Source organism: Pseudochaenichthys georgianus, unplaced genomic scaffold (genome assembly GCF_902827115.2).
Source record: "Pseudochaenichthys georgianus unplaced genomic scaffold, fPseGeo1.2 scaffold_935_arrow_ctg1, whole genome shotgun sequence".
NCBI classification, from domain to species: Eukaryota; Metazoa; Chordata; class Actinopteri; order Perciformes; family Channichthyidae; genus Pseudochaenichthys; species Pseudochaenichthys georgianus.
Genome location: NW_027263463.1, coordinates 1 through 56,483, shown reverse-complemented (window position 1 = coordinate 56,483; position 56,483 = coordinate 1). Strand labels below are relative to the sequence as shown.

Sequence of the window (56,483 nt, the reverse complement as noted above, 5' to 3'; positions counted from 1 at the left end):
CAGGAGAGGACTCTTTAAAGTAGAGACACTACATACTGATATACACCTGAACATCAGCAGGAGAGGACTCTTTAAAGTAGAGACACTACATACTGATATACACCTGAACATCAGCTGGAGAGGACTCTTTAAAGTAGAGACACTACATACTGATATACACCTGAACATCAGCAGGAGAGGACTCTTTAAAGTAGAGACACTACATGCTGATATACACCTGAACATCAGCAGGAGAGGACTCTTTAAAGTAGAGACACTACATACTGATATACACCTGAACATCAGCAGGAGAGGACTCTTTAAAGTGAGACACTACATACTGATATACACCTGAATATCAGCAGGAGAGGACTCTTTAAAGTAGAGACACTACATACTGATATACACCTGAACATCAGCAGGAGAGGACTCTTTAAAGTAGAGACACTACATACTGATATACACCTGAACATCAGCTGGAGAGGACTCTTTAAAGTAGAGACACTACATACTGATATACACCTGAACATCAGCTGGAGAGGACTCTTTAAAGTAGAGACACTACATACTGATATACACCTGAACATCAGCTGGAGAGGACTCTTTAAAGTAGAGACACTACATACTGATATACACCTGAACACCAGCAGGAGAGGACTCTTTAAAGTAGAGACACTACATACTGATATACACCTGAACATCAGCTGGAGAGGACTCTTTAAAGTAGAGACACTACATACTGATATACACCTGAACATCAGCAGGAGAGGACTCTTTAAAGTAGAGACACTACATACTGATATACAGCTGAACATCAGCAGGAGAGGACTCTTTAAAGTAGAGACACTACATACTGATATTCAGCAGGAGAGGACTCTTTAAAGTAGAGACACTACATACTGATATTCAGCAGGAGAGGACTCTTTAAAGTAGAGACACTACATACTGATATACACCTGAACATCAGAGGAGATGACTCTTTAAAGTAGAGACACTACATACTGATATACACCTGAACATCAGCAGGAGAGGACTCTTTAAAGTAGAGACACTACACACTGATATACACCTGAACATCAGCAGGAGAGGACTCTTTAAAGTAGAGACACTACACACTGATATACACCTGAACATCAGCAGGAGAGGACTCTTTAAAGTAGAGACACTACATACTGATATACACCTGAACATCAGCAGGAGAGGACTCTTTAAAGTAGAGACACTACATACTGATATACACCTGAACATCAGCAGGAGAGGACTCTTTAAAGCATATTTTCCTGCTGGTATGAATGTGTCGTGTTCCTCCGTGTGACTCTCTCTCTTTCTCTCTCAGTGTCATCCCAAACTGTCAGTTTCGCTCGAAGACGTCGAGATTGAAAACGTTCACAGCCAATCAGCTGGATGAGATCAAAGACCCCTCGGGACTCTTTTACATCCTCCCGTTCCAGAGGGTAACGCACGCAGTTGAGGCTGCAGCCGTATGAAGTCCCGTTTTGACTGTTTGAGAAAGTCGTGTCCTCATGTTCTGGTTTCTCTCTGCAGGGGTATCTGGTGAACTGGGACGTCCAGAGGAAGGTCTGGGATCATCTGTTTGGGAAAGAGATGTTTAAGGTTTGCTTATTTTTCTTTGTCCAATGTGTCGCTTAAAGTGAACCGTAAGCGGCCTCGTTGTGTTCCTGTCCCTCCAGAGGCCGTTTCTCTCTCTAGTCGATGCTGACCCTTTGTTTTCGTATGCCGCCGACCTGGATCACAAAATACATGTAGGCCCATTCCCAAACCGCCCCTACACCCTACCCCTCCACCCTACACCCTACCCCTCCACCCTACACCCTACCCTCCACCCTACACCCTACCCCTCCACCCTACACCCTACCCCTACACCCTACACCCTACCACCCTACACCCTACACACCTACACCCTACCCCCTACACCCTAACCCCTACCCCTCCACCCTACACCCTACCCCTCCACCCTACACCCTACCCCTCCACCCTACACCCTACCCCTCCACCCTACACCCTACACCCTACCCCTCCACCCTACACCCTACCCCTCCACCCTACACCCTACACCCTACCCCTCCACCCTACACCCTACCCCCCTACACCCTACCCCTCCACCCTACACCCTACCCCTCCGTTTGCGCGTTCACGCGGAGGGTCCGCCACATTGAGGGCTGTTCCAGAGCAGAGAGTGTGGAGGGGGGGGAGTGGGCTATCAAGCCCTCAAGCAGCGAGTCTGCAGCGCTGCTGACTTGAGACCGGTCTCTCCCTGACCGGAGTCACGCTGTGTGTGTCCTCAGGAAACAAGCTGTGTACAAGTAGTTCCAGCAAACATCCTGATGAACTGCGATGTTAGCGACCTCATGATGACCTCATATGTTCTAACTGAGGATCAAACCTGTGTTCAGTCTAGAAAAAGGTAAATGTGTGCATTTCATTATAAAGTTGTGTTTATTTACAGACCGTTGCAAAAACTAAGAAGCTTATAAACATCAGGTTTAAAACTAAAAGAGCTTTGAAACACAAAGAAAGATGTTTGGAGTTTTATTTGAGTTATTAATTTAAACTCTTTGTCTAAGAGAAGCTGATTTGAAACCGTTGTTACAAACAGTTACGGCACTTCCTGTTCCTGCCGGAGAGAGGGGGGGGGCGTCCCAAAGCTTGCTGCTGTATTTACTCCCTCCATCTGACAGGAGGAGCCTCGTTGAGCTGCGATGAGGCTACAGACGGAGTTCACTCCGTCACGGAGGGGGAGGGAGTGGTTTGGGATTGGGCCATAAAGTGCTGCAACTTCACCTCCTCTCTGCATCTGGAAACATGTCGAGGCAGAAACCCTTGACTAACGACGGAGGCTTTTTTTTATTTTAGAAACATACTAAAACACCACAACATAATGTAATGGGCGGCTGTGGCTCAGTGGGATAGTGCGCTGACCTGGAGAGCACTGGTTCAATCCCCACTGCAGCCAGCATGTCGTTTCAGCCCAAAGCGTCTAATAAGTGCCATGTGGTGTAATGGGATGCGTTTCCCACAGGTGGACTTTGCGGACACCAGCGTCATCATCACGGAGCCCTACTTCAACTTCTCCTCCATCCAGGAGTCCATGAACGAGATCCTGTTCGAGGAGTACCAGTTCCAGTCGGTTCTGCGGACCAACGGTGAGTCCAGCAGCAGAAACACGCTTCCTGTTCACAGCACGCTATTTAATAAAGCTCCTCCCCAGCAGGCTGGAACATCAGGCACACTTCAGAGGGTATTGATCACCACCAGGAACCCTTCCAGTGAAACTGACTGTGTGTTTACATTTAAAGCTCCTCTTGAGGCTATCACGTGGAATCATAAAGGAGTAAAGGCTTCTTTCCCCAAGTCACAATCAGTCACACAGCAACCTGTGTTCATCTCTGCTCCGTGTTCAATGTCTGTGTTCAATGTCCGTGTTCAATGTCTGTGTTCAATGTCCGTGTTCAATGTCTGTGTTCAATGTCCGTGTTCAATGTCTGTGTTCAATGTCCGTGTTCAATGTCCGTGTTCAATGTCCGTGTTCAATGTCCGTGTTCAATGTCCGTGTTCAATGTCCGTGTTCAATGTCTGTGTTCAATGTCCGTGTTCAATGTCTGTGTTCAATGTCTGTGTTTAATATCTGCGGTGTGTTCAATGTCCCTCCCTCAGCCGGCTCCCTCAGCGCTCACCACTTCTTCTCCTCTCGGCCCTCGGAGCTCTGCTGCCTCCTGGTGGACGGAGGCTTCTCCTTCACTCACATCATCCCATACTGCCGCAGCAAGAAGATGAAGGAGGGCATCCGCAGGTCAGGAAACACACAACCACTAACCATGACAACCAGTAACCATCACAACCACTAACCATGACAACCAGTAACCATCACAACCAGTAACCATCACAACCAGTAACCATCACAACCAGTAACCATCACAACCACTAACCATGACAACCAGTAACCATCACAACCAGTAACCATCACAACCAGTAACCATCACAACCACTAACCATCACAACCAGTAACCATGACAACCACTAACCATCACAACCACTAACCATTCAACCAGTAACCATCACAACCAGTAACCATGACAACCACTAACCATCACAACCACTAACCATTCAACCAGTAACCATGACAACCAGTAACCATCACAACCAGTAACCATCACAACCAGTAACCATCACAACCACTAACCATTCAACCAGTAACCATCACAACCAGTAACCATCACAACCAGTAACCATGACAACCACTAACCATCACAACCACTAACCATTCAACCAGTAACCATGACAACCAGTAACCATCACAACCAGTAACCATCACAACCAGTAACCATCACAACCACTAACCATTCAACCAGTAACCATGACAACCAGTAACCATCACAACCAGTAACCATCACAACCAGTAACCATCACAACCACTAACCATTCAACCAGTAACCATGACAACCAGTAACCATCACAACCAGTAACCATCACAACCACTAACCATCACAACCACTAACCATTAGGGATGTCCCGATCACCTTCTTTTGCTCCCGATCCGATTCCGATCATTTGATTTTGACAATCTGCCGATACCGATTTTTCCCGATCCGATCTTTATGCAATGCGTTAAGAGAAAGAAAGGTAACAGATAACGGCTGGCCATCCAACGCGATGAGTTCAGCTATCTGGCTGTTCTCTGTTCTGGGGCCGTTTCTCTTTCCTTTTGAAAGCCTCTGAAAGTGTCGGTTGCTTCAGTGCCGTTACCCGAGTGGCCGCTGTGTACTCGCCGTGTTGTTGTTGTTGTTGTTGTTTGTTTCTCAGGTAGCGTGTTAGATTGGTCGTGTTGAACGTAGCTCTGTTCTTTCCACCACGCAGAACCTCCGCCTTGCAAACATTGCATCTGGCTGTTACACTGCCTTCGCTTTCAATTTCATAATACTTCCAAACTCCTGACATGTTCTCTGTCCCGACTCCCGAGTCCCCAGCTGGACGTAGCCTCTCGTTAGCTTGCTGCTGCTATCAGACACTGCGCCCACTCTGTTGCTTTGAGAGCAATAAGCAGGTCTGAAAACAAGCCCAAAGAAAGCAACACGTACATGATGTGTCATTTTAAACCAAAGCTAAGTCCTCAGGATGACTTTCAGACGTGAACATGGTCATTTTAGTTTTGTAACATTAAATAAATAAAAAAATTATAAAAAAATAATAATTCTCGATCCCCGATTTTTTCCTCCCGATTCCGAACTTTTGAAAATCACGTGATCGGATCGGGACATCTCTACCACTAACCATCACAACCTTTACTGGGAGAAATGCCCTCTGGAGGAAACAGGGATTGTTTACATGCACTCAGGTTTGGGAAAGAGGAACTCTTGATGAGTCAAAGTAAAAAACCATGGTAACCACACAAGTAGCTGTTTTATATAAACAAAGGGAATATATACAATTGTTAATTGTAGTAAATAATAAAAGTGTTACATCCTAGAGCTGTAGATGTTCCCTTTGATCTCCCTTTGATGGAGTGATCTCCCTTTGATGTGTGTGTTGTGCTTTAGAGCTGTAGATGTTCCCCTTTGATCTCCCTTTGATGTGTGTGTTGTGCTTTAGAGCTGTAGATGTTCCCCTTTGATCTCCCTTTGATGTGTGTGTTGTGCTTTAGAGCTGTAGATGTTCCCTTTGATGTGTGTGTTGTGCTGTAGAGCTGTAGATGTTCCCTTTGATCTCCCTTTGATGTGTGTGTTGTGCTGTAGAGCTGTAGATGTTCCCTTTGATCTCCCTTTGATGTGTGTGTTGTGCTTTAGAGCTGTAGATGTTCCCTTTGATCTCCCTTTGATGGAGTGATCTCCCTTTGATGTGTGTGTTGTGCTGTAGAGCTGTAGATGTTCCCCTTTGATCTCCCTTTGATGTGTGTGTTGTGCTGTAGAGCTGTAGATGTTCCCCTTTGATCTCCCTTTGATGTGTGTGTTGTGCTTTAGAGCTGTAGATGTTCCCTTTGATCTCCCTTTGATGGAGTGATCTCCCTTTGATGTGTGTGTTGTGCTGTAGAGCTGTAGATGTTCCCCTTTTGATGTGTGTGTGTTGTGCTGTAGAGCTGTAGATGTTCCCCTTTGATCTCCCTTTGATGGAGTGATGTCACGACTGGAACTTCCTCCTTATTTGATTACTGCATAAACATTTGGTAATAACTAGCTAATCTAATCCAGTAGGAAAAACAAAACTACAAAATGTGAGGCCCATGAGTTTAAGAGACCTTTTCACCTCTATATTCGTATTGAAATCCACGAGGTTCCTTGATGTGCGTCTGGAGTGAGCCGATTAGCACTATAAAATAATGTATTTGTCTGTTTCGCCTTACAGGGTGAATGTAGGAGGGAAGCTGCTGACCAATCACCTGAAGGAGATCATCTCATATCGGTAAGATCTACTCTGTTATCTGTGATCTACTATAGCCCCGTAATCTCCTGGTATCTCAAATGGACTGTACTTATATAGCGCTTCATCCAGTCTTTACGACCCCTCAAAGCGCTTTACAGACTACATGTCGTTCACCCATTCACACAGAGCAGTGTTCCTACTCTAGGACTCAGGGTTAAGTATCTTGCCCAAGGATACATCGACATGTTGGCTGCATGGGCTGGGATCGAACCCACAACCTTCTGGTGGAAAGACGACCGCACTCCCTCGCAGCCGCAGTCGCCCGTGATGTGTAAAACATACATAAACGTTTCAGAGAAAAGTGCATTTTTCTTAAGGTAAAGGTGCATTTTCAAGACTGCATGTCACGGCCACTAGAGGGCGACACATTGGAACACATTCTGTAAATGCTGCGGTGCCAGAGAAGGTTATATTGCAGGACATAAAGTAGTGCAAAAAAAAGAGATTTCAGTTAAAAAAATGTACAGAAAATAAATCAGGAATTTGCACAAATTCATGTGAAAAAAGAAAAGAATAATAATATACAAAAGAAAATGGAATTTTGCTTCAAAATCACACATTTATGAGAGAAATACATGGATGAGTTTTTGGTCAAGAAGCCAAATCTTCAAGAAACACATCTAGTTCTGTGAGATGACTGAAATGTACCTGAATGCAGATCGAAATACAATACAACTTTATTTATAAAGCACTTTAAACCTCCAGACCAAAGTGCTGTACAGGCAAATAGATAAAACACTGTCTGGTCTCCAGGGGCAGAGCGCTCCACAGTGTGGGAGGAGCCTGTCTGGTCTCCAGGGGCAGAGCGCTCCACAGTGTGGGAGGAGCCTGTCTGGTCTCCAGGGGCAGAGCGCTCCACAGTGTGGGAGGAGCCCGTCTGGTCTCCAGGGGCAGAGCGCTCCACAGTGTGGGAGGAGCCTGTCTGGTCTCCAGGGGCAGAGCGCTCCACAGTGTGGGAGGAGCCTGTCTGGTCTCCAGGGGCAGAGCGCTCCACAGTGTGGGAGGAGCCTGTCTGGTCTCCAGGGGCAGAGCGCTCCACAGTGTGGGAGGAGCCTGTCTGGTCTCCAGGGGCACAGCGCTCCACAGTGTGGGAGGAGCCTGTCTGGTCTCCAGGGGCAGAGCGCTCCACAGTGTGGGAGGAGCCTGTCTGGTCTCCAGGGGCAGAGCGCTCCACAGTGTGGGAGGAGCCTGTCTGGTCTCCAGGGGCAGAGCGCTCCACAGGGTGGGAGGAGCCTGTCTGGTCTCCAGGGGCAGAGCGCTCCACAGTGTGGGAGGAGCCTGTCTGGTCTCCAGGGGCAGAGCGCTCCACAGTGTGGGAGGAGCCTGTCTGGTCTCCAGGGGCAGAGCGCTCCACAGTGTGGGAGGAGCCTGTCTGGTCTCCAGGGGCAGAGCGCTCCACAGTGTGGGAAGAGCCTGTCTGGTCTCCAGGGGCACAGCGCTCCACAGTGTGGGAGGAGCCTGTCTGGTCTCCAGGGGCAGAGCGCTCCACAGTGTGGGAGGAGCCTGTCTGGTCTCCAGGGGCAGAGCGCTCCACAGTGTGGGAGGAGCCTGTCTGGTCTCCAGGGGCAGAGCGCTCCACAGGGTGGGAGGTGCCTGTCTGGTCTCCAGGGGCAGAGCGCTCCACAGTGTGGGAGGAGCCTGTCTGGTCTCCAGGGGCAGAGCGCTCCACAGTGTGGGAGGAGCCTGTCTGGTCTCCAGGGGCAGAGCGCTCCACAGTGTGGGAGGAGCCTGTCTGGTCTCCAGGGGCAGAGCGCTCCACAGTGTGGGAAGAGCCTGTCTGGTCTCCAGGGGCAGAGCGCTCCACAGTGTGGGAGGAGCCTGTCTGGTCTCCAGGGGCAGAGCGCTCCACAGTGTGGGAGGAGCCTGTCTGGTCTCCAGGGGCAGAGCGCTCCACAGTGTGGGAGGAGCCTGTCTGGTCTCCAGGGGCAGAGCGCTCCACAGTGTGGGAGGAGCCTGTCTGGTCTCCAGGGGCAGAGCGCTCCACAGTGTGGGAGGAGCCTGTCTGGTCTCCAGGGGCAGAGCGCTCCACAGTGTGGGAGGAGCCTGTCTGGTCTCCAGGGGCAGAGCGCTCCACAGTGTGGGAGGAGCCTGTCTGGTCTCCTGGGGCAGAGCGCTCCACAGTGTGGGAGGAGCCTGTCTGGTCTCCAGGGGCAGAGCGCTCCACAGTGTGGGAGGAGCCTGTCTGGTCTCCAGGGGCAGAGCGCTCCACAGTGTGGGAGGAGCCTGTCTGGTCTCCAGGGGCAGAGCGCTCCACAGTGTGGGAGGAGCCTGTCTGGTCTCCAGGGGCAGAGCGCTCCACAGTGTGGGAGGAGCCTGTCTGGTCTCCAGGGGCAGAGCGCTCCACAGTGTGGGAGGAGCCTGTCTGGTCTCCAGGGGCAGAGCGCTCCACAGTGTGGGAGGAGCCTGTCTGGTCTCCAGGGGCAGAGCGCTCCACAGTGTGGGAGGAGCCTGTCTGGTCTCCAGGGGCAGAGCGCTCCACAGTGTGGGAGGAGCCTGTCTGGTCTCCTGGGGCAGAGCGCTCCACAGTGTGGGAGGAGCCTGTCTGGTCTCCAGGGGCAGAGCGCGCCACAGGGTGGGAGGAGCCTGTCTGGTCTCCAGGGGCAGAGCGCTCCACAGTGTGGGAGGAGCCTGTCTGGTCTCCAGGGGCAGAGCGCTCCACAGTGTGGGAGGAGCCTGTCTGGTCTCCAGGGGCAGAGCGCTCCACAGTGTGGGAGGAGCCTGTCTGGTCTCCAGGGGCAGAGCGCTCCACAGTGTGGGAAGAGCCTGTCTGGTCTCCAGGGGCAGAGCGCTCCACAGTGTGGGAGGAGCCTGTCTGGTCTCCAGGGGCAGAGCGCTCCACAGTGTGGGAGGAGCCTGTCTGGTCTCCAGGGGCAGAGCGCTCCACAGTGTGGGAGGAGCCTGTCTGGTCTCCAGGGGCAGAGCGCTCCACAGTGTGGGAGGAGCCTGTCTGGTCTCCAGGGGCAGAGCGCTCCACAGTGTGGGAGGAGCCTGTCTGGTCTCCAGGGGCAGAGCGCTCCACAGTGTGGGAGGAGCCTGTCTGGTCTCCAGGGGCAGAGCGCTCCACAGTGTGGGAGGAGCCTGTCTGGTCTCCTGGGGCAGAGCGCTCCACAGTGTGGGAGGAGCCTGTCTGGTCTCCAGGGGCAGAGCGCTCCACAGTGTGGGAGGAGCCTGTCTGGTCTCCAGGGGCAGAGCGCTCCACAGTGTGGGAGGAGCCTGTCTGGTCTCCAGGGGCAGAGCGCTCCACAGTGTGGGAGGAGCCTGTCTGGTCTCCAGGGGCAGAGCGCTCCACAGTGTGGGAGGAGCCTGTCTGGTCTCCAGGGGCAGAGCGCTCCACAGTGTGGGAGGAGCCTGTCTGGTCTCCAGGGGCAGAGCGCTCCACAGTGTGGGAGGAGCCTGTCTGGTCTCCAGGGGCAGAGCGCTCCACAGTGTGGGAGGAGCCTGTCTGGTCTCCAGGGGCAGAGCGCTCCACAGTGTGGGAGGAGCCTGTCTGGTCTCCTGGGGCAGAGCGCTCCACAGTGTGGGAGGAGCCTGTCTGGTCTCCAGGGGCAGAGCGCTCCACAGTGTGGGAGGAGCCTGTCTGGTCTCCAGGGGCAGAGCGCTCCACAGTGTGGGAGGAGCCTGTCTGGTCTCCAGGGGCAGAGCGCTCCACAGTGTGGGAGGAGCCTGTCTGGTCTCCAGGGGCAGAGCGCTCCACAGTGTGGGAGGAGCCTGTCTGGTCTCCAGGGGCAGAGCGCTCCACAGTGTGGGAGGAGCCTGTCTGGTCTCCAGGGGCAGAGCGCTCCACAGTGTGGGAGGAGCCTGTCTGGTCTCCAGGGGCAGAGCGCTCCACAGTGTGGGAGGAGCCTGTCTGGTCTCCAGGGGCAGAGCGCTCCACAGTGTGGGAGGAGCCTGTCTGGTCTCCAGGGGCAGAGCGCTCCACAGTGTGGGAGGAGCTTGTCTGGTCTCCAGGGGCAGAGCGCTCCACAGTGTGGGAGGAGCCTGTCTGGTCTCCAGGGGCAGAGCGCTCCACAGTGTGGGAGGAGCCTGTCTAGTCTCCAGGGGCAGAGCGCTCCACAGTGTGGGAGGAGCCTGTCTGATCTCCAGGGGCAGAGCGCTCCACAGGGCGGGAGCCGCTACAGAGAAGCAACGCCCCCTCTGAGCTTTGACCTGGCTTTAGGCACGTTCAGGAGCAGTTGGTCCGCTGACCGGAGAGGGCGGCTCGGCGTGTAGGTGTAGCAGCTCAGCAAGGTGGTGGGGTCATGCCATTTAGAGATTTAAAAGTAAACAAAATAATTAAAAAATGGATCCTAAAATAAATGGGCAGCCGGTGGAGAGAAGCTAAAACAGGGGAGATGTGGTGAAACCTCCGTGTGCCAGTTAAGAGCCTTGCTGCGGCGTTTTGCACCCGCTGCAGCCGTGCGAGCGAGGACCCGCTGACCCCGTGGAGAGAGAGTTGCAGTAGTCCAGCCGGGCGGGGACAGAGGCCTGGACTACTGTCTCAAACTGCTGTCTGGGGAAATGTGCTTTGCATAACGTCACGACATCGTTATGCAAATGTTCCCTTTGATCTTACCATGAACACTGAAGGAATCCTAACAGAGGTAAAGACTACAACTCCCATGATGCAATGCTGCCTCATCAACACACCGAACTGCAGCTGACTAGTGTTAACATCCAGAGACACAAAGTGGCAGGAAGTGACATTTGAAGAGGGAGAAGATCGTATTATCTGAAAGGGCGATGTTTGAATCTGTAGATGCTGGACCGCTGAAAGGGCGATGTTTGAATCTGTAGATGCTGGACCGCTGAAAGGGCGATGTTTGAATCTGTAGATGCTGGACCGTTGAAAGGGCGATGTTTGAATCTGTAGATGCTGGACCGTTGAAAGGGCGATGTTTGAATCTGTAGATGCTGGACCGTTGAAAGGGCGATGTTTGAATCTGTAGATGCTGGACCGCTGAAAGGGCGATGTTTGAATCTGTAGATGCTGGACCGTTGAAAGGGCGATGTTTGAATCTGTAGATGCTGGACCGCTGAAAGGGCGATGTTTGAATCTGTAGATGCTGGACCGCTGAAAGGGCGATGTTTGAATCTGTAGATGCTGGACCGCTGAAAGGGCGATGTTTGAATCTGTAGATGCTGGACCGCTGAAAGGGCGATGTTTGAATCTGTAGATGCTGGACCGTTGAAAGGGCGATGTTTGAATCTGTAGATGCTGGACCGTTGAAAGGGCGATGTTTGAATCTGTAGATGCTGGACCGCTGAAAGGGCGATGTTTGAATCTGTAGATGCTGGACCGTTGAAAGGGCGATGTTTGAATCTGTAGATGCTGGACCGCTGAAAGGGCGATGTTTGAATCTGTAGATGCTGGACCGCTGAAAGGGCGATGTTTGAATCTGTAGATGCTGGACCGTTGAAAGGGCGATGTTTGAATCTGTAGATGCTGGACCGTTGAAAGGGCGATGTTTGACTCTGTAGATGCTGGACCGTTGAAAGGGCGATGTTTGAATCTGTAGATGCTGGACCGTTGAAAGGGCGATGTTTGACTCTGTAGATGCTGGACCGTTGAAAGGGCGATGTATGAATGTGTAGATGCTGGACCGCTGAAAGGGCGATGTTTGAATCTGTAGATGCTGGACCGTTGAAAGGGCGATGTTTGAATCTGTAGATGCTGGACCGTTGAAAGGGCGATGTTTGACTCTGTAGATGCTGGACCGTTGAAAGGGCGATGTTTGAATCTGTAGATGCTGGACCGTTGAAAGGGCGATGTTTGACTCTGTAGATGCTGGACCGTTGAAAGGGCGATGTATGAATGTGTAGATGCTGGACCGTTGAAAGGGCGATGTTTGACTCTGTAGATGCTGGACCGTTGAAAGGGCGATGTTTGAATGTGTAGATGCTGGACCGTTGTTTCTGTGAAACCCTTAATGATGCGTGTTTCCCGCAGGCAGCTTCACGTGATGGATGAGACTCACGTGATCAACCAGGTGAAGGAGGACGTGTGCTACGTGTCGCAGCAGTTCTTCAAAGACATGGAGATATCCCAGTGAGTCACTTTGCTTCAGAGCAGGGGGGGGGGCGAGCGTCTATGAGCCGTGTTGAGTTAACCTCGGCTCAGCCATCCCTGCGGAGCTCGAGGCAGCTCTGCTCCACCTTCAGCAGCTCACGCATTTAGACATTTCAAATCAGGTTTTATTTATAAAGCACATTTATAAAGGATGTGTGGTGGAGCCTCAGACCCTCTGTCCTCAGACCCTCTGTCCTTAGACCCTCTGTCCTCAGACCCTCTGTCCTCAGACCCTCTGTCCTTAGACCCTCTGTCCTCAGACCCTCTGTCCTCAGACCCTCTGTCCTTAGACCCTCTGTCCTCAGACCCTCTGTCCTCAGACCCTCTGTCCTCAGACCCTCTGTCCTTAGACCCTCTGTCCTTAGACCCTCTGTCCTCAGACCCTCTGACCTTAGACCCTCTGTCCTCAGACCCTCTGTCCTCAGACCCTCTGTCCTTAGACCCTCTGTCCTCAGACCCTCTGTCCTTAGACCCTCTGTCCTCTGACCCTCTGTCCTCAGACCCTCTGTCCTCAGACCCTCTGTCCTTAGACCCTCTGTCCTCAGACCCTCTGTCCTCAGACCCTCTGTCCTCTGACCCTCTGTCCTCTGACCCTCTGTCCTCAGACCCTCTGTCCTCAGACCCTCTGTCCTTAGACCCTCTGTCCTCAGACCCTCTGTCCTTAGACTTTCTCTCCTCAGACCCTCTGTCCTCAGACCCTCTGTCCTTAGACCCTCTATCCTTAGACCCTCTGTCCTTAGACCCTCTGTCCTTAGACCCTCTGTCCTCAGACCCTCTGTCCTCAGACCCTCTGTCCTCAGACCCTCTGTCCTTAGACTTTCTCTCCTCAGACCCTCTGTCCTCAGACCCTCTGTCCTTAGACCCTCTGTCCTTAGACCCTCTGTCCTTAGACCCTCTGTCCTTAGACCCTCTGTCCTCAGACCTTCTGACCTTAGACCCTCTGTCGTTTACTGGATTTAGTCAAGTTGAAAACCTTTAGAAATACAGAGGACAAAATAAATGTTATCAACAGCAAATACGTACAAATTGACAACAAAAAGGACCAAAACAATGAAGTGAAGTTTAGGAGTTGAGGATCTGTGGGGTTTATTCTCCCACAAATATCATTTACAATTTAGCAGACGGCTCACGGCCCGTCCGCACAGCGGCGTGCGTCACTTTTCGCCGAACTGCATTGTGGGAAGCGACGTGGAGCGTAGCTGGCTTGGCTCGCTGCAAAAGTTGAGCGAAGTTCAGCTTTTGACGCCTCGCAGAAGCGTCAGCCAATCGAATCATATGCCAGTACAAGCTCTAGCCAATCAAACCGCTGCTTGTGTGTCCGGGGCGGGAGATTCATGTGATTGGTTGTTGGTCGAGTTTCAGACACGCCCGCCGGCGAGCTTCAACGCACGCCGCCGCGTGGACGGGCCGTCATTCCAAAGCGACTTACGACGACCGATCACAGGGACACTCCCTGGAGTAGCTGAGGGCCTCACTCGAGGGCACGCTGGTGGTGGTGTTCCAGGCGGGACCTCGCAGCCTTCCGATCATCAGCCCAGCTCACTGTCCATGAGAGCAGGGGTTCTCAAACCTTTTCTATAACGTTCCCCCTTTGAAAAAAATACTCCGCCACGCCCCCCCCGATCAGCGCAAAGACGATTTGTTAGGGACGAAAGGCCTATAAGGAGGCACCGCGCGGCACCTTCAGGGTCTGAGTTATCAAAACAACAACAGGAACTGAGAAACACTTAAATGCTGCTTTTCAAATGTTTACAATCCGTCACTAAATTCATGGAAAACCGATTTGAACATCAAGCACTAACTCAGACGACATTAGTTCCATTGAGCTGATCTTATTATCCAGAGCTTCTGTAACCTTTGAATAAAGTAGTTCATCTGCTTTTAGTAGTTTGTTTAAATGCATTAATTATGTGTTGTTTTTTTCATTAACATAAAATAAATCTCACGTACCCCCTGCAGTACTCCAACGTACCCCTAGGGGTCCGCGCACCCCCATTTGAGAACCACTGCATTAGACAACATGTAGTGCCTTTACAGAGAAACACTATCCGAGAAAAATGGATGTTAAAACTTAAAGGTCCATGTCATGCTTCTCCGGTTCTGACCCGTCCCCTCGTGTTCTGTAGCTTCTGCATGTGAACGTCTGCAGAGTGAAACCCCTCGAAGTACGCCCTGCAGCGAGTAAACCTCTGACACAGAGAAGACCTCCCCAAACGCCTCGTTGGAGACACGTCACTGTCCATTGATTCTTCCGGGGACGCCTGATGTCATCCGTACCCGGAACGAAATGGGCCAATCCGTGGAGCCGTTGCGTTAAGCCCCCGCTAATAGGTCCAAATTGACCAATCCACGGACTTCCTCACTCACTCAGTGCAGGCATAAATCTCTTCTAGTCGACCTCAACATGGAACTATGATCAGTGGAAATGGCCGTGGGACCTTTAACATCCAAACATCTACAAGTCAGCTTAAATAGTCCCAAGTGAATGAGAGAGAGAGTCTTTGGTCTGCGCTGTATCAGAACACACGTTAATAACATGTTCAATAACTCGTGTTTCCTTCAGGATGAAGGGCGAGGAGAACACGGTCGTCAGGGACTACGTCCTCCCAGATTTCAGCTCCATCAAGAAAGGCTTCTGCAAGGTGAGGACTAAAGCACGAGGCCCGGCACGTCGGCTCACCGTCTGGTGCTCATAGACGTCATCCTGTCTGTATGCACGTTGCTAACCCGAGACCCCCGAGGACCCTCCCCTGAGGACCCTCCCCTGAGGACCCTCCCCTTCGCTGAGCCTCATCGATGCTCGTTTCTCTACAGTATAATAAGTTGCACACATCCCAGAAGTCAGCACGACCTCAGCGTGTGATGCATGCAGTGATTCCCACAGAAATGAAATATACTTTGGGGGAACGACTCGGGGCCGGGGGGGGGGGGGTGGTGCGTGGCAAAAATCTCCTCAGAAATCTCTCAGAAATGTAGGAGCGGGGCTAGTCCTGGTGGGCTGCCCAGGCTGAGTGACAAGGTGGCATCCAGGAAAGTGAAATGTGCAGGTCACTGCCATCGACACCAGGAACCTCCAGCTGGCAAGTTAGTACTCTGGGAGCCAACACACGGGCACGACCGAGAGGGCGCCCCACGCCAACATACGTGGAGGTGCTGAGGAAGCATGTGGGTGTGGAAAGCTCCACAGAGCTGGCCGGGTGTATGGAGGACCGTGGGGATTGGCGAACCCGTTGGCAAACTCGTCTAAGGACGACCTAGTAGTAGTAGTCCTTGATTGGCTCAAGTTCACACCTTTTTAGGGGCGGGGCTAGTGATGTTGTCCCGGGGATGCTTAGGAGTTGATAACGGAGATAATCCCACTGACGGCATCATTTGATTCCAAAGGTGGGTCTGGACTCGCGCCCAGAGGCTGTTTACCTAATGGCTCCCCCAAAGTATCATTGATGGTTTTTTAAGTTTGTTTTACTCACTGAGCGCTCATTGCCACCAATGCAAATGCAAATGAGTTCTTACTGAGTAAAAAAAAACACGAATTATACTTTGGGGGGGAGCCATTATACTTTGGGGGCCCCCAAAGTATAATGGCTCCCCCCAAAGTATAAACATGCTGTGGGAATCACTGACCTGGCCCTCGTTAGAGTCTCACAGACACTGATAGCTGATATCTCATGACCTGCTAGCCAGCATGGAAGAACCGTCCAGCCGTTCTGAAGCCCTCTGAATCGTGTGTCTGAATGATCGTTTGCTGCAGCCTCGGGAGGAGATGGTGTTCAGCGGGAAGTATAAGACCGGAGAGCAGATCCTGAGACTCGCCAACGAGCGCTTCGCCGTCCCCGAGATGCTCTTCCACCCGTCAGACATCGGCATCCAGGAGATGGGCATCCCCGAGGCCATCGTGCACTCCATCCAGTCGCTGCCTGAAGGTGGGGAGACGAGCCTTCATGGCTTCCTTCCTTGTTTCCTATCAAGCCTCTAGAGGCCTTAAAGGTCCCCTATCATCCTCTTCCTCATCAGTATATCCCAGGGCTCAGATATATCCAGAGCCTGTCTCTGATTGGCTGAAACACCAACCAGGTCATTGCAGCATTACCCATAATCCCCTCTGTTTCAGCCCTGTTTCCAAAGTGCTGATTCTCTGTCTGTTACTTTAGATGAAAGCAAGGAGCCCCTCCCCACGCCCCTCTGAGAGACATCTGGTTACAAAGAACTCAATGAGCTCTAGAGGAGGTTCAGGTGATAAGGGGGGGGGGGGGGTTACCTGGTTGCTGATTGGCTAATGGCTACACAAGGGGGAATAGAACAAGATACAAACAAAAAGACATACAGATCCCTTCTAGAGGAATGATGGTCGTGTTGGTGTAACATATATTACACACGCTGTTCTTTCCAGTGTGTGTGTGTGTGTGTGTGTGTGTGTGTGTGTGTGTGTGTGTGTGTGTGTGTGTGTGTGTGTGTGTGTGTGTGTGTGTGTGTGTGTGTGTGTGTGTGTGTGTGTGTGTGTGTGTGTGTGTGTGTGTGTGTGTGTGTGTGTGTGTGTGTGTGTGTGTGTGTGTGAGATCAGCCTCTCACGGTGTTTCCTGTCTGCAGAGATGCACGCTCACTTCTTCCAGAACATCGTGCTGACGGGAGGAAACCTCTTGTTCCCGGGCTTCAGGGAACGTTTGGAGGCGGAGCTTAGGGCCCTGGCCCCCGCCCACCTGCCGGTGTCCGTCCTGCAGCCCGACAAGTGAGTTCATTCAGAGCCCCTGCTGGAGGTGTCCAGATAGAGAGTGGCGTTCCATAAATACAGTGCGGGAAACATTACAAGACTGAATCAAGACTGGATCCACATTTTGATTAAACTGAAGTCACGAATGAATGAATGAGAAAACGACCTAAAAAGTCACTTAAATAACGTATAATATTGTAGCTTGTATAACATCATCGTCGTCTCTGCAGCCCCATCTGTTACCCGTGGGAGGGCGGGAAGCTGCTGGCTCACAGCCCAGACTACGACGAGATAGTGGTGACACGAGAGGACTTCGAGGAGAACGGACATTTTATCTGCGAGGAAAAGTTCGACATCTGACTGGAAACAAACTCCTTGGAGAGGACACCGTGCGTCTTCCATATTCCGTCTCCAGGATCTGCCTTCAACGGGCACCATGGTTTCAAACCGCCAGGCGTGCTGTTTCTCTACAGCTGTTCAGTGTGTGTGTGTGTGTGTGTGTGTGTGTGTGTGTGTGTGTGTGTGTGTGTGTGTGTCCAGAAGCTATGGCTGCAACACTTCCTGTGGGAACGTCAATAAATGCTGATATTACATGTTGTGAAGACTGCTGGTTTATGAACCGTGGCGGCCGGCCCATGGGGGCGCTAGGGGTGCCGCCCCCCCTCGTCCCACATACATACATTTTTTTTTTTTTTAATAAACGAGGTAAATATGATATAGTTGGTATCAGTCAAATGTATAATCTACAATAAAATCTCGTTTAAACGTGTGTTACGATGTCTAAAGTTACTGATAAGTCACATGCTTCCTGCTGGCCGTGCCCGTGTATCAGTACCCTCTCTCGTCTGGGCGCTACGCACAGCGCCCAGACGAGAGAGCAGCAGAACCAACTGTTGCTATCTTTAAACTATGCCGCCAAAACATAATTTCAGCCAATCAGCGTCGTCAAATCTGATTAACCCTCGTTGAGCATCTCTCCGTGTTGGCTGCCTAAAGCTACGCTGTGTGATGTCTGTGTTTGCTTCCCCTGCCGCGAGTTCTGATCGCTCGGTGATGATACCGTGACGTTCCACAAAGGGAGTCGGAAACGGGCTTCAAGTTACGGACGGTTTGTTCACTCCTTTGTTCCCACGGACGCAGGTCACACGGACAGGCTGTAGGTTTATCCTCACACACACTCTACACCCCAACTCACACACACATAGGGTCAACGTCCCCGCCCTCCCCCCTCTGCTCCCCCACCACAGGCCCGCACCCCGACCAGCAGCTCTGTGATTGGCAGAGAGACGGGGGATGCTTGAGTGACACACTCAGCACAGGGTCGCTCCACCACCCCCTACTACAACGTTCCTCGCCCACGAGGAACAAATAAAACCTAGCACAAAAACACTAACGAAACATTGTTAGAAGAACTAAAGGTCTGACGACCATCCCTTCCACTATACACTTGAGCTACCACACACAGTCTCTGAACCGACTCGGGGTCCTGTCTGCCTTCTCGGCAGGGGGGCTGGGGACAGGGGGGCTGGGGACAGGGGGCTGGGGTCAGGGGGACAGGGGGGCTGGGGACAGGGGGGCTGGGGTCAGGGGGGCTGGGGACAGGGGGTCAGGGGTCAGGGGGACAGGGGGGCTGGGGACAGGGGGGCTGGGGTCAGGGGGCTGGGGACAGGGGGTCAGGGGTCAGGGGGACAGGGGGGCTGGGGACAGGGGGGCTGGGGACAGGGGGGCTGGGGTCAGGGGGCTGGGGACAGGGGGGCTGGGGACAGGGGGGCTGGGGTCAGGGGGGCTGGGGACAGGGGGACAGGGGGTGCCGGTCCAGGCAGGGAAAAGGGGAAGAAAGTGGGGGGAAATTCAGACACTGACGGGGGGCTGCTGCTCTACTCACCTCTCAGCATGGAGCTGTGATTGGCAGAGAGACGGGAGATGCTTGAGTGACACACTCAGACCCTCTGTCCTCAGACCCTCTGTCCTTAGACCCTCTGACCTCAGACCCTCTGTCCTCAGACCCTCTGTCCTTAGACCCTCACATCGTACAAGGAAACACTTCCGGAGAAACCCCACAGTCTTAAGGGAACATGGAGAAACCTCAGGGAGAGCAGCAGAGGAGGATCCTCTCCCAGGACGGACAGACTGCAATAGATGCCGTGTGTAAATTGAAAGATAATACATTTGCAACATAGGTAGTCCAGATGTTTGGAAATGCATGTGTGTATAATAGGAAGATGAATCCACGAGGATATCCATCAGGACCGATGATCCAGGACCACAGCCACGACTCAAGATCCAGGGCTCAGGACCGCAGGATCCTCCATGACTCCGGATCCCGGCGTATAGAGACACCACAAAGAGAGACATGTGGGGAAGCTGGGTTAATGGAACATGAGAGGACACAGGTACAGACAGAGAGAAGGAAGAAGGAAGACACAGGTAGTACTTGAAGTGCCTGATGGACAGCACCACTGCCAAGACTTCCCTGCGAGTGACGCAGTATCGTCGCTCCGCTTTGTTAGCGCCCGGCTGAAGTATTCCACCACCCGCTCCCCCTCTGGTGTAGTCTGGGAGAGCACTCCTCCTACACCCACGCCGCTAGCGTCTGTAGGGTGAACGGCAGCCTGGGGTTGGCTGGGGCGAGAACCGGGGACTCACTGAAGGCAAGGCTGTCAGACGCTGCTTGACTTTGCTCAGACCAAGGAAACCCTGTCCTTCTGCAGCAGCTGGAACCGGGGTGCATCAGTGCCAGCAACACCCGTACACACGTCCTGTGGTACGAGGCCAGGCCCAGGAAACTCTTCAGCTGCTGCTGGTTGCGAGGATGTGGCCAGCCCGCGACCGCCTGCACTTTCTCTTTCTCGGGTGCCGAAGCCTTCAGGAAAGTGTCCTCTCTCTGCATGACATGGCACTTATCTGGGTGTAGCTTCAAACCAGCGGCTCTGATCCTCTCCAGCACCACTCTTAGAGACCCCCGCCTCAAACTAGCTGCCATGCACCAGGATACCAGACAGCACCCTGTCCATCAACCGCACAAAGGTGGCCGGGGCATTACAAAGCCCAACACTGAGGACCTTGAACTGCCATAGCCCTCGGCCGGTGCAGAAACCGTTTTTGGTCTGGCCTCTGGGGCAAGAGGGACTTGGTAATACCCACCGCGGAGGTCCAAGGAAGAGAACCACGACGACCCTGAGACCAGGTCCAGAGACTCATCGATGCGGGGAAGGGGGTATGAGTCCTTCTTGGTGACCCCGTTCACCGGCCTGTAGTCTGAGCACAGCCTCCAGCCACCGGTCTTCTTCGGGACCATGACTACTGGTGCTGCCCACGGGGCTGTCGGAGGGCTCGACGATGTCTGCCTGCAGCATGCTCTGCACTGCCTCGTTGCAAGCCTGCTGACGAGCCAGGGGAAGTCGGCGCGGGCGACACTTGATGGAACGCGAGTCCCCGGTATCGATCTCGTGTTCTACCAGGTGCGTTCGGCCCACCTCCTCCTCACTCATGGCGAAACTGCCCTGGAACTCGAGCAGCAGCTGCCACAGCTCTTGCTGCTCGGGATTCAGGCCGCCACAGTTCTTCCTCCACACCTCCAATACTGCAGACTGAGCCTCTTCCACCCCAGTCTGGGGTAACTGGGGGGGGGGGGGGCTGTGGTCGGGTGGCACAGGCCGGGGGCGACAGGTGGGGAATTGCCCTGAGTGGGCGTCACCGGGGATAAGGGTAAGGACGGAGGATTTCTTCCCACTTCTGACACCAATGTGACGTTCCACAAAGGGAGTCGGAAACAGGCTTCAAGTTACGGAGGGTTTGTTCACTCCTTTGTTCCCACGGACGCAGGTTACACGGACAGGCTGTAGGTTTATCCTCACACACACTCTACACCCCAACTCACACACACATATAGGGTCAACGTCATAGCTTCCCCGCCCTCCCCCCTCTGCTCCCCCAACCACAGGCCCGCACCCCGACCAGCATCACTGTGCAGCTCTGTGATTGGCAGAGAGACGGGAGATGCTTGAGTGACACACTCGGCACCCTATGCACTGTCGCTACAATACTTATATTTCTAGAATCTGTGGAATCTCAGCTTGTTATCCGATAAGTATATCGATTTATTTATACCTAGAGTGCGTACGCATTTTGTCGCTCAGGGCTCATTTAGACGCTTCTTGTGAGACTTGTATTTTGTTTCGGTAAACATGGTTCATATCATCAGTTAGCTGAGTTTCTTCCCGTTGAATGAGTAGGACACATGCATAGTTTATTACATTTTAAGAAGCCCTGAGACACAGTTTCGTGAGGGGGGGAAAGCCCCTTAACAGGTTAAATGGGAATTAAATCATTTTAAGTAATGTTGAGTGTTCCCAAAGCCCCGATGTTCCGCAGTGTGTGTGGGCCTACTGAACTGTTGCAGTTTATGCTGTAGGAAATATTTCCAGGACAAGGTGTTTGGAAGTTTTGGAAGATTCATAGCTACCACACTGAAGATTATGGAGGTATTGATCAGTCTTCCCCCCCCCCCCCCTCTAACATCACCATAACTCATAATTTAAGGGGTCTTTTCTCCAAAGAAATTGCCGGGGGAGCATCCCCCCAGACCCCCCTAGTATTGTTTGGTCACCATTTCCACAGCCCCACCTAAAATATTTTCCACCAGCCGCCACTGTTTATGAAGTCTGAATGAAATGTCAAGTGTCCTTTAACATTTAAATAAGAACCGTCTCATTCGCCATTATTATGTCTATTATGTCTACTTTAAAGAGTCCTCTCCTGCTGATGTTGAGGTGTACAGTGGAGCAAAAAAGTATTTAGTCAGCCACCAATTGTGCAAGTTCTCCCCACTTAAAAAGATGAGGCCTGTAATGTTCCTCCAGGTTCACTTCAACTCTGAGACAGGGGGGGGGAAAGAATCCAGGAAGTCACTTTGTAGGATTCTTAATGAATGAATTGGTAAAGTAAGTATTTGGTCTCCTCCAAAGAAACAAGATGTCTGGCTCTCACAGACCTGTAGCTTCTTCTCTCAGAGCCTCCTCTGTCCTCCACTCGTTAACTGTATTACTGGCACCACTTTGAACTCGTTATCAGTATAAAAGACACCTGTCCACGACCTCAAACAGTCACACTTCAAACTCCACTATGGCCAAGACCAGAGAGCTGTCAAAGGACACCAGAAACACAATGTAGACCTGCACCAGGCTGGGAAGACTGCATCTGCAACAGGTAAGCAGCTTGGTGTGAAGAAATCAACTGTGGGAGCAATTATTAGAAAATGGAAGACATACAAGACCACTGATAATCTCCCTCGATCTGGGGCTCCATGCAAGACCTCCCCCCGTGGGGTCAAAGTGATCACAAGACCGGTGAGCAAAGATCCAGAACCACACGGGGGGACCGAGTCCATGACCTGCAGAGAGCTGGGACCAGAGTAACAAAGGCTACCATCAGTAACACACTACGCCGCAGGGACTCAAACCCTGCAGTGCCAGACGTGTCCCCCTGCTGAAGCCAGGACATGTCCAGGCCCGTCTGAAGTCTGCTAGAGAGCATTTAGATGATCCAGAAGAGGATTGGGAGAATGTCATATGGTCAGATGAAACCAAAATAGAACCTTTTGGTAAAAACTCAACTAGCCGTGTTTGGAGGAGAAAGAATGCTGAGTTGCCTCCAAAGAACACCTGCTGTGAAACATGGGGGTGGGACCATCATGCTTTGGGGCTTTCTGCAGAGGGACCAGGACGACTGATCCGTGTGAAGGAAAGAATGAATGGGGCCATGTATCGTGAGATTTTGAGTGACAACCTCCTTCCATCAGCAAGGGCATTGAAGATGAAACGTGGCTGGGTCTTTCAGCATGACAATGATCCCAAACACACCGCCCGGGCAACGAAGGAGTGGCTTCGTAAGAAGCATTTCAAGGTCCTGGAGTGGCCTAGCCAGTCTCCAGATCTCAACCCCATAGAAAATCTTTGGAGGGAGTTTTCTTCCAAATAAGCTTTACAATTGAACATAAAAACCTCCCTCAGGGCGTTACTAATTATAACCACATCAAGCTAAAATCATTAAATACTTAACGATTGAGACTTCGACAGACAAAGCTTGACATTTCACCTCTTTTGTGAGATATTCTAACAGTTTTAAGTGCAAGGGAATATAAGTAAAAAGTGACCGTTAAGCTAGCTGTTAGCTAGGCTGCACCGCTTTTCAAATCTATCATCAAAGTATACAGTTGGTAGCAGGGAAATCAAAAATACACATCAACTTTTGTATTTCAGGGACCGTTTGTGTTTAATATATGTTAATATTTAAGAAACTTACCATAAAATCGCAGGATGGCACAGGAAAGTGATAACATGCGGTTCAGTCATCCACATCTCACAGTCACAGGATCCAAATGACGCATGTCCCCGGTCTTACAGCGCATGTGCTGAGAAAGTACGGCAAGAACTTTGGGACAATCAGTGTGTTTTAAATAACTTTACCATTTAAATACAACACAACATGCTAATGTAATCCCAAAACTTTGAACTTTTACATAAACGCAGTTAAAGTCTCTTGATTTAATTGTAAAAAGTAGTAGTATTAGTTACTTAGTAGTTTCAATATAAAAAAAGCAATTAATGCAAACAACATCCATATTTCATTTCTTAGAGTGTATGGGCCGACCGCCACTGGTCTCTACTTTAAAGATTCCTCTCTCTTTATTTCTCTCATACTGCCTGCATTCTGTTCACCCTCTGTCTGAAACCAGAGCAGAGAAACAAACCAAACAATCAACGGATTCATGGAGAAAATAATCAGCAGATTAATCCATAAAGAAAATAATGATATGTATTACCAGTCAAAAGTTTGGACACACCTTCTCAATCAAAGTTTTTATTTATGATACTTTTTTTCTAGATTGTAGATTAATACTGAAGACATCAAAACTATAAAAGAACACGTGGAATTATCTCAAGTAAACAAAAAAGTGTTTCAGATCCAGAATATGATATATATTTATATCATATCTCGGATTTTTTAACACTTTTTTGTTGACTAGATAATTCCATATGTGTTCTTTCATAGTTTTGTTGTCTTCAGTATTAATCTACAAAGTAGAACAAAATTAAAATAAACAAAAACCATTGAATGAGAAGGTGTGTGTCCAAACCTTTGACTGCTACTGTATGTGGTAAAGTAAGTATTTTTTACAGTGTGGTAATGTTACAGCCTTATCAAACAGGACTTTGTGTTGAAACCATAGGGTTGATGTTGAAACAAAGTATTTTTTACAGTGTGCTTGGATGTTAATCCGGGTCCTCTCGGTCTGCTAGTGGCGGGAAACAGTCGACCCCTCATTAGCTTCATTAGCTTCTGCTCCTTCTGCTCGGAGTTGAAACACTTTGGAAATAGCTTCACCCAGAACCAAACACTTATGCTTAAACCTTTAATATAGCTCCGCCTGATTCAACAACTGATCTGAATGTAAGTTGTGTCCGTTTGTTAATTATATTTAACAGACAGAGGCTAATCCGTCAGCATTGACAGCTAAACTAGCATTAGCTAACAGTTAGCATTAGCAGGAATCCATTGTTCCTGATCAGGTTTGGTTAACTAAAAACAGGACTGAAGAATGGCAACCGGGAGAAGACAGATGAAGAAGAAACACCCAGAAGATAAACTGGATAACAAAGTGTTTGATTTTACTGAGGAGGAAAAGAAGGGCCTGTTCGGCTCAGAGGATGATGCCAGGGAAGGTAAGATGTTGCTAGGTACATGTAATACATGATGTTACTGTACAAGTACTATGTTCAGGTATTTCACCACAGGTGGTAGAAGTACTCAGATACAGTACTTCAGTGAAAGTAGAAGTACTCAGATACAGTACTTCAGTAAGAGTAGAAGTACTCAGAGCTTATACTTCAGTAAAAGTTTCCCATTAATGTACCGGGCGCTCCAGAGGAAGGTTAGTACCCGCGACTCTACAATGAAGGCTCGACAATCAGCTCACAGCATATAACATGGCATATAGGTGTAAGCAGAGGTAAAGTGCGATTTTATAAGTTTTCCATTTTTTAATATTGAAGTTAAATGCATCAACCTGGTGCATTTTGAGAGCAAAATGAATTTATGGTAAACAGATTTTATTTTCTTTATGGATATTTTACAAATCACTCCCCTTTTAAACTGTATTCTTGTTTTACTGTCATATAGTATTTCATAACTGTTTTTCATTTATTCTCATAAATGGTACCAACGCGTTTGAGAGCCACTGAGATAACCAGCCTAAAGTGAACTATCTAAACAGAGTCCCTTCCCTCTCTCAGTCTGACAGGACAGAGCTCTCCCTCCTTGCTTTAGAAACAGCTCTAGCTAACCAGATGCTAACAGCAACAATGCAAATAGTGAGTTTGGTAGAAATATACTGTATAATAGTAAAGATGTTGAGGATGATGCCATATTTATTGAAGATTTTATAAATATTCCCCAAAATTATTCAAAAGCATATTCTTCCAAACTCCCTGCTGTAGTCTGACACACAGGAGACTATTGATGTGTGTGGTGAGTTTAATAAGCTGTATAATAGCGATTGAATGTTATTGTATTCTCTTTTTTGGGAGCTGCACTTTGCACACGGCCCCTGAGCACTCGGTTCTTCTGCGGCTGCGGAGAGAGACCGATGTGATGTGTCCAGCTCGGAGGACGGCGCGTATTGGCTTTCTTTTTAATCAAAATGTGAATGTAGTTCGTTGTCAACCTCACCACGGCACTCAGGAACCGTCCTTTGTGTCTGAATAACGTTTTGTTCATGAGTTATTGATCCGGGAAATCAGAATCTCCCAATATCGTTCCAACTTTACTGAACTAAGCCAGAAGACCGTCTCATTTCGTACTCCGCTCGGTTTGCTGTTCCTTCACTTTATTTTTATATACATTTATTTTGGACCAAAACTTAGCGTGGAGGAAAGGCAAGTGTGGCGTGAGTGCGTGAGATATGGGTTCATAACTCTCACGCTCAATGCGTGAGTGTTGGCAGCCCTGACTTAGATCTTGTAGTAAAAGTAGAAGTACTCAGATATTGTACTTGAGTAAAAGTAGAAGTACTCAGATCTTGTACTTGAGTAAAAGTAGAAGTACTCAGATCTTATTCTTGAGTAAAAGTAGAAATACTCAGATCTTGTTCTTGAGTAAAAGTAGAAGTACTCAGATCTTGTTCTTGAGTAAAAGTAGAAGTATTCAGATATTGTACTTGAGTAAAAGTAGAAGTACTCAGATCTTGTTCTTGAGTAAAAGTAGAAGTATTCAGATATTGTACTTGAGTAAAAGTAGAAGTACTCAGATGTACTTGAGTAAAAGTAGAAGTACTCAGATCTTGTACTTGAGTAAAAGTAGAAGTACTCAGATCTTATTCTTGAGTAAAAGTAGAAATACTCAGATCTTGTTCTTGAGTAAAAGTAGAAGTACTCAGATCTTGTTCTTGAGTAAAAGTAGAAGTATTCAGATATTGTACTTGAGTAAAAGTAGAAGTACTCAGATCTTGTTCTTGAGTAAAAGTAGAAGTACTCAGATCTTGTACTTGAGTAAAAGTAGAAGTACCAGAGTGTAGGAATACTCTGTTACAGTAAAAGTCCTTCATTCAAAATGTTCCTCAAGTGAAAGTAGAAAGTATTCTCATCAAAATATAGTGAAAGACAGTGAAAGTAGTCGTTGTGCAGATTGGTCCATTTCAGAATAATATATATGATATGTTTATAATGATTGATCATGAAAGTGTTCTCAAAGCTGATGAAGGTGCAGCTAGTCTGAAGTACTTTGTAGACTGCAGGGTAGCTGGTGAAGGTGCAGCTAGTCTGAAGTACTTTGTAGACTGCAGGGTAGCTGGTGAAGGTGCAGCTAGTCTGAAGTACTTTGTAGACTGCAGGGTAGCTGGTGAAGGTGCAGCTAGTCTGAAGTACTTTGTAGACTGCAGGGTAGCTGGTGAAGGTGCAGCTAGTCTGAAGTACTTTGTAGACTGCAGGGTAGCTGGTGAAGGTGCAGCTAGTCTGAAGTACTTTGTAGACTGCAGGGTAGCTGGTGAAGGTGCAGCTAGTCTGAAGTACTTTGTAGACTGCAGGGTAGCTGGTGAAGGTGCAGCTAGTCTGAAGTACTTTGTAGATTGCAGGGTAGCTGGTGAAGGTGCAGCTAGTCTGAAGTACTTTGTAGACTGCAGGGTAGCTGGTGGATTCACTCCAGGTGGAACTAAAGTCTGATTCAACACTTGATTATATTTACCATCATTCATCCACATCTGTGAAGTAACTAAAGGGATTAAGTACATGTAGTGGAGGTACACCATGTACCTCTGAACTGTAGAGGAGTATAAGTACACCATGTACCTCTGAACTGTAGAGGAGTAGAAGAACAAAGTAGCAAAACATTGAAATACTTCAATAAAGTACAAGTATCTCAAAATTGTACCCAAGTAGTACTTGAGTTTATGAACTTAGTTACTTTACACCAGTGGCTTTACAGATAGAAAGACTCAGCCTTGCACAGAGGCATGACAATACATTTCAAAATGCCCAACAGCCAGAATGATAAACTGACTGCTACACAATTAAAATAAATGCTTTTATATATTTCTATTAGATGCGACTCTTTGGCGTTTCTGTTCTTACTACCTGCTTTAGTTGTTCTGACGGCTAACATCCTGTTATTCCTCATTTTAAAGCCGATATTCCGTGGGGTCGGGGGCTCGGGTCCTCGTCACCTTTTCCATACCTGATGAGTTTGCCTCCCTGATATATATGATATGTTTTATAAGGATTGATCATTAAAGTGTTCAGAAGTCGTTGTTGATGTCGCAGATGAAACTCCAGCTGTGGACAAGTTGGCCAAGAAGAGACCAGCAGAGGACTTCGATGAGGAGGGGGCCACAGCCGCTGTGGGGTAACACTGCATTATAAACTGCCTCACTGATTCCACATGTCCTCAACACTGATGTAGGATTAGTTAACCAAGTTACATTTCTCTTTCCACACTTTCAGAAACGAGGTTCATAACATGTTGGAGAGATTCGGAGGTAAGCAGCGCTGTGCAGGTGTGTGAGTCTTTACTCCGGTTCAGGTAGCGATGTAGCGGGGGACGCTCGGTCCTGTCCACTTACTCTTTCACAAAAGAACCACGAGTTACCCTCTCATCTCTCTCTCTCTATCACGATACTTAAGCCACGATACGATACTATCGCGATACTTAAGCCACGATACGATACTATCCGCGATACTTAAGCCACGATACGATACTATCGCGATACTTAAGCCACGATACGATACTATCGCAATACTTAAGCCACGATACTATCACGATACTTAAGCCACGATATGATACTATCACGATACTTAAGCCACAATACGATACTATCGCCATACTTAAGCCACAATACGATACTTAAGCCACGATACGATACTATCGCGATACTTAAGCCACGATACGATACTATCGCGATACTTAAGCCACAATACGATACTATCACAATACTTAAGCCACGATACGATACTATCACGATACTTAAGCCACGATACGATACTATCACGATACTTAAGCCACGATACGATACTATCACGATACTTAAGCCACAATACGATACTATCACGATACTTAAGCCACGATACTATCACGATACTTAAAGCCACAATACGATACTATCACGATACTTAAGGCCACAATACGATACTATCCGCGATACTTAAGCCACGATACGATACTATCCGCGATACTTAAGCCACAATAACGATACTATCACAATACTTAAGCCACGATACTATCACGATACTTAAGGCCCAATAACGATACTATCACGATACTTAAGCCACAATAACGATACTATCACGATACTTAAGCCACAATACGATACTATCGCGATACTTAAGACACAATACGATACTATCACGATACTTAAGCCACAATACTATCACGATACTTAAGCCACAATACGATACTATCACGATACTTAAGCCACAATACGATACTATCGCGATACTTAAGCCACAATACGATACTATCACGATACTGAAGCCACAATACTATCACGATACTTAAGCCACAATGCGATACTATCACGATACTGAAGGCCACAATACTATCACGATACTTAAGCCAATACGATACTATCACGATACTTAAGCCACAATACTATCACGATACTTAAGCCACAATACGATACTATCCGGCGATACTTAAGCCAACGATACAATACTTAAGCCACGATGCAATACTATCACGATACTTAAGCCACAATTACGATACTATCACGATACTCTAAGCCACGATATGATACTATCGCGCTACTTAAGCCACAATATGATACTATCGCGATACTTAAGCCACGATATAATACTATCGCGATACTTAAGCCACGATACGATACTATCGCGATACTTAAGCCACGATATGATACTATCACGATACTTAAGCCACGATACAATACTTAAGCCACGATGCAATAACTATCAACGATACTTAAGCCACAATACGATACTATCACAATACTTAAGCCCACGATATAATACTATCGCGATACTTAAGCCACAATACGATACTATCCGCGATACTTAAGCCCACAAATACGATACTATCACAATACTTAAGCCACGATATAATACTATCGCGATACTTAAGCCACAATACGATACTATCGCGATACTTAGCCACATACGATACTATCACAATACTTAAGCCACGATATATACTATCACGATACTTAAGCCACAATACAATACTTAAGCCACGATGCAATACTATCGCGCTACTTAAGGCCACGATACGATAACTATCACGATACTTAAAGGCCACAATACTATCACGTTACTTAAGCACGATATAATACTATCGCGATACCTTAAGAGCCACAATATGATACTATCCGCGATACTTAAGCCACAATACGATACTATCACAATACTTAAGCCACGATATAATACTATCGCGATACTTAAGCCACAATACGATACTATCGCGATACTTAAGCCACGATATAATACTATCACGATACTTAAGCCACAATACAATACTTAAGCCACGATGCAATACTATCGCGCTACTTAAGCCACGATACTATCGCGATACTTAAGCCACGATGCGATACTATCGCGATACTTAAGCCACAATACGATACTATCGCGATACTTAAGCCACGATGCGATACTATCACGATACTTAAGCCACAATACGATACTGTAAGCCACGGTGCGATACTATCACGATACTTAAGCTACGATACTATCACGATACTTAAGCCACGATGCGATACTATCAACGATACTTAAGCTACGATACTTACGCTAACGATACTATCACGATACTTAAGCCACGATACGATACTATCGTGATACTTGAAGCCACAATACGATACTATCGCGATACTTAAGGCTACGATAATATCGTGATACGTAAGCCATGATGCGATACTTAAGCCACGATACGATACTATGGCGATACTTAAGCCACGATATGATACTTAAGGTAACACCAAACGATACTTAAGAAGCCACAAAACGATACTTAGCCATGATGCGATACTATCACGATACTTAGGCTTCAGCCACACGAGGACAAAAACGGCCGTTTGCGTTACTGTTTAGTGTCATATAGACCGTTCGGCCACACGAGGACGACCGAATACGGCACTAAACGACTGAGGAAACAATAACGGGGTCCCAAGGTGGATAGACCGCCATACGCAACTCTCTGGGGGGTCCAACGGCTCCGTGTGGTGCGCCCTAATCCAGACATTTTTCAAGATCACTGATAGTGATTGCGCAATAGCCCGCTCTCCCCACCTCTTCTGCTCACCTCCGCTTACCACCCCGCGCCATGTGCTGAAGTGTTTCGCCGCGTCAAAGTAAACATGCAACACTGATTCAGATTATTTATCTTTCTCTCGATATGGACATAAACGCGAGTGAAGCCTAATCCGACAGGACGGAGACAGGCAGCTCTGCTCACCTGCAGCTCCTCCCGCTGCAGCAACACACGCACTTCAAGTCAGATCATCGCCCTTAGCTATTTTAATTACCTCTCAACTAAACTAGTTATAAATATGTTTATACTTTACTGTCGGCCGGGTCACTCGTTACCGGATCAGCTGCTGCATGAGACAGACACTGGCGCTGTCCGAAGAGAGGGAGGAAAAAGAAGGCTCCGTGTATTTTATTATTATATTATATAGAGTCGTTATTCATTTGTTTTAAAGCTCAATAAATAACAAAGAAGACCTTTGACCGGCACTTTTATCATTTTGTCCGGAAGATTTAAACTTTAATACACGTTGACTGGCGAAACACTCTGCCCGGTTCCCTCGGCCCCCACCGCGGAGAATAAACAGAAGGGCAACCATGACAACCATGCTTCTTCTGCTTTTGTGGAGGAAGTTACAGCGCCACCTACAGGCTCGGCATATGTACTGCAGCTTCTCCAGCGGTTGGAGCTAAACGGAGCGGTCTCGTGTGGACAGACACTATCCGGTGAATATTGCGTGTGGACGGAAGCTTGTTTGCGTTAGTCCTATGCGTTTAGCCGTTTTCGTCCTCGTTTGGCCGCAGCCTCAAGCTACGATACTATCACGATACTTAAGCCACGATGCGATAGTATTGCGATTCTACAATATGCTAAGTATTGCGATACGATATATTGCGATATTGCTGATCACACGGCTCATATCCGTGTCCGTCTTCCCTCCCTGGTTAAAACATGTATCCTCAATATGAAGCGTTTGTGAATAACCCAATGTGTGCTCTGTGAACCTGAGATGTCTTAACGTAACTTCCTGTTTTATATACGACTATAAAATATCGATACTTGGCGTCCGTCTATCAATACAATATCTCCACGCAAGGTATGGCGATACTAAGCCGTATGGATTAATCCCCCCACCCCTAATGATTATAAATGATGGTTTGATCAACCCTCCTTGGTGCGAGGAAAACATATGCAGTGTTGTTGTTGTGCTTGCAGCCGACATCAGCAAGGTGATGCAGGCCAAGAAGAAACGTCTGGAGAGTCTGACCAAGAACTACATGAAGGGGAGTCAGCACAAACTGGAGACCCTGTGGAACAGCTACAGCTCCCAGAGGTCAGACACACAACTAACACAGAAATTAAACAACCTGCACTGCAAGTAACATGTTGTTCTATTTTAATTAGGGCCGGGACTTTAACGCGTTAATTAAGATTAATTAATTACACAAAAATTAACGCATTTTAATCGCACTTATTTTTGCACAGCGGAACGTTTCTCACTGGATGAGTTTCAGGCGTACCGATTATACTGGAGCACCAACTAACGTTCATGACTTCAGCATGGGACTTCAAACAACAACAAACCACGGTGAACAATAGTCAAACATGAACGAACAAGCTGATGAGACGCTTTGGTCGGCCCCGTGGATGGGACATTTTGTTTTGAAAAACGGACGGATGGAAGCGTCGATAAGAGCCGCAGCTCATCAAGCCTAAAGTATCACCTAAATGCAAAGCATGTAGCAGCTAGCATGTAGCAGCTAGCATGTAGCAGCTAGCGTGGACGTTAGCCCGACTCCGAGTGCAAGGAACCACACCCTGACCCAACCCACACTCAACCAGACGACTGGTTTCAGAGCCAGGATAAGTGAGTCCACGTCTGAGAGAATAACCAGATCCCTGGCTCACTGGACTGCACTCGACTGTAGACCACTTGGAGTCACATCCATGTGAAACTGCTTCTCACTGTTCTCAGGTCAGATATGTATATTTGATTAAAAATGCGATTAATTTCGATTAATTAATTACAAAGCCTCTAATTAATTAGATTAATTTTTTTAATCGAGTCCCGGCTCTAATTTTAATGGATCTTTTATTCGACATTTTCATTTTATTTATGTTTTTTTGCACATTCTTAATTCTTATGTTTATACTTAAGCAATAGCTCACGACAGCCGTGGTATATGGTCATTATATCACGGCTAGGGGGCGTGGTTCAACCCCCTTTGCCGTGATATACTGAGCATATATCACGGCCTGAAGTGAGCTGTTGCTTTTATCAAACGGTTACCACGTGTGGCAATATGAAAGAAGAATACACACTCTAATTTAAATAGTTTTTATTAGTAAATAATGATGTTCAAATTAAAATAGTCCCTCCGTTGCCTTCTGCACGAAACAACGAGGTGGTTGTAATATATTACTTTTTAAAAAAGTAATATATTACACTACTTCGTTACTCTCTACATAAAGTAACTCGTTACTTTACTCGCAGCCCGCCCCTCCCTGCATGCAGATCACGCAGACTGCTAAAGTTTCCAATGTTCTCTTTAGTTCAGTTTCCATTGTCGCATAAGACTGATCCAGATCCTGAATGTTTTCCTATCTGACCGTGGCTGTCCTCTGTCTCCTGCTATCTGACCGTGGCTGTCCTCTGTCTCCTGCTATCTGACGTGGCTGTCCTCTGTCTCCTGCTATCTGACCGTGGCTGTCCTCTGTCTCCTGCTATCTGACCGTGGCTGTCCTCTGTCTCCCGCTATCTGACCGTGGCTGTCCTCTGTCTCCCGCTATCTGACCGTGGCTGTCCTCTGTCTCCCGCTATCTGACCGTACACACACACATATAGGGTCAACGTCATAGCTTCCCCGCCCTCCCCCCTCTGCTCCCCCAACCACAGGCCCGCACCCCACCACATCACTGTGCAGCTCTGTGATTGGCAGAGACGGGAGATGCTTGAGTGACACACTCGGCACCCTATGCACTGTCGCTACAATACTTATATTTCTAGAATCTGTGGAATCTCAGCTTTTATCCGATAAGTATATCGATTTATTTATACCTATGCGTACGCATTTTGTCGCTCAGGGCTCATTTAGACGCTTCTTGTGACTTGTATTTTGTTTCGGTAAACATGGTTCATATCATCAGTTAGCTGAGTTTCTTCCCGTTGAATGAGTAGGACACATGCATAGTTTTTATTACATTTTAGAAGCCCTGAGACACAGTTTTCGTGAGGGGGGAAAGCCCCTTAACAGGTTAAATGGGAATTAAATCATTTTAAGTAATGTTGAGTGTTCCCAAAGCCCCGATGTTTCCGCAGTGTGTGTGGGCCTACTGAACTGTTGCAGTTTATGCTGTAGGAAATATTTCCAGGACAAGGTGTTTGGAAGTTTTGGAAGATTCATAGCTACCACACTGAAGATTATGGAGGTATTGATCAGTCTTCCCCCCCCCCCCCCTCTAACATCACCATAACTCATAATTTAAGGGGTCTTTTCTCCAAAGAAATTGCCGGGGGAGCATCCCCCCAGACCCCCCTAGTATTGTTTGGTCACCATTTCCACAGCCCCACCTAAAATTTTCCACCAGCCGCCACTGTTTATGAAGTCTGAATGAAATGTCAAGTGTCCTTTAACATTTAAATAAGAACCGTCTCATTCGCCATTATTATGTCTATTATGTCTACTTTAAAGAGTCCTCTCCTGCTGATGTTGAGGTGTACAGTGGAGCAAAAAAGTATTTAGTCAGCCACCAATTGTGCAAGTTCTCCCACTTAAAAAGATGAGGCCTGTAATGTTCCTCCAGGTTCACTTCAACTCTGAGACAGGGGGGGGGAAAGAATCCAGGAAGTCACTTTGTAGGATTCTTAATGAATGAATTGGTAAAGTAAGTATTTGGTCTCCTCCAAAGAAACAAGATGTCTGGCTCTCACAGACCTGTAGCTTCTTCTCTCAGAGCCTCCTCTGTCCTCCACTCGTTAACTGTATTACTGGCACCACTTTGAACTCGTTATCAGTATAAAAGACACCTGTCCACGACCTCAAACAGTCACACTTCAAACTCCACTATGGCCAAGACCAGAGAGCTGTCAAAGGACACCAGAAACACAATGTAGACCTGCACCAGGCTGGGAAGACTGCATCTGCAACAGGTAAGCAGCTTGGTGTGAAGAAATCAACTGTGGGAGCAATTATTAGAAAATGGAAGACATACAAGACCACTGATAATCTCCCTCGATCTGGGGCTCCATGCAAGACCTCCCCCCGTGGAGTCAAAGTGATCCAAGACCGGTGCAAAGATCCAGAACCACACGGGGGGACCGAGTCCATGACCTGCAGAGAGCTGGGACCAGAGTAACAAAGGCTACCATCAGTAACACACTACGCCGCAGGGACTCAAACCCTGCAGTGCCAGACGTGTCCCCCTGCTGAAGCCAGGACATGTCCAGGCCCGTCTGAAGTCTGCTAGAGAGCATTTAGATGATCCAGAAGAGGATTGGGAGAATGTCATATGGTCAGATGAAACCAAAATAGAACCTTTTGGTAAAAACTCAACTAGCCGTGTTTGGAGGAAGAATGCTGAGTTCCTCCAAAGAACACCTGCTGTGAAACATGGGGTGGGACCATCATGCTTTGGGGCTTTCTGCAGAGGGACCAGGACGACTGATCCGTGTGAAGGAAAGAATGAATGGGGCCATGTATCGTGAGATTTTGAGTGACAACCTCCTTCCATCAGCAAGGGCATTGAAGATGAAACGTGGCTGGGTCTTTCAGCATGACAATGATCCCAAACACACCGCCCGGGAAGGAGTGGCTTCGTAAGAAGCATTTCAAGGTCCTGGAGTGGCCTAGCCAGTCTCCAGATCTCAACCCCATAGAAATCTTTGGAGGGAGTTTTCTTCCAAATAAGCTTTACAATTGAACATAAAACCTCCCTCAGGGCGTTACTAATTATAACCACATCAAGCTAAAATCATTAAATACTTAACGATTGAGACTTCGACAGACAAAGCTTGACATTTCACCTCTTTTGTGAGATATTCTAACAGTTTTAAGTGCAAGGGAATATAAGTAAAAAGTGACCGTTAAGCTAGCTGTTAGCTAGGCTGCACCGCTTTTCAAATCTATCATCAAAGTATACAGTTGGTAGCAGGGAAATCAAAAATACACATCAACTTTTGTATTTCAGGGACCGTTTGTGTTTAATATATGTTAATATTTAAAAACTTACCATAAAAATCGCAGGATGGCACAGGAAAGTGATAACATGCGGTTCAGTCATCCACATCTCACAGTCACAGGATCCAATGACGCATGTCCCCGGTCTTACAGCGCATGTGCTGAGAAAGTACGGCAAGAACTTTGGGACAATCAGTGTGTTTTAAATAACTTTACCATTTAAATACAACACAACATGCTAATGTAATCCCAAAACTTTGAACTTTTACATAAACGCAGTTAAAGTCTCTTGATTTAATTGTAAAAAGTAGTAGTATTAGTTACTTAGTAGTTTCAATATAAAAAAAGCAATTAATGCAAACAACATCCATATTTCATTTCTTAGAGTGTATGGGCCGACCGCCACTGGTCTCTACTTTAAAGATTCCTCTCTCTTTATTTCTCTCATACTGCCTGCATTCTGTTCACCCTCTGTCTGAAACCAGAGCAGAGAAACAACCAAACAATCAACGGATTCATGGAGAAAATAATCAGCAGATTAATCCATAAAGAAAATAATGATATGTATTACCAGTCAAAAGTTACACACCTTCTCAATCAAAGTTTTTATTTATGATACTTTTTTTCTAGATTGTAGATTAATACTGAAGACATCAAAACTATAAAAGAACACGTGGAATTATCTCAAGTAAACAAAAAGTGTTTCAGATCCAGAATATGATATATATTTATATCATATCTCGGATTTTTAACACTTTTTTGTTGACTAGATAATTCCATATGTGTTCTTTCATAGTTTTGTTGTCTTCAGTATTAATCTACAAAGTAGAACAAAATTAAAATAAACAAAAACCATTGAATGAGAAGGTGTGTGTCCAACCTTTGACTGCTACTGTATGTGGTAAAGTAAGTATTTTTTACAGTGTGGTAATGTTACAGCCTTATCAAACAGGACTTTGTGTTGAAACCATAGGGTTGATGTTGAAACAAAGTATTTTTTACAGTGTGCTTGGATGTTAATCCGGGTCCTCTCGGTCTGCTAGTGGCGGGAAACAGTCGACCCCTCATTAGCTTCATTAGCTTCTGCTCCTTCTGCTCGGAGTTGAAACACTTTGGAAATAGCTTCACCCAGAACCAAACACTTATGCTTAAACCTTTAATAGCTCCGCCTGATTCAACAACTGATCTGAATGTAAGTTGTGTCCGTTTGTTAATTATATTTAACAGACAGAGGCTAATCCGTCAGCATTGACAGCTAAACTAGCATTAGCTAACAGTTAGCATTAGCAGGAATCCATTGTTCCTGATCAGGTTTGGTTAACTAAAAACAGGACTGAAGAATGGCAACCGGGAGAAGACAGATGAAGAAGAAACACCCAGAAGATAAACTGGATAACAAAGTGTTTGATTTTACTGAGGAGGAAAAGAAGGGCCTGTTCGGCTCAGAGGATGATGCCAGGGAAGGTAAGATGTTGCTAGGTACATGTAATACATGATGTTACTGTACAAGTACTATGTTCAGGTATTTCACCACAGGTGGTAGAAGTACTCAGATACAGTACTTCAGTGAAAGTAGAAGTACTCAGATACAGTACTTCAGTAAGAGTAGAAGTACTCAGAGCTTATACTTCAGTAAAAGTTTCCCATTAATGTACCGGGCGCTCCAGAGGAAGGTTAGTACCCGCGACTCTACAATGAAGGCTCGACAATCAGCTCACAGCATATAACATGGCATATAGGTGTAAGCAGAGGTAAAGTGCGATTTTATAAGTTTTCCATTTTTTAATATTGAAGTTAAATTGCCATCAACCTGGTGCATTTTGAGAGCAAAATGAATTTATGGTAAACAGATTTTATTTTCTTTATGGATATTTTACAAATCACTCCCCTTTTAAACTGTATTCTTGTTTTACTGTCATATAGTATTTCATAACTGTTTTTCATTTATTCTCATAAAATGGTACCAACGCGTTTGAGAGCCACTGAGATAACCAGCCTAAAGTGAACTATCTAAACAGAGTCCCTTCCCTCTCTCAGTCTGACAGGACAGAGCTCTCCCTCCTTGCTTTAGACAACAGCTCTAGCTAACCAGATGCTAAACAGCAACAATGCAAATAGTGAGTTTGGTAGAAATATACTGTATAATAGTAAAGATGTTGAGGCTGATGCACATATTATTGAAGATTTTATAAATATTCCCCAAAATTATTCAAAAGCATATTCTTTCCAAACTCCCTGCTGTAGTCTGACACACAGGAGACTATTGAATGTGTGTGGTGAGTTTAATAAGCTGTATAATAGCGATTGAATGTTATTGTATTCTCTTTTTTGGGGAGTCTGCACTTTGCACACGGCCCCTGAGCACCTCGGTTCTTCTGCGGCTGCGGAGAGAGACCGATGTGATGTGGGTCCAGCTCGGAGGACGGCGCGTATTGGCTTTCTTTTTAATCAAAATGTGAATGTAGTTCGTTGTCAACCTCACCAACGGCACTCAGGAACCGTCCTTTGTGTCTGAATACACGTTTTGTTCATGAGTTATTGATCCGGGAAATCAGAATCTCCCAATATCGTTCCAACTTTACTGAACTAAGGCCAGAAGACCGTCTCATTTCGTACTCCTGCTCGGTTTGCTGTTCCTTCACTTTATTTTATATACATTTATTTTGGACCCAAAACTTAGCGTGGAGGAAATGCAAGTGTGGCGTGAGTGCGTGAAGATATGGTTCATAACTCTCACGCTCAATGCGTGAGTGTTGGCAGCCCTGAACTTAGATCTTGTAGTAAAAGTAGAAGTACTCAGATATTGTACTTGAGTAAAGAGTAGAAGTACTCAGATCTTGTACTTGAGTAAAAGTAGAAGTACTCCAGATCTTATTCTTGAGTAAAAGTAGAAATACTCAGATTTGTTCTTGTAGTAAAAGTAGAAGTACTCAGATCTTGTTCTTGAGTAAAAGTAGAAGTATTCAGATATTGTACTTGAGTAAAAGTAGAAGTACTCAGATCTTGTTCTTGAGTAAAAGTAGAAGTATTCAGATATTGTACTTGAGTAAAAGTAGAAGTACTCAGATGTACTTGAGTAAAAGTAGAAGTACTCAGATCTTGTACTTGAGTAAAAGTAGAAGTACTCAGATCTTATCTTGAGTAAAAGTAGAAATACTCAGATCTTGTTCTTGAGTAAAAGTAGAAGTACTCAGATCTTGTTCTTGAGTAAAAGTAGAAGTATTCAGATATTGTACTTGAGTAAAAGTAGAAGTACTCAGATCTTGTTCTTGAGTAAAAGTAGAAGTACTCAGATCTTGTACTTGAGTAAAAGTAGAAGTACCAGAGTGTAGGAATACTCCGTTACAGTAAAAGTCCTGCATTCAGAATGTTCCTCAAGTGAAAGTAGAAAGTATTCTCATCAAAATATAGTGAAAGACAGTGAAAGTAGTCGTTGTGCAGATTGGTCCATTTCAGAATAATATATGATATGTTTATAATGATTGATCATGAAAGTGTTCTCAAAGCTGATGAAGGTGCAGCTAGTCTGAAGTACTTTGTAGACTGCAGGGTAGCTGGTGAAGGTGCAGCTAGTCTGAAGTACTTTGTAGACTGCAGGGTAGCTGGTGAAGGTGCAGCTAGTCTGAAGTACTTTGTAGACTGCAGGGTAGCTGGTGAAGGTGCAGCTAGTCTGAAGTACTTTGTAGACTGCAGGGTAGCTGGTGAAGGTGCAGCTAGTCTGAAGTACTTTGTAGACTGCAGGGTAGCTGGTGAAGGTGCAGCTAGTCTGAAGTACTTTGTAGACTGCAGGGTAGCTGGTGAAGGTGCAGCTAGTCTGAAGTACTTGTAGACTGCAGGGTAGCTGGTGAAGGTGCAGCTAGTCTGAAGTACTTTGTAGATTGCAGGGTAGCTGGTGAAGGTGCAGCTAGTCTGAAGTACTTTGTAGACTGCAGGGTAGCTGGTGGATTCACTCCAGGTGGAACTAAAGTCTGATTCAACACTTGATTATATTTACCATCATTCATCCACATCTGTGAAGTAACTAAAGGGATTAAGTACATGTAGTGGAGTACAAGTACACCATATGTACCTCTGAACTGTAGAGGAGGAGAAGAACAAAGTAGCAAAACATTGAAATACTTCAATAAAGTACAAGTATCTCAAAATTGTACCCAAGTAGTACTTGAGTTTATGAACTTAGTTACTTTACACCAGTGGCTTTACAGATAGAAAGACTCAGCCTTGCACAGAGGCATGACAATACATTTCAAAATGCCCAACAGCCAGAATGATAAACTGACTGCTACACAATTAAAATAAATGCTTTTATATATTTCTATTAGATGCGACTCTTTGGCGTTTCTGTTCTTACTACCTGCTTTAGTTGTTCTGACGGCTAACATCCTGTTATTCCTCATTTTAAAGCCGATATTCCGTGGGGTCGGGGGCTCGGGTCCTCGTCACCTTTTCCATACCTGATGAGTTTGCCTCCCTGATATATATGATATGTTTTATAAGGATTGATCATTAAAGTGTTCAGAAGTCGTTGTTGATGTCGCAGATGAAACTCCAGCTGTGGACAAGTTGGCCAAGAAGAGACCAGCAGAGGACTTCGATGAGGAGGGGGCCACAGCCGCTGTGGGGTAACACTGCATTATAAACTGCCTCACTGATTCCACATGTCCTCAACACTGATGTAGGATTAGTTAACCAAGTTACATTTCTCTTTCCACACTTTCAGAAACGAGGTTCATAACATGTTGGAGAGATTCGGAGGTAAGCAGCGCTGTGCAGGTGTGTGAGTCTTTACTCCGGTTCAGGTAGCGATGTAGCGGGGACGCTCGGTCCTGTCCACTTACTCTTTCACAAAAGAACCACGAGTTACCCTCTCTCTCTCTCTCTATCACGATACTTAAGCCACGATACGATACTATCGCGATACTTAAGCCACAATACGATACTATCGCGATACTTAAGCCACGATACGATACTATCGCGATACTTAAGCCACAATACGATACTATCACAATACTTAAGCCACGATACTATCACGATACTTAAGCCACAATACGATACTATCACGATACTTAAGCCACAATACGATACTATCGCGATACTTAAGCCACAATACGATACTTAAGCCACAATACGATACTATCGCGATACTTAAGCCACGATACGATACTATCGCGATACTTAAGCCACAATACGATACTATCACAATACTTAAGCCACGATACTATCACGATACTTAAGCCACAATACGATACTATCACGATACTTAAGCCACGATACGATACTATCGCGATACTTAAGCCACAATACGATACTATCACAATACTTAAGCCACGATACTATCACGATACTTAAGCCACAATACGATACTATCACGATACTTAAGCCACAATACGATACTATCGCGATACTTAAGCCACGATACGATACTATCGCGATACTTAAGCCACAATACGATACTATCACAATACTTAAGCCACGATACTATCACGATACTTAAGCCACAATACGATACTATCACGATACTTAAGCCACAATACGATACTATCACGATACTTAAGCCACAATACGATACTATCGCGATACTTAAGACACAATACGATACTATCACGATACTTAAGCCACAATACTATCACGATACTTAAGCCACAATACGATACTATCACGATACTTAAGCCACAATACGATACTATCGCGATACTTAAGCCACAATACGATACTATCACGATACTGAAGCCACAATACTATCACGATACTTAAGCCACAATGCGATACTATCACGATACTGAAGCCACAATACTATCACGATACTTAAGCCACAATACGATACTATCACGATACTTAAGCCACAATACTATCACGATACTTAAGCCACAATACGATACTATCGCGATACTTAAGCCACGATACAATACTTAAGCCACGATGCAATACTATCACGATACTTAAGCCACAATACGATACTATCACGATACTTAAGCCACAATACGATACTATCGCGCTACTTAAGCCACAATATGATACTATCGCAATACTTAAGCCACGATATAATACTATCGCGATACTTAAGCCACAATACGATACTATCGCGATACTTAAGCCACGATATAATACTATCACGATACTTAAGCCACGATACAATACTTAAGCCACGATGCAATACTATCACGATACTTAAGCCACAATACGATACTATCACAATACTTAAGCCACGATATAATACTATCGCGATACTTAAGCCACAATACGATACTATCGCGATACTTAAGCCACAATACGATACTATCACAATACTTAAGCCACGATATAATACTATCGCGATACTTAAGCCACAATACGATACTATCGCGATACTTAAGCCACAATACGATACTATCACAATACTTAAGCCACGATATAATACTATCACGATACTTAAGCCACAATACAATACTTAAGCCACGATGCAATACTATCGCGCTACTTAAGCCACGATACGATACTATCACGATACTTAAGCCACAATACTATCACGTTACTTAAGCCACGATATAATACTATCGCGATACTTAAGCCACAATATGATACTATCGCGATACTTAAGCCACAATACGATACTATCACAATACTTAAGCCACGATATAATACTATCGCGATACTTAAGCCACAATACGATACTATCGCGATACTTAAGCCACGATATAATACTATCACGATACTTAAGCCACAATACAATACTTAAGCCACGATGCGATACTATCGCGCTACTTAAGCTACGATACTATCACGATACTTAAGCCACGATGCGATACTATCGCGATACTTAAGCCACAATACGATACTATCGCGATACTTAAGCCACGATATAATACTATCACGATACTTAAGCCACAATACGATACTTAAGCCACGGTGCGATACTATCACGATACTTAAGCTACGATACTATCACGATACTTAAGCCACGATGCGATACTATCACGATACTTAAGCTACGATACTTACGCTACGATACTATCACGATACTTAAGCCACGATACGATACTATCGTGATACTTGAGCCACAATACGATACTATCGCGATACTTAAGCTACGATACTATCGTGATACTTAAGCCACAATACGATACTTAAGCCACGATACGATACTATCGTGATACTTAAGCCACAATACGATACTTAAGGCACCAAACGATACTTAAGCCACAAAACGATACTTAAGCCATGATGCGATACTATCACGATACTTAGGCTTCAGCCACACGAGGACAAAAACGGCCGTTTGCGTTACTGTTTAGTGTCATATAGACCGTTCGGCCACACGAGGACGACCGAATACGGCACTAAACGACTGAGGAAACAATAACGGGTCCCAAGGTGGATAGACCGCCATACGCAACTCTCTGGGGGGTCCAACGGCTCCGTGTGTGCGCCCTATCCGAACATTTTCAGATCACTGATAGTGATTGCGCAATAGCCCCGCCTCTCCCCACCTCTTCTGCTCACCTCCGCTTACCCCGCGCCATTGCTGAAGTGTTTCGCCGCGTCAAAGTAAACTGCACACTGAATTCAGATTATTTATCTTTCTCTCGATATGGACATAAACGCGAGTGAAGCCTAATCCGACAGGACGGAGACAGGCAGCTCTGCTCACCTGCAGCTCCTCCCGCTGCAGCAACACACGCACTTCAAGTCAGATCATCGCCCTTAGCTATTTTAATTACCTCTCAAACTAAACTAGTTATAAATATGTTTATCTTTACTGTCGGCCGGGTCACTCGTTACCGGATCAGCTGCTGCATGAGACAGACACTGGCGCTGTCCGAAGAGAGGGAGGAAAAAGAGAGGCTCCGTGTATTTTATTATTATATTATATAGAGTCGTTATTCATTTGTTTTAAAGCTCAATAAATAACAAAGAAGACCTTTGACCGGCACTTTTATCATTTTGTCCGGAAGATTTAAACTTTAATACACGTTGACTGGCGAAACACTCTGCCCGGTTCCCTCGGCCCCCACCGCGGAGAATAAACAGAAGGGCAACCATGACAACCATGCTTCTTCTGCTTTTGTGGAGGAAGTTACAGCGCCACCTACAGGCTCGGCATATGTACTGCAGCTTCTCCAGCGGTTGGAGCTAAACGGAGCGGTCTCGTGTGGACAGACACTATCCGGTGAATATTGCGTGTGGACGGAAGCTTGTTTGCGTTAGTCCTATGCGTTTAGCCGTTTTCGTCCTCGTTTGGCCGCAGCCTCAAGCTACGATACTATCACGATACTTAAGCCACGATGCGATAGTATTGCGATTCTACAATATGCTAAGTATTGCGATACGATATATTGCGATATTGCTGATCACACGGCTCATATCCGTGTCCGTCTTCCCTCCCTGGTTAAAACATGTATCCTCAATATGAAGCGTTTGTGAATAACCCAATGTGTGCTCTGTGAACCTGAGATGTCTTAACGTAACTTCCTGTTTTATATACGACTATAAAATATCGATACTTGGCGTCCGTCTATCAATACAATATCTCCACGCAAGGTATGGCGATACTAAGCCGTATGGATTAATCCCCCCACCCCTAATGATTATAAATGATGGTTTGATCAACCCTCCTTGGTGCGAGGAAAACATATGCAGTGTTGTTGTTGTGCTTGCAGCCGACATCAGCAAGGTGATGCAGGCCAAGAAGAAACGTCTGGAGAGTCTGACCAAGAACTACATGAAGGGGAGTCAGCACAAACTGGAGACCCTGTGGAACAGCTACAGCTCCCAGAGGTCAGACACACAACTAACACAGAAATTAAACAACCTGCACTGCAAGTAACATGTTGTTCTATTTTAATTAGGGCCGGGACTTTAACGCGTTAATTAAGATTAATTAATTACACAAAAATTAACGCGTTAAAAAAATTAACGCATTTTAATCGCACTTATTTTTGCACAGCGGAACGTTTCTCACTGGATGAGTTTCAGGCGTACCGATTATACTGGAGCACCAACTAACGTTCATGACTTCAGCATGGGACTTCAAACAACAACAAACCACGGTGAACAATAGTCAAACATGAACGAACAAGCTGATGAGACGCTTTGGTCGGCCCCGTGGATGGGACATTTTGTTTTGAAAAACGGACGGATGGAAGCGTCGACAAGAGCCGCAGCTCATCAAGCCTAAAGTATCACCTAAATGCAAAGCATGTAGCAGCTAGCATGTAGCAGCTAGCATGTAGCAGCTAGCGTGGACGTTAGCCCGACTCCGAGTGCAAGGAACCACACCCTGACCCAACCCACACTCAACCAGACGACTGGTTTCAGAGCCAGGATAAGTGAGTCCACGTCTGAGAGAATAACCAGATCCCTGGCTCACTGGACTGCACTCGACTGTAGACCACTTGGAGTCACATCCATGTGAAACTGCTTCTCACTGTTCTCAGGTCAGATATGTATATTTGATTAAAAATGCGATTAATTTCGATTAATTAATTACAAAGCCTCTAATTAATTAGATTAATTTTTTTAATCGAGTCCCGGCTCTAATTTTAATGGATCTTTTATTCGACATTTTCATTTTATTTATGTTTTTTTGCACATTCTTAATTCTTATGTTTATACTTAAGCAATAGCTCACGACAGGCCGTGGTATATGGTCATTATATCACGGCTAGGGGGCGTGGTTCAACCCCCTTTGCCGTGATATACTGAGCATATATCACGGCCTGAAGTGAGCTGTTGCTTTTATCAAACGGTTACCACGTGTGGCAATATGAAAGAAGAATACACACTCTAATTTAAATAGTTTTTATTAGTAAATAATGATGTTCAAATTAAAATAGTCCCTCCGTTGCCTTCTGCACGAAACAACGAGGTGGTTGTAATATATTACTTTTTAAAAAAGTAATATATTACACTACTTCGTTACTCTCTACATAAAGTAACTCGTTACTTTACTCGCAGCCCGCCCCTCCCTGCATGCAGATCACGCAGACTGCTAAAGTTTCCAATGTTCTCTTTAGTTCAGTTTCCATTGTCGCATAAGACTGATCCAGATCCTGAATGTTTTCCTATCTGACCGTGGCTGTCCTCTGTCTCCTGCTATCTGACCGTGGCTGTCCTCTGTCTCCTGCTATCTGACGTGGCTGTCCTCTGTCTCCTGCTATCTGACCGTGGCTGTCCTCTGTCTCCTGCTATCTGACCGTGGCTGTCCTCTGTCTCCCGCTATCTGACCGTGGCTGTCCTCTGTCTCCCGCTATCTGACCGTGGCTGTCCTCTGTCTCCCGCTATCTGACCGTGGCTGTCCTCTGTCTCCCGCTATCTGACCGTGGCTGTCCTCTGTCTCCTGCTATCTGACCGTGGCTGTCCTCTGTCTCCTGCTATCTGACCGTGGCTGTCCTCTGTCTCCTGCTATCTGACCGTGGCTGTCCTCTGTCTCCTGCTATCTGACCGTGGCTGTCCTCTGTCTCCCGCTATCTGACCGTGGCTGTCCTCTGTCTCCCGCTATCTGACCGTGGCTGTCCTCTGTCTCCCGCTATCTGACCGTGGCTGTCCTCTGTCTCCCGCTATCTGACCGTGGCTGTCCTCTGTCTCCCGCTATCTGACCGTGGCTGTCCTCTGTCTCCCGCTATCTGACCGTGGCTGTCCTCTGTCTCCCGCTATCTGACCGTGGCTGTCCTCTGTCTCCCGCTATCTGACCGTGGCTGTCCTCTGTCTCCCGCTATCTGACCGTGGCTGTCCTCTGTCTCCCGCTATCTGACCGTGGCTGTCCTCTGTCTCCCGCTATCTGACCGTGGCTGTCCTCTGTCTCCCGCTATCTGACCGTGGCTGTCCTCTGTCTCCCGCTATCTGACCGTGGCTGTCCTCTGTCTCCCGCTATCTGACCGTGGCTGTCCTCTGTCTCCCGCTATCTGACCGTGGCTGTCCTCTGTCTCCCGCTATCTGACCGTGGCTGTCCTCTGTCTCCCGCTATCTGACGTGGCTGTCCTCTGTCTCCCGCTATCTGACCGTGGCTGTCCTCTGTCTCCCGCTATCTGACCGTGGCTGTCCTCTGTCTCCCGCTATCTGACCGTGGCTGTCCTCTGTCTCCCGCTATCTGACGTGGCTGTCCTCTGTCTCCCGCTATCTGACCGTGGCTGTCCTCTGTCTCCCGCTATCTGACCGTGGCTGTCCTCTGTCTCCCGCTATCTGACCGTGGCTGTCCTCTGTCTCCTGCTATCTGACCGTGGCTGTCCTCTGTCTCCCGCTATCTGACCGTGGCTGTCCTCTGTCTCCCGCTATCTGACCGTGGCTGTCCTCTGTCTCCTCCTATCTGACCGTGGCTGTCCTCTGTCTCCTCCTATCTGTATATTTTGCGCAGTCTGTCTCTGCTCATGCTGTTTTGCGTCAGCGTGTTCTCCTGCGTGTTGGCCATGTGTCGCACTGGAACCAGACACCGCAAAGACTTCAGCCGAGCACGTACGAACTGCGCATGCGTGAGTGGCAATAACTCTCCTCACCAGCAGGCGGCGGTAGTGTGTATTCGTCATTCAAAACAGGCAACAACCGGAAAACAGAGAAGAAGAACAGACTGATATAAACAAACAACAAATAGCTGTGCGTTAGCTTCACCTTAGCATGTGTTCTTTGCAGGTGTTTGTTGAGGTTTGATTATGACTAGAGATGCCAGCGATTATTCGAATATTCGCTACAGTCTCCATAATCGAATATTATTTTTAAAAATCGATTTTATTTATTTATATATTTTTTTTATGGCTTAGTTTCAACCAAAATATATATAAATATTAGGGCTGTCAAACGATTAAAATGTTTAATCAGATTAATCACAGCTTAAAAATGTATTAATCAGATTAATCACCATTCGAACTATGTCCAAAATATGCCATTTATTTATGTATATTGTTGGGAATGGAAAGATAAATGAAAGAAGGCGGATATATTCATTTAACACAGTATCTATGTTTATTATAACATTTTTCTGCATGTCAAAATGAAAGACTACCCACACACCTATCACACGACAGAGGGGGGGGGGGGGGCGTGAACGTTGTGATCAGCTGTTTTAGCGCAGTTCTCCAGTGAAGGGGGGGGTCTCCCTCCGCAGCCGGTTGGCGTAGTTTTGGCACAGTTCCGTTGTACAGACCGACGTTAACAGCAGCTCTGTCTGTGCACACGGAGACCGACTCTGTCGTCCGGGGATCGGTTAGATTTGCGTACCGACGTACTTGTGAAGCTTTTCCAGAAGGCGGTTAGCCTTCTGGAAAAGCTTCACAAGTACGTCGGTACGCAAATGCGCTTTGTGACACAAGTGACGGTACGCATTTCAGATTACCACATAACCTGCGTACCAGTTATGTGCACCCCTGTACCAGAGCCATATTATTACTATTATATGGCTCTGCCCTGAACTACAGCAAGAGTATTCTGCGTCGGGACTTCCTGCAACAACACCACGCCGTTATCAAAGATGTTCTATTGAGAAGACGATCACTACGTGACAAAAGTTTTCAAACCGTGGCTACTGAAATCAATCTGACTAACTGCTGTCTGTGTTTTACTCCGCCAGTTGGCAGACTTTATTTTGCTTACTTTAACATCATGTGTCATGGTGGGGCTAAGCCACTTCTTGGTATGGGTGCAGCCTACCCCAGCCACACCCTGGCGCTGCCACTGGTGGCACGTATGGGGCGGGCCATTCTGCACATGCGTTAAATGCGTTAAATATTTTAACGCAATTAATTCAAAAAATTAATTACCGCCGTTAACGCGATAACTTTGACAGCACTAATAAATATATATATGCTAATAATAGTAATAGTAGTACTCGGTCGAATAATCGATTATTATTCGCCAGGGCTGCCGAATAATCGATTTTGATCATGGTCAGTTTCTGGCAACCCTAATTATGACTGATTTTAGAAAGTAACGAAGTAACGCGTGTCGGGGCGATGTTAGTAACTGTAGTGTGATTACTGAATTATAAAAGTAGCGCGTTACACTACTCCGTTACCGACAAGTAATATTATTACAGTAACGCGTCACACCCAACTCTGGTTGAGGTTGTTCTGGCTGCTGCTCGGCGTGGAGAGAATACTGCTCCACTTTCTCCGGTCCCGAGACTCGGCTTCCAGCAGCTCTGGAGAGAGCTTTCTGTGGCCGCTCACGCTCATCAGGTCTCTGCTTTGTTTCAAGACCCCGTCAGAAAGCTTTTGAATGGTTCTACTTTCCCAGTTGGTCCGCCTGCTCTTCACGTAGCTCTGCATGTCCTCGTTTAGGATAGGCACTGCTCAATCCTCTCCTCCACTGTGAGACCCCCCGGAGGTCCAAGTAACCTGACATGTTTCCATCTTGAGCTTTGTTTGTTAGTTTCGTAACGGACGTAACGGTTGTAGCTGTTTCTCAGACGCGGAGGGATACTCACTTGTTGAGAAAAGTAACGACAATTCTACCCGTGATATACGCTCATATCACGGCTAAGAGCCAATCAGATTGCTTGATTTGACTTGTCCGTTTTATAAAGTATTTTAGTTTTTACTTATTCAATTGTATTATTTACTGGAACAGAAAACTATTTCTGAATCTGATATGAATTCACATTCATAATAACCTTCATTCAGATCTGTTGATTTGTAATCTCAGTTTCTCCAGGTTCAGCCTAATCATGTTGTTGTTATTTAATCTGTGTGTGTGTGTGTGTGTCTGTGTGTGTGTGTGTGTGTGTGTGTGTGTGTGTGTGTGTGTGTGTGTGTGTGTGTGTGTGTGTGTGTGTGCAGGCAGAAGATGACTCAGCAGTATTCTCAGCAGGTGTCCTCGGCGCTGCAGCAGTGGGAGACGGAGGCCCAGCGAGCCGAGGAGCAGGAGGAGAAACTCAACGTGGGTCCACCTCCTCCTCCTCCTCCTCCTCCTCCTCCTCCTCCTCCTCCTCCTCCTCCTCCTCCTCCTCCTCCTCCTCCTCTTCTACCTCCTCCTCCTCCTCCTCCTCCTCCTCCACTACCTCCTCCTCCTCCTCTTCCCTCCTCCTCCTCCTCCTCCTCCTCCTCCTCCTCCTCCTCCTCCTCCTCCTCCTCCTCCTCCTCCTCCTCTTCCACTTCCTCCTCCTCTTACTCCTCCTCCTACTTCCTCCTCCTCCTCCTCCTCCTCCTCCTCTCCTACTTCCTCCTCCTCTTACTCCTCCTCCTACTTCCTCCTCCTCCTCCTCCTCTTCTACCTCCTCCTCCTCCTCCACTTCCTCCTCCTCCTCCTCCTCTTCTACCTCCTCCTCCTCCTCCTCCTCCTCCTCCTCCTCCGGTTTGATGCTCTGAGACTCTGTGTGTTCTCTCTGCAGAATCTGTTCAGGCAGCAGCAGAAGATCCTGCAGCAGGCCCGCGTCGTGCAGAACCAGAAGCTGAAGACGGTCCGAGAGCTGTACGAGCAGTTCGTCAAGGTGAGGCTTCACGAGGTCAAACCCTCACTAGTGTTCAGAGCAAGGTCAAACCCTGCTCTGAACACTAGTGCTGGGGGGAAACGATTAATCGGGCGATTATTTGATCGATTAGTCGACTAATCTAACGATTATTTTTCTGTTGTTCAATTCATAAAAAACGTAATGTAAAAAAAAACGTAATGTAAAAAAAAAATTGTTTCACGATACTGTGTCTCAGGGGATCTTAATATTTAACAACCTATTAATGTGTTACACCAGATTAACGGGAATAATCTCCGCTAACTGACGACACAAACCATGTTTACCAAAACAAAACACAAGTCTCATAAGAAGCATCTAAATGACCCATGAGCGAAAAATGCTAACGGACATTGGCACAGAACTCAAGATAAAAGTACCCTTATTACTCATCGTAGCTGCACTTAGAAGATATCCGATTAAAGCTGAGACTCAGATTATGTAGGTATATATATCATCACTGAGTGATCCGGACTCGGACAGGGGAAGCATCACAGACATCACAACACGTACCTTTACAGAGCTTCTAGGGAGATCGTCTCACCACCGTAGCTGTCGATCTGATCAAAAGACGTGTTCAATGGAATTAAAACGAGAAGAAACGCGGCTGAATCGGTTAATCCATAGGTTGTTAACGTCTATATATAAAAAAATGATTGAATTTATAATCCATAATTCCATTTTTATGTAAAAATCGGAGAGCAAATGCTAGCTGCTAATGGTAGCCACCACAGCTAGCTGCCGCTTTAAATGTTCCAACATAGCCGTTGTGCTCGTGTGATATGCCAACTCCATTTGGCAAAGACTGCAAATGACAATATCTTTGCGTTTTGGACTAACTTTAAAATATTCCCATGCTTTTGAAGACCTAGGGCGAGATGTTTTCGTTTGAGGGCTTCGTGCGCAATCCTGTGAGGAGGAGGTGGTAGCCGTTTCAGTCTCCATTGTGTTTGAAGTGCGATTGCGAACTGCTTGTTGCTTTGTTTACACACCCACGTGTGTAGCGACGCGTCGACGCGGAAATATGTCGGCGACGATATTTTGAAGTCGACGACTTCGCTACAGCACTACTGAGCAAGCCTTCACAACCAGCTGCACGAGCAGTTCCTCAAGGTGAGGCTTCACGAGGTCAAACCCTGCTCTGAACTAGGGATGTCCTGATCACCTTTTTTTGCTCCCGATCCGATTCTGATCATTTGATTTTGACAATCTGCCGATACCGATTTTTCCCGATCCGATCTTTATGCAATGAGAAAACAAAGGTAACAGATAACGGCTGGTCATCCAACGTGATGAAGTCAGCTATCTGGCTGTTCTCTGTTCTGGGGCAGTTTCTCTTTCCTTTTGAAAGTCTCTGAAAGTGTCGGTTGTCTCAGTGCCGTTACCCGAGTGGCCGCTGTGTACTCGCCGTGTTGTTGTTGTTGTTTGTTTCTCAGGTGGCGTATTAGATCGGTCGTGTTGAACGTAGCTCTGTTCTTTCCACCACGCAGAACCTCCGCCTTGCAAACATTGCATCTGGCTGTTACACTGCCTTCGCTTTCAATTTCATAATACTTCCAAACTCCTGACATGTTCTCCGTCCCGACTCCCGAGTCACCAGCTGAACGTAGCCTCTCGTTAGCTTGCTGCTGCTATCAGACACTGCGCCCACTCTGTTGCTTTGAGAGGAATAAGCAGGTCTGACAACAAGCCCAAAGGAAGCAACACGTACATGATGATGAGTCATTTAAACCCAAAACTAAGTCCTCAGGATGACTTTCAGACGTGAACATGGTCATTTTAGTTTTGGGACATCTCTGCTCTGAACAAGCCTTCACAAACAGCTGCACGAGCAGCTCCTCACGGTGAGGCTTCCTTTTGATGGTTCTCAGGACGTTTGTTCCAGATCTGCAGAGCATAGAAGCTAACAGTGTGTTTGGTTCTGACCCGGTAACGCTGAGTACATTTTAATGTGGTTACATGTAGGGATGCACGATATTGGTTTTTTGAAACCGATACCGATAACCGATTTAAAAAAAATGTACGCCACTAATTATTTTAACACATTTTTGTCCTCGGCCGCCCCGTAGCTTCAGAGCATCGAGTTTAAAATACCATCTACAAGCTGATGCTGACAGCCCGCTCCTGCTGCCCGCTTGTGGCAGACCACACTTCCACGCTCACCGGCAGGCACCGACTGGCCATCTGGAGGACCGGGAGGGTGTGTGTGTGTGTGTGTGTGTGTGTGTGTGTGTGTGTGTGTATGTGTGTGTGTGTGGCCCGAGCGAGCGAGAGACCTTACGTGCATTGTTGTTGTTAGCATCTGGTGCTAGCTAGCTGCGCTAACGGATATAAGGAGCTGTTTCAATGAAAACAGAGGAGCGACATTTCGCCACAATTGCAGCGAGCACTTGACTTGATGCAGGAAGCAGACAGCGGGACGTTGGAGGAGAAGCCAGCACACTCAGCTCGGATACATGAACATGATTGCAGCGTCCAGGCAGCTCCGGTTCGAGCATATGCCTTCAGTTGCACATAGCTCCAGCGCGCGCGCACACACACACACACACTTTGTATTGTATTATTGTCTTCGTACGCTTCGATGGCGATGTTTCAGGTGACTGGTCAGGTTCGAAGTATTAGGGAGCGCTGGATTTGTGAAGAACTCCCCTCTTCCTAAACCACTAACACCACAGTACTGGCAAAACGGGAGGAGCCGAGTGAAAAACAAGCGCCCCTCATCCCAACCCACCCACACCGCAGTATTTTTTTCTTTTTTTGTACCCAAAAAATATATTGTATATTATCGGGGCTATTAATACTGTTATCGGGTTTATCGGGATGACGTCATAATTCCTAATATCCCTGCATCCCTAGTTACATGTTATTTATATAACATGTTTCCCATCCAGACATAATCACCTGATTGGCCCTCTGGAGTCTAAGGGTATTTTCTCGATTTTTCGATGTTTTCTTAAATCACCTTTTACATGTGTTTCTTCTAACACGGCACCCCATGTGTTACATATCAAAATGTTCAGGACAATCTCTGGTCTTGCTATATATGCATATTACTGACCTTAGAGCACTGTGTGATGAGATGAGTAGCTCAAAAGCTTAACATTTAACATTTAAAACAGGTGTTTATCACTCTACTCTCACCACAGCAGGGACTGAGATGCATCAGGACTGAATAGTGACTTCATATTACATACAAGGTTCATGTGATGTGTACAAATACTAATTGAGCATTCGACCTTTTTTTTCAACCAACTATTTATATAAATATAAGAAACTGAAAAATCTAACTATTTACAAAATTGAACATCAGAACTTTCAACCAACTATTCATTATAAATGTCAAGACAGTGTCAAGGTCTTTGTCTGTCTTCCAAGACAGTGGGTCTGGCTGCTGTGTGGGTGGGGGTGATGGTGCATGGGCTGCTGTGTGGGTGGGGGTGATGGTGCATGGGCTGCTGTGTGGGTGGGGGTGATGGTGCATGGGCTGCTGTGGGGGTGATGGTGCATGGGCTTGCTGTGTAGGTGGGGGTGATGGTGCATGGGCTGCTGTGTGGGTGATGGTGCATGGGCTGCTGTGGGGGTGATGGTGCATGGGCTGCTGTGGGGGTGATGGTGCATGGGCTGCTGTGGGGGTGATGGTGCATGGGCTGCTGTGTAGGTGGGGGTGATGGTGCATGGGCTGCTGTGTGGGTGGGGGTGATGGTGCATGGGCTGCTGTGTGGGTGGGGGTGATGGTGCATGGGCTGCTGTGGGGGTGATGGTGCATGGGCTTGCTGTGTAGGTGGGGGTGATGGTGCATGGGCTGCTGTGTGGGTGGGGGTGATGGTGCATGGGCTGCTGTGTAGGTGGGGGTGATGGTGCATGGGCTGCTGTGTGGGTGATGGTGCATGGGCTGCTGTGGGGGTGATGGTGCATGGGCTGCTGTGGGGGTGATGGTGCATGGGCTGCTGTGTAGGTGGGGGTGATGGTGCATGGGCTGCTGTGTGGGTGGGGGTGATGGTGCATGGGCTGCTGTGTGGGTGGGGGTGGTGGTGCATGGGCTGCTGTGTGGGTGGGGGTGGTGGTGCATGGGCTGCTGTGGGGGTGGTGGTGCATGGGCTGCTGTGTAGGTGGGGGTGGTGGTGCATGGGCTGCTGTGTGGGTGGGGGTGATGGTGCATGGGCTGCTGTGTGGGTGGGGGTGATGGTGCATGGGCTGCTGTGGGGGTGATGGTGCATGGGCTTGCTGTGTAGGTGGGGGTGATGGTGCATGGGCTGCTGTGTGGGTGGGGGTGATGGTGCATGGGCTGCTGTGTAGGTGGGGGTGATGGTGCATGGGCTGCTGTGTGGGTGATGGTGCATGGGCTGCTGTGGGGGTGATGGTGCATGGGCTGCTGTGGGGGTGATGGTGCATGGGCTGCTGTGTAGGTGGGGGTGATGGTGCATGGGCTGCTGTGTGGGTGGGGGTGATGGTGCATGGGCTGCTGTGTGGGTGGGGGTGGTGGTGCATGGGCTGCTGTGTGGGTGGGGGTGGTGGTGCATGGGCTGCTGTGGGGGGTGGTGGTGCATGGGCTGCTGTGTAGGTGGGGGTGGTGGTGCATGGGCTGCTGTGTGGGTGGGGTGTACAAGTGCTATACGAGAACTCCACGAGACCTCCTTGCTGGCTGGGTTGAAGGTGATGGCTGTGGTGGAGCCTTTGTGCTGAGGTGCATCTTGACCTGGTGGCAGCCGCAGATGGAGGCAGCTGTAGTGATGCTGGTCTGCTGGTCCTTGGTGGTGATGGCTCTGGTGAAGGCCCTTGAGCCACAGTAGATCTTGACCTGGGGGCCGGCACAGATGGATGTTGTGGCTGCTGGATAAAGGCCGCCTGTGGGCCACTAGGCCCAGACAGCTGTGAAACATCTCTGTAAAACAAATTAAAATGTAGGACAATAATTACAACTAATTTCATTGAAATAAAGTTCAAGTAAAATGTTGCTCAAGCACAAATAACAATGCACACATAAAAGAAAGTTTGGGAGGTTGGAGAAGGAGTCTCTCTCGATCTCTCACACACACACACACACACACACACACACACACACACACACACACACACACACACACACACACACACACACACACACACACACACACACACACACAGGCTACATCTGATTACAAAGTCTCATCTGTACAGGACGGTAAAATAATAACAGGCACACATATAAATAAATCTATGGCAAAAACTTGTCACTGTAAATGTCTCCGTTGTGGGACGAGTAAAGGATGAATTTAATCCTCTACGCATGTAATCTCACTTTACACACCAACATAACGTTAACACGGAGTGAACGTTTGCTAATGGAGTCTATTTTGTCCGAATAAAAAGTTCATGACTATCGATACAAAATATATATCAATAAACCTATTGTTCATTTTCGCGGTATTCCCCACACATTGCCAGTACCCTAATACTGTAATATTTACACCTACCCATGTCCAAATGGATCCTTGTTGTCGTCTTTGTATTCTTCTTCTTCTGAAGAGTCGAAGACTTCAGGTTCTGAGGCTCGATCCTCACTGCTGCTAGCGGAAACAATCTCTAGCGAAGTCGGCGACTGTAACGTTTTTTTTAGCCATTTTCTCTCTCTCTCTCTCTCTCTCTCTCTCTCTCTCTCTCTCTCTCTCCACACAGACCTAAACTGATGGGAGACACGTGGTTTATGTTTTGTTTACTTGGTGGGTAGGCCCTTAGTGATTTCTCGATGTCCATTGGTCATTTCAGACCATGATGGCTGCCGGCCGAGATTTCCTTGACGGACACACGAATCCACCAATCCCACACAGTGTAAAGTCAAGCTGCTTTGAGCGCACATATTGGCTGCTGTGCCCTGGTTACAGTCTCACAGGAGATACCGCTGGAAAGCTACCCTTCCAGCGATTCCGCGGATATCTGAATCATGTTTCTACTCCTTATAATCGAAAATATATGATTAATTACGTAAAATGATGCGCACCTGGACGG

At 47.1% G+C, this 56,483-nt stretch overlaps 3 protein-coding genes across 3 annotated transcripts; all 3 read left to right on the top strand.

Moving 5' to 3' along the window:
• Positions 1 to 1,315: 1,315 nt before the first annotated feature.
• actr6 (actin related protein 6) lies at positions 1,316 to 17,937 on the top strand (the record flags this gene model as incomplete). The annotated part of the gene is made up of 10 exons (XM_034080195.2): positions 1,316 to 1,433; positions 1,525 to 1,593; positions 3,020 to 3,143; positions 3,655 to 3,790; positions 6,337 to 6,393; positions 12,341 to 12,439; positions 15,024 to 15,102; positions 16,212 to 16,383; positions 17,048 to 17,186; positions 17,399 to 17,937. Coding segments are annotated over 10 exons (1,123 nt in total), but the record flags the coding sequence as incomplete, so codon positions are not given.
• Positions 17,938 to 24,461: 6,524 nt separating this feature from the next.
• LOC117444818 (synaptonemal complex protein 3-like) lies at positions 24,462 to 33,871 on the top strand. The gene is made up of 5 exons (XM_034080194.1): positions 24,462 to 24,892; positions 27,983 to 28,064; positions 28,163 to 28,215; positions 32,127 to 32,244; positions 33,808 to 33,871. The coding sequence occupies exons 1-5, from the start codon at positions 24,769 to 24,771 to the stop codon at positions 33,869 to 33,871; spliced, it is 441 nt and encodes a 146-aa protein (XP_033936085.1). The 5' UTR covers positions 24,462 to 24,768.
• A 3,267-nt stretch (positions 33,872 to 37,138) lies between these two features.
• Positions 37,139 to 50,480, top strand: sycp3 (synaptonemal complex protein 3; the record flags this gene model as incomplete). Its single annotated transcript, XM_034080196.2, has 6 exons — positions 37,139 to 37,552; positions 40,629 to 40,710; positions 40,809 to 40,843; positions 44,725 to 44,842; positions 49,831 to 49,930; positions 50,382 to 50,480. Coding segments are annotated over exons 1-6 (558 nt in total), but the record flags the coding sequence as incomplete, so codon positions are not given.
• Between the last annotated feature and the right edge of the window lie 6,003 nt (positions 50,481 to 56,483).

Coding starts and splice junctions, on each gene's coding strand:
- LOC117444818 (XM_034080194.1), top strand. CDS start 24,769: ATGGCAACCGGGAGAAGACAGATGAAGAAGAAACACCCAGAAGATAAA. Junction 24,893..27,982: donor AGAGGATGATGCCAGGGAAG/GTAAGATGTTGC, acceptor TTGATGTCGCAG/ATGAAACTCCAGCTGTGGAC. Junction 28,216..32,126: donor AGGTAAGCAGCGCTGTGCAG/GTGTGTGAGTCT, acceptor TTGTGCTTGCAG/CCGACATCAGCAAGGTGATG.